The sequence below is a fragment of the Paramisgurnus dabryanus genome, chromosome 5 (assembly GCF_030506205.2).
Source record: "Paramisgurnus dabryanus chromosome 5, PD_genome_1.1, whole genome shotgun sequence".
NCBI classification, from domain to species: Eukaryota; Metazoa; Chordata; class Actinopteri; order Cypriniformes; family Cobitidae; genus Paramisgurnus; species Paramisgurnus dabryanus.
In genome coordinates, this window is record NC_133341.1 from 1,385,849 (window position 1) to 1,457,937 (window position 72,089).

General features: G+C 37.5%; 1 protein-coding gene and 2 long non-coding RNA genes across 5 annotated transcripts; all 3 read left to right on the forward strand.

Annotated features, from left to right (window-relative positions):
• The first annotated feature begins 32,825 nt into the window (after positions 1 to 32,825).
• LOC135774592 (BEN domain-containing protein 5-like) lies at positions 32,826 to 36,125 on the forward strand. Its single transcript, XM_065284700.2, has 7 exons — positions 32,826 to 33,132; positions 33,235 to 33,368; positions 33,750 to 34,030; positions 34,284 to 34,408; positions 34,494 to 34,555; positions 35,394 to 35,601; positions 35,933 to 36,125. The coding sequence occupies exons 1-7, from the start codon at positions 32,970 to 32,972 to the stop codon at positions 36,061 to 36,063; spliced, it is 1,104 nt and encodes a 367-aa protein (XP_065140772.1). The 5' UTR covers positions 32,826 to 32,969; the 3' UTR covers positions 36,064 to 36,125.
• A 2,795-nt stretch (positions 36,126 to 38,920) lies between these two features.
• On the forward strand, positions 38,921 to 40,917 carry LOC135774494 (uncharacterized). Its single transcript, XR_010543698.2, has 2 exons — positions 38,921 to 40,238; positions 40,362 to 40,917. It is a non-coding gene; the product is annotated as an uncharacterized lncRNA (long non-coding RNA).
• A 7,090-nt stretch (positions 40,918 to 48,007) lies between these two features.
• On the forward strand, positions 48,008 to 56,549 carry LOC135774593 (uncharacterized). Of its 3 annotated transcripts, none has more exons than XR_010543753.1 (4): positions 48,008 to 48,266; positions 49,135 to 49,260; positions 49,511 to 49,544; positions 56,477 to 56,549. It is a non-coding gene; the product is annotated as an uncharacterized lncRNA (long non-coding RNA). The 3 variants fall into 3 exon arrangements; XR_010543755.2 differs by having other exon boundaries at positions 49,135 to 49,252; positions 56,477 to 56,543; XR_010543754.1 differs by lacking the exons at positions 49,511 to 49,544; positions 56,477 to 56,549 and adding an exon at positions 49,351 to 49,404.
• The last annotated feature ends 15,540 nt before the right edge of the window (positions 56,550 to 72,089 follow it).

A 72,089-nucleotide genomic window follows, 5' to 3' on the forward strand; every position in this document is an offset into this window, starting at 1 on the left:
ATCGGGTACTATGTACTGCACCCAATGGAAAAGCTCTCAAAAGTAAGCTGACCCGACCCAAACTAAACCAAACCGTTGGGTACTATGCAATGGAAAAGCGCCATTAGAATAGGAATGTAATAGTTAAAAAGAATAATATTTTTGTAAACAAGTTTGTAAACTATAATTTGCCCAACACTCACAATATTGTTACATGCTTACCTATTACTAGCTTCACTTTCTCTGTCAGGACTCTGTCTTTGTTCACCAGTGGTCCCTTTTTTCCCTGTGATGGAGCATGTTGTAATTTTTTCTAAGATGGAAATGGAGTCCATCACAGTTCTGGTAAGTTTCTTGTAATTCTCACACTTTTTGGCATAATCCAAGGTGACTGGGTTCAATTTAGTGACAGATGTGTTCTGTAAAGAAAAAAAAAACATAATCCTATTCTAACAGGCCAGCCCACCTTGGAAAAATATTTTAAATACAATAGTGTAACAACTAAAGGGACAGATGACCCCAAAATAAACATTATTTACCAATTTACCAATGTTCCCTGTGATGGAGCATGTTGTAATTTTTTCTAAGGTGGAAATGGAGTCCATCACAGTTCTGGTAAGTTTCTTGTAATTCTCACACTTTTTGGCATAATCCAAGGTGACTGGGTTCAATTTAGTGACAGATGTGTTCTGTAAAGAAAAAAAAAAACATAATCCTATTTTAACAGGCCAGCCCACCTTGGAAAAATATTTTAAATACAATAGTGTAACAACTAAAGGGACAGATGACCCCAAAATAAACATTATTTACCAATTTACCATTATGTTAATCTTCAATATTGTGAGTAAAACCTTACATTCTGTTCATCTTTCAATCTGTTCATATTACTAGGTATTATAGAAATACCTTTCTTTGTGTTCCACAGAGTAACATAAGTGTATGGAATTGAAACGACATAAGGGTGAGTAAATGACAACAGAATTTTCTTGTTAGGGTGCACTTTGCCCTTAAAGGCCTGGAGAACTTTGTAGAATCTTTTGTTGCCCTGTAAGTAATAAGAACAAAACCTATGCTTCTTTATTTTTGCTCAGGACAATTAAGAGACAAACAAAGAATTGTGTTTTGTTTTCTCTTAACTTTTACTGCCTGTCTAAAATATACTTTTTTGCACATTAAAGCAGGGGTGCCCAAACTTTTTTCTACCAAGGGCCAAAAATCCAACCTGACTAAGTGCCGAGAGTTTAAAGTAAATGTTGCTGTGTTATATATTTGTATACAAAAGAGATATCCCGCACACTAAAACTTGCAAAATATTTATTGCGACGTTTTGATCCTAAGATCTTCTTCAGGCATATATCTAAATATATTAAAATTAAAGTTGCCCTGATTCTCCTAATTTATAAATTTCTAATATTTAAAAAATAAATAAGCAAACATTACTTTGTTGCCAACAATTTCCCGATACGATACATATATCCCGATACAAGGCCGCGATACGATGCACGTCACGATACAATAATATTTTGAATTACATTTTTGTTCAGAATTTAGTAACATTATTATTATTATTATTATCTGTTTATTATACATTGAATAAGCAGTGTTGTAACTGTTGTGTTTTTGACATTCATTTATTAGCTTTTGGGGTAATTCGTAGAAATACTTTAAGTAATACTTAAATAATGTTTTTTTTTAAAGCAGATTTACAAATATAGTGCCTTACTCTAAGCATTATATATATGAATATATGTATACACATGCAGTCAAACCTAATACTACTGTATTTAATAGAAGTTTGCAAGTTGTGCAGACGCGTGAGCCCTTTAACTTTAACTCTACATATTCCGCGAGTAATACGCGTATTTTCGATCAACAGGGATTCATCATGCTACTTTCAAAAGTGCATCCGAATCAATACGGAAGGTGCTGTATATGTGCGCGCATCGTCAGGCGTTCATGACGATGTATCTTCGTATCGATATTTTGAACACAGCACTACTGTTTATGCATAACTAATACAGTTTTATTTTCAAAGGTAACTGAGAAAATAATTTTGCCAATCATTTTTACATTTACATTTTCCGTCTGTGTGCCACTGCCTCGACCTCCCCATTATTAGCCTATAGTGCAGGGTACCTGAGTTTGTTGAGTTTCGTGATGCACACCTTCAAGTATCCATGTACATTAAAAATAAATGTATTCATTTTAATTCCTTGCATTTAATTTCAATTTACATTTTTGTAATGTTCAAATAAAACAAAAAAATTACATTTTAAAAACTGTTTATTAGAAATATAAACATCTGCGTCAATGATGTTTCCTTATCTCACGTGGCATGACTGAATTAAAGGTCATTGGCCCTAGTTTGGGCCCCTCTAAATTAAAGGGATAGTTCCCCCCAAAATGGTCATAATTTACTCACTCTAATGTTGTTACAAACCTGGATACATTTCTTTGTTCTGATGAACACAAAGGAAGATATTTTGAGTAATGTTTGTAACCAAATCAATTAAAGGCCCCATTGACTTCTAGTATTCTTTTTCCTATTATGGAAGTCAATGGGGCCTCTGATCAGTTTGGTTACAAATATTACTCAAAATATCTTCCTTTGTGTTCATCAGCACAAATAAATGATGCAAGTTTGTAACAACAGGAGAGTGGGTCAATTTCCCGAATTTTATTTTTGGGTGAACTATCCCTTTAAGCAAGTGAATGTAAACAAAACAGGTTCTGTTTTATTTGGCTTACCTTTCATTGCTTTGCAGTTGAGTGTGAATCATCCACTATCTGAAAAAGAAGTGTATGGAGTGTTAAGGTCAGCAGTATTTTAAATAATGATTATGAAAATTTCACATCTATCAGCTGTTTACAAACCCAGGTATTGCTAGTGCAGGAGTTTTTAAACGGTATGATAGCTAGTACCCCATATGATAAAGTTTTAGCGAGGAACCGCTTTCATAAAGTTTTTATCCATATTTTGTAAAGAAACATTGTAATTATGTTTTCAGCAATTTTTTTACAAACTCAAATAATTTGCTACTACTGTATACGTTAACCATTTTTGATTTGTCTTTTTCCCTTGAAATTTGCTGGGGAATCTCTTACTGTACGTTCACACCGCCGCCGACTTGAGCTTCCAAAGTTACCAGAAGTCATACATTTACAATGAAAGCTGACTTCTATCAGCTGCAAGAAGCGTCAAATCCATCGGCGTAGCGTTTTGAGCGACCAGAGCATCAATCAAAAAGTTGAAAGAAGCTCAACTTTATGGTAATGAGGAATGACGCAGTTCAGCGGCAAGCAGCAGCAAAACCCCAGCAACCAATCAGAATATAGCCTAGACATTCTTCGCTAGCTGATTCCGAAGAAACATTTCATGGTGACAAAGACTTCAGAGCGGCCAAAGCGTCAACAAGCTTCCGTGTACTTATTGACAAATGTCCTTGACCAGGCGGCCTGAGCTTTTTTGGAAGCTCAAGTCGGCAGCAGTGTTAACGTACAGTTAGACCACAACCTGAGGGACCCCAGTTTGAAAAAACCCTGCTCTAGTTGACCAAACTGTCTTATTACACAATGGCTATGTTTACATGCACAAAATTTTGTCAATCCGACTGAATTTAATACTATTAAAAGTTACGACGATACAGTTTACATGCACCCTAAACATTGCAATCTGATTTAAATGTTCATTTACATTATATAGAATCCGAACCGAAAGTCTGCACAAGCACACCGCCAGGGTTGCCAGACTCGCATATCAAAACCATCCGAATGGATGTTCAAAACTAGCCCAAAAGCATCCCAATGACTATTCACAGCCCAAATACCAATAACTAAGCAACGAAATAATTTAATCTTTAACCCGCAGAAAAAACAACTGCTGGAAACAGTTTAAACAGTAGCCCAAATCTAAACTCGAAAAAGCAGAGGACTTGGCAACGCTACGCTGCGGACAGCATCTCTCGTCGAGTTCACGCTTTATCTCTGGATAAAAGTTAAAACTGAGTTAGAAAGTTGTTCTTAAGAAGTTTTCAGATATAGGTAATGAAAACACACTTTTTCAAAGGCACAATGCTATATTAATTACTTTAAGTAGCCTAATGTTTTAAAAGTACAAATAAACGCTGCAGAATTTAGTACATTGCGTACACAGCGCGTGACCCCATTAATGTTACGTGATGCATTACCTTGTTTTTGCGTGTTTCTGTTACGAGAATCATGTGATATAAGTAGGGGTGTGCCAGTTTCAAAATTGGTGATGACGGTTATGACGTAAGTAAAATGTGACGGTTCGTAACATATCCGTCGGTGGTTGGGGGGGTCATTTTGCTTGTGGATTACAAGAATTTAACAGAAAGCAATGACATATTTAAAAACAATGTTGCCAGAAGACTGCGCTGTCATTCACTCTCTGCCCAGCATAAATGAATCCATGAATTATTACACGGACCAGAACAGCACGAAAACTATGTATATTAGACAAATCACAGATATATAAATTACACTGACCTTCAAAAAGCGTGTTGAAGACGTTTTACTCATAAATGCATGTAAATTAAAGTAATGTGAACTTGAGATTGTTTATACTTTGAAACATGAAACAGCACGCGCCTCCCGCCCAGCTGAACTTAACCAGAACGCGACCGCGCGTGCACAGCAGAACGGCGTGACAGGAGTCAGGACCGGTCGTTTTCTCTGAACTGAGACCCGTTTAAATTTCACAAGAACTTATTTTAGTTGCTTAAGAGTTATAAACAACATTTTAACATACTTATTAAGGCTCACAGAATCTCGTCCGACAGTATAAACCGCGTTTTATGCTGCACTGACAGGATGTTCATCTGACAGGAAATTTCGTTTTTTTCAGGTAAGACACTACTTCACAAATTCAACAAATTAAACGATATTTATGAAAACGTGTAGATGTTATTTAACCTTTATTTATTTTATTGTCTTTATTTTAAAGTTTTGTGGGACATGTTTGGTGTTTTGGACTGGTGAAGGTTAGAGCAGCGTTACCCTGGCAACCGGAACATGAAGAGGACACTCTCTTACTTTCTCCGTCTGACAAAACTACGCCTGCACAATTCAGAAATTACATTTTAAATTATATGGATAATCCATTTAAATGTTTATTTGAACATATGTTTATTTAAATGTTTGTAATGTAATGTTCATGTTCAATAAAATGAAGTATTCCATCTCGGAGTCTGTCATTCATATGTTATGGTAAGTCTTTTAGTTATGGGCAAATAAGGACAAGTTAAATTAGTTCTAGCCTACTGCAGATGTCCGCCCAAAGAATATTAAATAAAAGATTTAAATTACTAACTGGTACCAACATAAAACTTTCAATCCATTACGTTGTCACGAGGTGCCCACGACAGGCAGATTACGTTGCAAAGTTACGTGCAGGCGACGAATCCAAGAATTTCACTTTTCCGGTCGCCACAACGTAACTCGGTTCGTCGCCACGACGTAAGTTTGGTCATCATATTACGTCAACGTTACGTAACAGTTACGTATTTGTGTTAGCTGGGTATATAATAACCGGCACACCCTTAGATATAAGAGGTAAATATAATACGTGAACTTGGAGCACAAATGTTCAGCGCATGTGCACAATGTATTTTTGCATCCGATTTAGAAAAAAAATATGATTCACGCGTTTACATGCATACTTTTCTCCTGCTGATCGAATCACAGATCGGAGTACACCACTTCAATACGATCCAAATTTGCATCCAATCGTCCTCAATCATATTGATTAAGGTGTTTACATGACGACTTTTCAATACGATTGAGCCATCAATATGATTACAAACTGATTATTTGGTTGCATGTAAACGTACCTAATTTGGGGTGATACCAGGTTGCATATTCACCTTATGGTTTGAAGGAGTCTCATCCTCTTCGTTATCATCTTCCTCATGAGCAAATGTAGCCTTACAAAACACCAAAGCACATTTAAAACGACAGAGGACACATGAGAGTAATATATGAAAAGATATAAGAAAAGAGACAAAATTAGAGCATGACAACGGAAATTTATTAAATATTTAATTTGAAGGACAATATCTCTCAATTATAGCATAACATACCATTTGTTTTGATGTCCACATTTTGTGTGTCTTTAACCACTGGTACTCTGCCTTTTTTTACCCAAGGCTCTCTGTATTGAAGTAAAGCAAAAGTGATTATACAACAGTATCTTGCAGAGTATAAAATAATAACACAAATGAAAGCATACAAATATTTTATAGACTTTCCTTTTGTACATTTTAATAAAGGAAATTTATTTGTTAAAAATAAGTTACCTGATTAACTTAAACCTATTTCTGTCAGATTAACTTTCCTGTCAGTGAATCACCTCAAAAATACATTGTTGTAGATATTGTTGCTATCAAAAACATTTTTTTTACAACTTTACTCACAAGTTGTGGTTTTATAACGTGTATCAATTCGGAGATCGGTCCTGTCAGACTGCTGTGCAAGCGCTGGTCTGAGTTCAGTTTAAGGTGTGAGGCGCGTGTTGTTATAATTCCCATTTATGTTAGCCAACATTTAAAAATAGCAGCCTGCGTAGCATGTTAAACATGACTTATCAAACGAACTTGTTTACCATGAGGCGACTTAAAACCTATAAAAGTTAAATAAACAAATTAAATGAAATTCACTTACCGTTCACGTTGAGTATTTGTGCTGGAAACGCTTTCCAACCGCCTTTAGGCGGTTTGTTCCCCGTGTTCCACAAGACCAACCGTCTTTGGGTCACTTAACATTTATTGTCCTTCGCATATTTATCCAAACCAACTCTTGCATTGTTTTCTTTTATCCATTTAATGAGCAAGGTTCAACTTTCTCGTCTTATTTAGTCTCAGATTTATCTATATACCCCTTATTTGCACAGCAGAGCCATCAAACAATTCTTGGATATGCAAGATTGCAATTAATGCATATTTTTTTCATGATAATGCACTAACAGGGTGGCTTTTTTCCAGGTTGATGATGACAAGGCGCAGTAGCGTAACGAGCCAACACCGGGCCCCTAAGCAGGATTATCAAGGCGGGCCCTTTACTACAGCACGTGATGGCGCAATGTCCACAAGCAGGCTACTATGAATGGGACAGGACAGGATCATAGAGACATGAGATGACTGACAAAATCAGAAATAGCCTACGCGCACCACAACAAAAACATAACATAACGCACCATAACATATGAAACAACACTGCTGGTGACAGCACACTATAACATTTTGTTACTCACTGCTATGACTACACACACACATACACCTAGGTCTAAATACATAAAAAGATGCTCACTTACATTCAGGGGTTAAATTGGGATTTGTTATGTGGGGGGGCTCTGCGGGGAGGGGTACTTCGATGGTTAATGTTTAATACTGATGACAGCAAAGCCACTGGTGTGTTTCAGTGACATTCTGGACCTCTGATAGGATTTTGATAAGTTTCAGCTTTAAAGCTGTGCCAGAGGTTGACCCCAAATATTTTAAAAAGAGCATCTGAATTTTAAATGATGCAAATCTATGAGTTTGACCCCCTATATCCATTTGTTCCACATGTCATTATGCACAATTGATCAAACTTTAAAGGAATTTAAAAGAATGAACCTCCTTGAATAATTCTAGGCATAAGATACACAAAAAGACTCTTACATGTCTTATAAATTAGCCATAGAGATTCCCTATGCTGGTCAGCAGCTAAAACAATCATAGAGTTAGGTTTGATTTGTGTAATCAAAATACATTATTTTATTAAACTATGCCTATACAATGAGTTAAATCCATTGTTATCCAGTTAACATACTGTAATTAAATGACAAATACTTTAATTCTTTACACGTTTCTAGTCTTCTATTAAGTTTTCTCGACGTGGGCACCATTCTTACCTCTCTCTCTCTCTCTCTCTCTCTCTCTCGCTCTCTCTCCTCTACAATGTCAAATGATCCTGTTTGAGAGCGTGTTCTTGCAGTTGAGTTTTTTCGCTTAAGTTGCATAACTTCCGCGAAGACGCGTTTAAAGGGGAAAGCGCGTGTTTTCGCGGAAATTGCGCCGCCCAATTCGCGTTATTTGCATCGCCCTGTGAACGCACCTGGTTGCGTCTTTGCATTGACTTTGTATGTAATCTGATCGTGCAAATCGTTAAACTTGCGTTGGTGAGTATGCCCTATAATGAATGGAAACGCATTATTCCCTTCACTTCAGTGCACACGCACAAGCGCAGCGAGTGCACGCGCACAAGCGCAGCTGGTACACTGGCAAGAGCAGAGCGAGACCTTCAACCTATGTGCCGGGGCTTAGCCCCGGACGGCCCCGTTGAAAACCCGTGAGAAAGCCTGGGAACAGCGGATAGCAACGAATATGTGATAGGGCCCGCCGACTTTCAATCAAATTCTTCCAGATCGGGCGGGCCCCTGATTCGGGCGGGCCCGTAAGCAACGCTTACCCTGCTTACCGATAGTTATGCCCCTGACAAGGAGATGACAATGCACAAAGGAGCTTCCATTGCCTTTATTGCAACTGTAGGACTGACAATATTGTCTGCAAACCCTTCTCCAAATATTAAGTCTTATTCTATTACAACATTGCCACCTGCCAGCAACCAAATATCTGTTTAAAAATATCTTGTCAATTTTTGTAAATAGATCATTTTGTCAAAATAAAGATTAAAAAAATCTGCTACCACATTTGTGTGTATATTGCCTTTATGAAGATTTCAAATGTATTTATATAATTTATCATTGGAACCAAAGTACACATTATCACACTTGTTAATGCACAGTAAAGCTGAAAGTTGATGTTTACGCAAACATTAGCCTACTTGTGGTTTGGTAACATGTGATCCACATGTTGAAAGTATTGCATTTTATAAGACATTTCTCACATGTGCTTTATGTTATAACATGTTCCACATGTGCGCTATTATGTTGCAACATGTGGTGAGATGTTGTTCACACACGTGGTAATATTGTCCACATGTGAGCACATATTGTCCACATGTGAGCACATATTGTCCACATGTGAGCACATATTGTCCACATGTGAGCACATATTTTCCACATGTGAGCACATGTTGTCCACATGTGATAACATGTGATAACATGTGGTCACATGTGACCACATGTGAACAACATGTGAAAAACATGTGAAATGCATGTGCTTTTTCTGTAAGGGCACAGTTATTTTAACTTGGCTATAGTTTGACTGCAGGCCTAACTTACTGAAAATGTGAAAGTTGTTAGTGAGATAAAATGTTAACTTTAAACCCTGCATGACACAATAGTGAAAAAACATTTTTTATTTTCTGTGCAGGAATGGAGACACAGGCAGATTAGAGTAAAAAGCTTTGGTGACAGGAGAGGCTGCAACACAGGGGGTGGACAAAAGGGGAGACAGCTATATAAATAGACAGACACAAAAACATATGGATGGAAAGACAGGGTAACTGACAGACACAGAGACAGATAGACAGACATAATACATAAAACATACACAACTTTATACAATTGTCGAAAGATCAAACAACAGTCTGAGAGATCAGAAGATGAAACAGTTCTGGTTGGATGGAGTTTAAATTGTCAGTTGATATGTATTAGAGGTACAGCAACAAATTGTCTTCCATGAGGTATAAGGAAAACCTTCCCTTCCACCAGTCCAATACTGCAGTGCTGTGTCATATCCAAGAGGTCATCAACTAAATATATGCCAAATGTAGAGGAATATGTAGGGTACTCAAAAAAGCACTCTTGATGGGCAAATGTGGAGTAGACAAGGTATACCTCTTCTTTCTCCACAATTATATTACGGATCTTTGCTACCTTACCCTGAGTGCAGACATGGCTGTTGGCTTGGTCAAGTTTAAGGGTGAAGAGCTCTGTGTTATACTGGGTGTACTGTTGTGCACAGTGAAACAGTGGTGGTACAGGTCCAGATTCATGTTCTCTCCTGACACCTAAACGTTCTACTCTCTGCATTTGTACAGACTCTCCCTCCCCAAGCCTCTTAACATCCTGGCAGCAAGGAGATTCTGGTTTTCTGACAAGCCTCTTCAGTTGTTGCATGAAATTTTCACATTTGAAGGCACTGAAAGAATCCAGGTTACCATGTACTTTGACATCTTGGGCAAGGTGTACAAGATTGTGCACATTGTAGGAAAGGTACATGTCACCATACAGCTTTCCAAAGTGCTGAACGAACAACACAAGCACGTTATTTGCATACTCTGTGTATTCCTCAAGCAGTGCCTTGTTTGACAGTATAAACACCCCAACAAACAAAAGTAAGAAGTGCTGGTACACTGAAGTATGCAGGAAGTCTTTAAGGAGCACAGGACCAGTATAGAGCAGGAACTGGCGGAATTCAGAGGCTTTCCATCTGTCTACCTCTTTCAAAGATCTTGGCCTTCGTGCAAACTCTACTGGTACACATTTTCTGATCTTAAACAGCTTTTCAGATAAGATTTTCACCTGTACACCTGAGAGCCTGCTAGCCAGTGGACCCTTGAGCCACAGGTACAAGAGTCGCCTCATGACACGCAGGCAGACAAGATGCATGTAGTCTAAAGGAAACCCACCGACCATGTTCAAAGATGTGGCAACTAGAGGTGAAGATTCGAGATGATGCCCTTCATCTGCCATTTCTCTAAAGTCTTTGTCAGTGCGAAGGCAGGCATTAGTTTGAGGAAATATCACCCGATTGTTTACATATTCCCCCTCCTGCACACATTTTTTACACCCCGAGTAGCCGGTGTGTCCTTTAACATTCTTCAAAAAAGCTCTGGCTGGAGCATCACAGACCATTGAGCACAGTTTCACCATCATGGAAAGTCCTTGAAATGTAAATCCTTTCTCCAGTGCAACAACTTCAGCCACAAAATCTTCCAGGTACTCGTTGAGTGATGGCTTGCTGGTACCACACAAAAGCCCGATCACAAATGGCTGATGCTGAGGGAGGTTCTTGATAACTGTTTTGTCAAAACATAGAATATACTGAGAATGAGCAGAGCTGCTGGTCTTCCACTCCAGGCCTGAAGAGGGCAGACAACCCAAATGTAAAAGTGGAACTAATGATTTAGCCAGTGTTGCTGTAGGGACTGCTTTTACATGTGCACCTGCCAGATTAGCAGGGGTCTAAAATGTTTGTGGTTAGCTTAGCTACCATTTTTATTGCTTGAATTCCTCAATCTGAAAACCAGAGAAACAGCTCATTGTTCAACCTTAAAGACGCAACTGGTATGTAATGTTTGAATGATTTTACTATGTTACATTCATTGTTTGCACAAATTAAATGTTTAATTCTAGTGATGACTCCTTCTACTTTGAATGTGTTTTTAGTGCAGATAATGTGGCAATGGAAGTTATTGCATGGAGTGTTAGATTAAATTGAAATGTTTAAACAATCCCTTTACTTAAAGCAATGCTTTGTTTTGTCATGCATTCTTTATTGTGTGAAGTAATGCATGTTTATTTTCTGGTTATTTGAGATATTTAAACAATTCCTTTACTTAAAGCCATGCTTTGTTTTGTCATGCATTGTTTATTATGTGAAGTAATTTAATGCATGTTATTTTTTGATTATCTTTAAGGTTATCAACCTATTGCCTATTCCCTTTACTTCTCTCAATTCATTCATCTATATTCAACAATTCAACTGTTTCTGAAAACCATCTGGAAGAGAAATAAATAGACCAAAAAGGAATTGAGTTGTCCCTTTGCATCCATAATGTGTTGAACAAGCCATTTTCAAGTTTGGGCAGAGCTGAACTTATTGTGATAACTTGACATTTGATAACCAGAAGATAACTCCTCAGAGTGAGAGTCAAAATGCCTAGAGGTACGGAAAGAGCTCATGAGCTTGTCTGCTATGGTTTGAATGAAATTGCCAACATCCACAGAGTCATTAAACCTGAGCAACTCAAGAAGTTCTTCCCAGAAGTCAATCTAGGAGATCTGAAGAGACCAGAGAGCATTGAGCTTTTAATAAGCCACCGCGAAGGAAGACTTTCTCCACAACGATTAAAGGTGATTGGAGACCTTGTCTTGTGGGAAGGCCCGTTAGGGAAGACTGTTGGTGGAGCACATCCAGATCTGTTTGAAGAGGTGGATAAGACCGCACACGGGTCTGAAACTCACTTTGCTAGATCCATGAGAGCAACCGCTGTCAAGTATCAAGAGTTAACTAAGACACAAGAGCACATAGCTGAAACCAAAGGCACAGTTGCTCACAGAGAGTTCTTAGACTGGTGGAAATGGGACAGCATAGGAGCAGCTTGTGAACCAAAGTGTGGAGGATGCCGGTGTGGCAACTGTCAACCAGGAGGGAAGAAAATGACCCTAAGTGAGGAAAGAGAGCTGGAAATTATAAGAAAAGGCCTCACCTACATCAAAGCAGATGATCATAGTGATGAACCACACTGGGACACAAAATACCCCTGGATTCAAGATCCAAGTTCCCTTCCCAACAACAGGAGTGGGAAGCAAGGAGGGCTGAATTTCTCGTAGCACAAAGAATCGCAGAAGACGATAGAAGCAGAGGGAGAGTGCCACAGGTGCCCATGCCAGTTCCACAGCCAACACTGAGAATTTAACCAACCTGTCTACCCAGGTTCAGTGGGTATAAAAGGAATTTCCATCGATGGAGAAGAGACTGGGAGAGTCTGCAAAAGCAGGGGGAACCAACAGGCTCAGTCGAGGTAAAGAAGATCCAACTTCTTGACAGTGTAGATGAGAGGATATGTAGAGACCTCCGGTTGTCTACTTACAATACTGCTGAGGACATGTTCAGGGTGCTTGAAAACAGGTATGGAAACAAGTCTACAATTGCCTTGGAGATAATTGAGGATCTGGAGAAAATTCCTGCTTTAAGAGCAAATCAGCTTAGGAAAGTTATTGACATGATCCAAACTATAGAGAAGGCCTTGGATGACCTCACAGAGCTTGGAAACACAGGAGCCATCAACAACCCTCTAGTAATCAAATCCATAGAAAGCAAGTTACCTGACAACATCAAGAGAGATTGGCTTGTCTTCATGGTTAACCCGAGGAATAATGTCACATCAGATAATCACTTTGAGAACCTTCTTAAATTCCTAAAAACACAAGAGGAAATTCTTGAAAAATTGGAGCAGCTGGGAGTGAGTGAAAAGCCAGAGAAGAGATATGCTTGTAAGGAAAGGAAATATGCATTTCACAGAAGGAAATCCAATGTGAGAAGGCCTAAGCTTACCGAGGAGCAAGAGGAATTTGTATCTAAGCTCTCCCCAGAGATGGCAGAAAAATTCAAGAAAGCTTTCACCAATATTGCTGCAAAGACGAACTGTGTTGCGAAGAATCAGCTTGGAGTGAGTGAGTCAGTAGAAGAATTGCCAGTTATAGTGTCAACCAGGAGGGAAGAAAATGACCCTAAGTGAGGAAAGAGAGCTGGAAATTATAAGAAAAGGCCTCACCTACATCAAAGCAGATGATCATAGTGATGAACCACACTGGGACACAAAATACCCCTGGATTCAAGATCCAAGTTCCCTTCCCAACAACAGGAGTGGGGTGGAAGCCACCTTCTTGAGAACGGAAAAACAACTCAAAAAAGAGCCAGAGTGGAGAACGGCATACACAGCTCAAGTCCATGAGATGGTGAAGAGAAAAGCAGCAAAGAAACTCACTGAAGAGATCGTTGCCAGCTGGAAAGGACCAGTATGGTATGTCAGCCACTTGGTGGCGCCAAACCCGCACTCTCTCACAACACCTGTGCGACTGGTATGGAATAGCAGCCAGAAGTTTAAAGGAGTCAGCATGAATGACCTTCTGCTGAAAGGGCCGATGTACTCAATCCCATCCGAGCAGTACTACTCAGGTTCAGGAAAGGCGTCTATGCTGCCCTTGGTGACATCAAGAAGATGTACAATTCTGTGTGGCTAGAAGACCTGGAGATGCACCTACACAGATTTCTCTGGAGAGACGGCGAGGAAGGGGAGATTGAAGAGTATGCCATCACAAGAGTCAACATTGGCGATCGACCAGCAGGGTGCATTGCGCAACTGGCCATGAGAGACACTGCAAAACTGCCCATGTTCACTGACCTGGAAGAGGAACGCAGGATCCTTGAAGAGGATACCTATGTCGATGACGTCCTGACCTCCAATAATGACTTGCAAAAGCTGGACCAAAACCTCAAATTAGTCGAGGAGATGCTGAAGGTGGGTGGTTTCTTTCTCAAGCCCTGGGTCCGGTCAGGCCAAAGTGGGAGACAGGAGATAGTACCAGGAGAACAAGGAGCCGAGTCAAGCACAGTACTCATTCTCCCAAACCAAATGAGGGAAGGAGACAACAAAGCCCTTGGAGTTGGATACTTTGTTGAAGAGGATAAACTGTACCTCATGACTTCAATCAATTTCTCAAAGAGAAAAAAGAAAATTTGAGTCGGTCAAAATCTCCTTAATGATGAGGTGAGAGGGAAAACCCCAAACCCACTGACGAGAAGAGAACTGCTAAGCCAAGTAGCTAGCCTGTATGACCCAATAGGCCTTGTAACACCTGCCAAACAAAAGGGTGCCATTCTGGTCAGAAAGGCGTTTCAGGAAGCTGGAGGTAAAACTCTGACCCGAGACACTTGGGATAAGCCTTTGTCTGAAAAGTTGAGGGAAGAAGCCATACAACTATTTGAAGAATACACACGTCTTGGCCAAATTACTTTCCACAGAAGCCTTACACCGGTCAATTGGATTGGAAAACCTTGGGGAATAACGTTCTCTGATGGAAGTGACAAGAGCTATGGAGCCGTAGTATAGAGTCCAAAGCAAAGCTTACACCATTGGACCAAAAGGGAGAACCAGTAAAAGCTGAAATCTGTGGTGCTGTCTATGCAGCACGACTTCGAAAGTATGTTGAAAAACACAGTCAAATGGAGATTAAACAATGGCTTCATCTGCTGGACAGTCAAACTGTGTTAGGAGCAATACAGAGAGACAGTTATGGATATCAAACATTCTTTGCAAACAGAGTCGGAGAGATCCAGAAATCCACATCTGTCGAAGACTGGTGGTGGATCCCCGGAAGCCTGAACGTTGCAGATATCATAACAAGAGGGGCAGCCCCTGAAGACCTCCAGGAAGATTCCATGTGGCAAAATGGGCCAGCGTTCCTGCAGCGACCTATTGAAGAGTGGCCACATAAGTCAGCCAAAGAAGTTGCCACGTATGCCAAGGAAGGCCTAGACAAACTTCAAAGGAAATCCTTCTCGGCAGTACTGACCAGAGCGCAAGCCAAAAGAAACAAGGGTGATGTACTTCCTGAAGTGAGAGCTCAGAAGAAGGAAAGTCAGAGTGATGTACAGCAAAATGGGCAAGATAACTCCGATGAACCTAAGACTTGGATCCGAAGACCACCAGCCGGTTCTGTGGTAACAAAACTGATTGACATCAGGAAATTCAGTAGCTTGACCAGACTGATCCGAGTAATTGCTTGGGTTTGGAGAGCTGCAACGAGATGGAAAAAGATGTTGATCAAGAATACAGCCTCAGAGAAACCAAAGTGGGAGGAAATTCTTTCAACAAACAGTTCCAAACAAGCTGTACTTACTGTTGGGGAGTGTGAAGATGCACTAAGAGACCTGTTCTTAGCAGCCCAAGAAGGTAGAACTTTTCAAAACACCACTCTCATTAGACTATCTGTTTACAGAGATGAAGAGACTGGGCTCTTAGTTTGCGGAGGAAGGTTCCAGATCTTTGATGAGGACAAGACTACTGTACCAATTCTACCATATGATGCATGGATACCCAGGTGAAAAAAAATTCTATTAAAAATATACTTTAAAAAAGTGTACTAAGTATATTTTCTAGATTTTGTACTATTTTCGTCAAATCCAAGTATAGTTAAGTGTACTCAATTATGTATTAACTTCAACTTAACACCTATTTGATTACACTTCAAGTGTAAATAGTATGCTAAAATGGAACAACTTTTTTTAAACTTCAAGTGCACTAAAATACACTCCTGAAAATCAAGATTTATGAGTAATTAAGCACACTTACAGTACAATTGCATTGTATTGCAATTTTAATGGAAATACACTTAAAAAGCCATTGCAGCACAAATTATAGTTGTGTTTAAGTACATTTTGTGCATACTGCTATCATACTTATAATTAGTATAAACTATGTTAATTTAGTATGCCTCTGTAATATTTCAAGTGCTCTACAAATGCACTTCCTAACTATTTTTAGTGCTTTTAAAGTGTCCCACTATGACAATAATAATGTTTTTAAAGTGAATTTCAATTATAACCTAAACATCATAGACACGTACTTTCAGTGCAATATTATTATAGTGTATTTTTTATATTTTAAGTATATTTAATTTGTACTTTTATCCCCATTTTGTTATACTTAAGCATGAATATTGCTGTTACACTACAAGTGTATAATATAACAATTCAGTTCAAATGCACACAAACAGATTACAAACTGCATTTCAAAAAAGGATCTTTATTAATGACACAAAAGTAACACACAAAACAGATATTGGCAAAATGGGGAACCTTAAACAGTCGACTTTCTTTGAAATGCCGGGAAGAGAACAATTGCGAACAACTTGTACTATATGGACATCTAGCTCTGATTTGAACTACTGGAGGCCTTGTAACTGGCATTGTTGCACTTCCTCCGTAGAAGGTCCCGGATCTCTGCCACCTCGATGTTGGGGAATCACTCCCTCACTGCATCTGTAAAACAGGAAAGAGACATTTCAATTTCAATTTTATTTATATAGCGCTTTTCACAATTTGTAGTTGTTTCAAAGCAGCTTTACATTAAAAGAAGCAGGGGAAACAGAAAAATCGACAGACAATATAAGTAGCAAAATACAGCGGCTATGAATAAACTTTACAAGTGAGCAAATTAATAATGTCTCGTATACAAGAGGGTGCTAAGTTAAGCCAATGTTGCTTGACTCCCCGGGGTTAAAAAAACCCTAGGAGAAAAACCTCAGGGAGGAACAAAAAAGTCCTAGGAGGAAAAGATATACACATATATATATATGGGATGTAAACGGATAAGGAGATTTAACGGGTTCCGTCTAGGGCTGCACGATAAATCGCATGTGTTTGTCAGGCGCATCTCCTCAGTAATGCCGGTTCCTTGATTAGTATTAAATCGCCATCAGCTGTTTTCAGATGGAGCAGCTTTAACTACAGAGCCGTAGTTCCCTGACAAGCTGGGCCATATCGCATACATATTGCAGCCGATACGTCCGCGATAATTAATGCGAAATTGCCCCGATTGTCAGTGAACTACGGCTCTGTGTAGTTAAAGCTGCTACATCTGAAAACAGCTGATGGCGATTTAATACTAATCAAGGAACCGGCATTACTGAGGAGATGCGCCTGACAAACACATGCGACTTATCGTGCAGCCCTAGTTCCGTCGGTGGCAGGCATCGGCTGGGCATCACGTTGAAGGGCAGCCAGTAGATCAGTGGTGTGTTGACCTCCACGGCAGCCAGAACTGGTCTGTTTGTCTCAATGTCCTCGGGTTTGAGGACGAGACAGGGAGAGAGAAACAAAATCCTATTAGCGTAGGGGCCATTCACATGTAATGCAGTGTCACACAGTGTTGTGTTTTAATATCTGCTCGGTTCCAGACAGGCTAGCTATTGCGGCATTAGTAAATTACCCAGACGAGTTATGTGAATGCTTTGTTCCGTACAAGCTAACTTTTGCGAGATAAGTATAATTTACTAGACAAATTATGTGAATGCTTTGTTAAAGAAAAAAAGTCTTAAAGAATAATTCCGGTATTAAACACTTTGAGTCTCATTTCTGGTTTGTTTTGGATGAACTACAGTGATGGTCACTGAAATTTTGACAATGGGTCGTGTCTTGACTTTTTAACTTGTTTAGAAGCGTCTCTTGACTGCTTCAGAATGGAAGTCAAGGGCCATGCACAAACATGTCATTAAAACAACACTTAACGTTCATTTTCAAAACTGTGCTACTCACAGAGTGGTTTGTGGTGTTCGTTGATGATTAAAAACAAATATATCAGAGCAATGTATGATTTCAATCCGTGTTATTTGCTATAGTGGATCTATTTTTTCAGACACCTCACAACCACGTATATACTTCCGCTCTATATTTGAGTCTGAAGCGTTAGCACACTCTTGACCACTTGATGGCGACAACCACTTTGCCTAACAAGGATGCTGAACGGAACTTGGTGTCTAGCGTATAGACAGTCACAATCGAGCTCAAATTCAAACCTAAGGCTGGTCACTGAGCCATCAAATATGGGAAAAATTTGTGCCCTACTCCGAGGGCACAGTTGCTCTGCTCATGCTAGCCTTTTGAGAGAAACCGAGCGAAAAAACTACAACCAGATGTAAACAGACCCTTTTCCATTTCCGGCGGCAGAGTGATATATCAGCGAGCAATGAGTCTTCCAAGAGAAGTCAATGGAATTTTACAAAATGCCAAATAAAACACCACAGAAACTGTATTTCGCTACACTACTTGTTTTTAATCATCAACGAACACCAAGAACCACTCGGTGAGTAGCACCCCTTACGAAAATTAACCATGGTTTTACTACAGTTAAGACCAAAAAAACCATGGTTACTGTAGTAAAACCATAGCTACCACAAAATAACAATGGTTTTGACAACCATGGTTTTCAAAAACCATAGTTAAACCATGGTTAGTGTAGTAAAACCATGGTTTTGCTCATAGTAATCAATTGACCAAAAAAAACATGGTTACTACACTTTTACCACAATAAAACCATGGTTAATATTCGTAAGGGACAGTTTTGAAAATGAAGGTTAAGTGTTGTTTTAATGACATGTTTGTGCATGACCCTTGACTTCCACTCTGAAGCAGTGAAGAGACGCTTCTAAACGAGTCAAAAAAAGACACGACCCATTGTCAAAATTACAGTGTCCATCACTGTAATTCATCCAAAACAAACCAGAAATAAGACTCAAAGTGTTAAATACCAGAATTATCCTTTAATGGAGCATTTCACCTGTAGAAACATTAATCTTTATTGAAAGTGTCTCATATTTGTAGTGGAAATGTAACATACATTTCGAATTTGGTGCCTATTTGACTAAAAAAGGGGTGTTTGTAGTCTCACCACCTCAACAAAGATATTGGACTTCCTTCTTTCAATGATGCAAAATTATAATTTTTTACATCATTGAAAGAAGGAAGTGCAACACTGAAATCTGTATTTCTCCTGTCTCAGGAAATGATGCATGACCATTCAAAAACATGACTGGGGTTCTAAAGATACAAAGCTTAATACAAATGGGTGAAGTGTCCCTTTAGATTTAAAGTGATTGACTGTGTCTGATTCACAGATACCAGTTGGCAAATCATTTCAGAGCTTAGACACTTTTGATATTCTAGGGAAAATTAAGAGACCAGAATTTTGCGACCGCAGTGTACGTGTTGGATTGTATTCTGATATTAATTCTCTAAGATACGAAGGTGCTGGGCCTTTTAAGGTTTTATTGGTGATTAATAGTATTTTTAATTGTATGCGATATTTGACTGGTAGCCAGCATGACATGGGCATGAATTAAAACAATATTAAATTAAAAGATTAAACTTAACTTACATCATTTTTACACAGAAACCTCTTCAGCGTCAGCAAGGTCGACCACATGGTACATGACCTCTGTAAACACAAACATGGATAGACATCATATTAAAAAAGAAGACAATCATACAACTTTAAAATATATTTTGACTCCAAGCTTCTTTACAACAACATCTAACGTTAGTTTATCTTAAACTTAAAGTGAAGCTGGCTTGGTTACTAAACAGAATAAAGCTATTAAAACAGGCTTGCAAAATAAGCAGCATCTATCAGAACTTACCTACAGCAATGAGCTTTTAAACAACAGAAATCGTCTAAGGTTATCGTTTAAAATAGCAGAAAGAGCCATTTGCTACAGTTAGCTGAACATCTCCAACACAAGTAATCTTGCCGTTTTATTTTTAAAGTTTTAAACATCGAATTGATTCGTTTATCAGGCATTTTGCATGTTACTTTGCTCACTGAAAAACCGCATGTTCAAGTTCCTAACGTTACTGTGTACAGTGTATAACTTACTCTTAATGTTTCCTGTGTGTGCTTTAAATTAAAACACTTCTCGCATAAAGACAAAAATAATCACAGTGAAGAACAAAATAGGAACAAATATGTGTGCTTTAAATTAAAACACTTCTCGCATAAAGACAAAAATAATCACAGTGAAGAACAAAATAGGAACAAATATGGAACAGATCTGCGCGATGTAAAGGAATGAAAGTCAAACTTACCTCAGCCGTACTGTTTAGCATGAAAACGAGTCAGTAGCGGTTTGAAAAATGCCGTTGATCCTGATTGGTGGGAATGAATGGGTGGGTGCAGGTGCATTCTGGGAATTTGAGTCTTTTGCCCTGGCGTTGGTACTGCTTTAGCATGCTGCTGTAGATGTATTTTGACTACAATTTCCAAGTTGCATTGGATGTTTTTTTTTTTTTTTCATTATTTTGGATCCTCTGCTGGCACTTTATGTACTTTTTATAATCTGCGTTTTCACACTGATTTGTTCTTTATACTTTATCAATAATAAAAATATTAAATATTTTTATAAAATGTATAACGTTTACAAAACATGTTTAGTTGACAAACATGTTGACAGTTATTTTGAGTGATGCTCAGATTTTCTTAAATAAAAAAAACCTTTATCAATTAAATTACATTAGCATAATAATACATGTATTTAGTAAACACACTTGTAGATATATAATGTTTTTATGTTATGTGCTGCCTTGAACCCCCCACCCAGCTTTGAAAACAGACCGTGTGTCTCAATCAGCTCCCTTGTTCAGTAGTCAGGGCACTGATCAGGGAGTCGGCCATTTTAAGGGCTGTCTCAATCGCAAAATCAGTTCAGTGCACTGGAACGTTCGTTCCCTAAAAATTCCCACAATGCAACGCAAAAACCAGTGAGCATCGATGCTCCCTATGTTCCCTAACCGGAAATCACGTGACCTTTTCTGAAGCTCGCCAACCGAACATCACGTGATCCAACTCAATAAACTGTATGAAATGTACAGAACTTTTATAAAACAAATGTTTGTTTTAGTTGTAAATATAAACACGCATTGCTACACAGTAAGGGACCACAATCTACTCAATATTTAAAATAGTAATATTTATTTAAAATTGTAAATATATTTATTACATTTAAAATTTTATTAATATGCCTCCAATTTTATGCACAGATATGTAAGAGAATAATGACAGCATTTTTCACAATGTACTGTTTTTAAAATTAAGTCAGAGAGATGTTGGTTTTGCCGGTTGTTGATGAGTAACAGCTGTGAGTGATTACAACGCGCTTATAGCCACGTGACAGAAAAATAAGTGAACATTGTCCCAATGTGAAGTGAGCTAGGGTCCTTACCAGTGCCCGAACCTGTGTACACGATATACTGATTCACGACCTCGGGAGCTAGGGAACGAATCGAGACACACGGAGAGACAGCAACTCTGTCATTAACCCTTCACACCTCACAACCAGCACTCCTTACAACCAGCTGTGAGGATTCCTAGAAACTTCCACCAGTATACATCCATATACACAAGGTTTCTGGATGTTTCACGAGTTTACTTCTGAGTATTACGTTTCCAAGCACTCTGCCTCATTTATCTGGCAAACCTAAAGTTTAGCAGGGATTTCCCATCCGTATTTGTCTGGATACAGCTCTTTTCATGCAGTGTATAGCCTACATTTTATTATTCTAACGTATTTTATGAAAGTACTCTGATATGCAACTAAAAATACACTTATTTTATAGTGTACTGTATAAAGTGTACAGAAGTCACACTTCTAATGAAGTGAGATCCTAGTATGCTAAAAAAGTAAATTAACAATTAATTTCCAAAAAATATACTTCCCATAAGTATATTGAATTGTCACTCTAAGTATGTCAAATTTAATACACTTAAAAAAAATAAACTTCTATACAATTTAAAATACATTGACAACAAAGTACACTTTCAAAAAGTACATTTAAAAAATATTTTAATTACTGGTAAATTAGTATACTTATTTTTTGGACTCTTAAGTTGAACTTAATTACATCTTTTTTTAAGTATACTTTCAAAAAGTACATTTAAAAGATAATTGAATTACTGGTAAATTCATTATACTTATTTTTTGGACTCTTAAGTTGAACTTAATTACATATTTTTTGAAGTATACTTTCAAAAAGTACATTTAAAAGATAATTGAATTACTGGTAAATTAGTATACTTATTTTTTGGACTCTTAAGTTGAACTTAATTACATATTTTTTGAAGTATACTTTCAAAAAGTACATTTAAAAGATAATTGAATTACTGGTAAATTAGTATACTTATTTTTTGGACTGTTAAGTTGAACTTAATTATATCTTTTTGGAAGTATACTTTTAAAAAGTACATATTAAATACTCTTTAAATTAAGTACAACAAGTAGAAGCATACTTGTTTTATACTTCATGTACTTCAATCATATTTCTAATACACTAAAGTATACTACTTTTTTACCTGGGTATCCACTCTCCTAGCTCAAGACGCCCACAATGCAAACCATGAAGAAATAGCAGGTACACTTCTCCGGATGAGGAAGAGAGCGTGGGTGATTAAAGGTCGAATGCTGGCTAAGAAGAGCGTTGACAACTGTGTGGAGTGCAGAAAGGCAAGGGCCAAAAAGTGTCAGCAGATCATGAGTGACCTTCCACCTGAACGAATAACACCAGCCAGACCATTTGAGTACACAACAGTGGACTTATTTGAACCGTATGAAGTTAAGGACGAGGTGAGAAAGAAAGTCAAGCTCAATGTGTGGGGAATTGTCTTTTGCTGCATGGCATCAAGAGCTATATACACAGATATTGCCAGTGACCAGTCAACTGAAGGCTTCCTACTCTCCTACCAAAGATTCACAGCATTAAGAGGGCATCCAAAGAAACTGTGGTCAGATCCTGGAAAAAACTTTGTGGGTGCTAAACCTGCCCTTGAAGAGCTTTACCTTTTCCTTGATCAACAGCATAAATCTGAGCTTGAAAATGAAGCTTCCAAGCATGGAACAGAATGGAGCTGGAAAATTCACCCAGCAGACTCCCCTCACAGAAATGGAGCTGCAGAAGCAGCTGTTCGCACTGTGAAGCGGTCCTTGCATAACATCTCTTCACATGGAGTGAGTTTCAAACATTCCTCTACATGGCTGCTAACCTTGCCAATGAGAGGCCCATAGATGCCAGGACTCAAAGCCGGGAGGACTGCATAGAATACATCAGCCCAAATTCTCTTCTGCTTGGACGGACCGGACCCAGAGGTGATCTTGGATGCTTTGAATTTGAAAACTACCCATACAAAAGATTAAGAGCTATTCAAACAGAAGTTAACCGTTTCTGGAGGAAGTGGAGTCAGTTGGCTGGTCCCAATCTATTTGTGAGGAGTAAATGGCACACAACACAGAGGAATGTGGCTGTTGGAGATGTTGTCTGGCTGGCAGACCAAAATGCCTGGAGGGGTCAGTATAGACTTGGCAGGGTCATCAGTGTCAACATTGACAAGAAGGGCATCGTCAGAGATGTGTATGTCAGATCTTTTCCCAGCTATCCAGTCCCAACTGTAAAGCCTGCTCAAGAGAAATCAAAAAAACTCTCAACCAAAATACCTGCTACCATTCTTCATAGGGATGTCAGACGTATCATTGTTTTACTTCCTGTAGAAGAAAGGAAAGAACCTGACAACTAAAGTAAAACCTGCTAACCCAGATGTTTGTGTGACCTCCTTGGGTTCAAGAACCAGGAGTTCAAGTGGGAGGTGTTTTGTCAAAACATATATATACTGAGAATGAGCAGAGCTGCTGGTCTTCCACTCCAGACCTGAAGAGGGCAGATAACCCAAATGTAAAAGTGGAACTAATGATTTAGCCAGTGTTGCTGGAGGGACTGCTTTTACATGTGCACCTGCCAGATAAGCATGGGTATAAAATGTTTGTGGTTAGCTTAGTTACCATTTTTATTGCTTGAATTCTAGTGATGGCCAAATGAAGCGTTTCGAAGCATTATTGCTTTCCGATACAATTGTGTCGAAAATGGTTCATTACTCGAAGCTTCATTCAAACAGAAAATGCACACCACCATCTGCTGGTGAAGTAAATGTAATGCAACAAAGCTGACAATGCGAGTAGGCTAATGTACCCGCCCCATTTAGCTGTCAGAGCTTTGACACTGTGTTCATATTTCAAACCCTAAATAAAACATTTAGCCTGAGATGTGTTTGTGTGTGAATATTTAGCTGTAGAATACAGCACTCTACAACTTACTAACTGGACATTTATGTATTTAAAAATGTATTTAATTATAATGTGGCAGAGGGCAACTGGACAGGGCTTGGACAATGTGGAGGAGGGTATTCATTAAATGTTGTGGTTTTATTCAGAAATGTAGTTTTATATTAATTATAATATATTTTTATATTTTTTAAATAATTTTATAAAATAGCATAATAGGCTATACATTTGGTGATGTGGGCGATTTCTTTCTTTTTTCAACAAATGCACAAGCTTTGGAGAATATTCTCTCGCATGAAACATGATGCTGGAGTACACAAATTTTTTTAGAAAGCTTTTCTATGGTTTGGGTTCACTTGCGTGAAAAATAAAGCCGCCAAGTTTCAAACCTGTCAACGCCGGATTGGGCTATCAAAGCAGTCCGTGGTTCACTAGAGAAATGAACCAGTGTGTTTGCTTCAGACGTCGTATTTCACGTGACTAGTGACGTAACGATACAAGCTCCGAAACAGTGGTTCATTGCAAGGACTTTTCGAGTCTGAAGCAAGCATCGAAGCTTCGGTGTCAAACGTAACATCACTATTGAATTCCTCAATCTGAAAACCAGAGAAACAGCTCATTGTTCAACCTTAAAGACGCAACTGGTATGTAATGTTTGCATGATTTTACTATGTTACATTCATTGTTTGCACAAATTAAATGTTTAATTCTAGTAGGAGTGATGACTCCTTCTACTTTGAATGTGTTTTTAGTGCAGATAATGTGGCAATGGAAGTTATTGCATGGAGTGTTAGATTAAATTGAAATGTTTAAACAATCCCTTTACTTAAAGCAATGCTTTGTTTTGTCATGCATTCTTTATTGTGTGAAGTAATGCATGTTTATTTTCTGGTTATTTGAGATGTTTAAACAATTCCTTTACTTAAAGCCATGCTTTGTTTTGTCATGCATTGTTTATTATGTGAAGTAATTTAATGCATGTTATTTTTTGATTATCTTTAAGGTTATCAACCTATTGCCTATTCCCTTTACTTCTCTCAATTCATTCATCTATATTCAACAATTCAACTGTTTCTGAAAACCATCTGGAAGAGAAATAAATAGACCAAAAAGGAATTGAGTTGTCCCTTTGCATCCATAATGTGTTGAACAAGCCATTTTCAAGTTTGGGCAGAGCTGAACTTATTGTGATAACTTGGCAATAACTCGAAGAATGGGCCAGAACTGGGTCTGCGAACTTATAAAAACTGGCAACCCATCTACATTTGCTTGAAGTTCTATGCAAATGCCATTTGCCAAGCAGCACTTATTTGCCTCCAAGGTGGTCTTCATTGACTTCAGGATTCCAAAGTAATCGTATTTCCCACCAGCCTTTTCCTGGACAACAACTGACTCTGACCGTGAAGTCCCAAGCAGTGTTCTTGCATCAGCTGGCAATGATGAATGATGATACCTTAGAATGTTCAATAAACTGTTCAATGCACTGTGTGTTATGTTTTCCTCCAATGCCCAGGTTGCCAATCTACTTTTCAGATGAGCCTCCTCTTCTTCAGCAGAACTACTATTATCAGACTCTGGAGAATCTAACTAATCAGAGAACGATAACTCGCATTCCACATGGTCATTATGATATTCTTAATTTTCAACTGGTAAATTGTCCTCCCTATATCCAACACCAGACTGAATTGAATCCAATTGTTGGTCAACTCTTTTTCTGGATTTTCGTTTCAAGGTCCAGTAGGAGGGTGCATTCGCCATGCTTACAGAGACACACACAAAAAAAAACTAAAAACAAAACAAAGAAAACAAAAAACTTGTTCTTAAGAAACTTCAAGACTTGACTTCACGACTACGTTTATGCAACCGGCCACAGATGATTTCATCATTCCAGTCTGTCCGTTTGAGGGCTTGCAACCATAAACGGCTATGATTATCTTCAAATAGTGTCTTCGACGAAGGTATTTTATAAAAATGAAGGCCATCTTTTTTAAGGCATTCCTACTCTGACACTCAACAGCACAAGAAGACATTTTCTAGTAAGTAATCCTGCTTGTTTCATTAGTTTCCACTGTTTTTCTGCCACCACATTGCGTGCACAGCTTGCAGTGACATAACTGTGATGGCTAGTCGCAAAAGGTCTATAGGAGAGTAATATATAGAACGGATCATGATCTGTATTTATTGATCGGTCTGGCTAAACGGATCTCTGAAACAAATACCTTGGTAATATTAAAATGTTTTGGTTTGCTGAAAACAATAGGAGGCAGTTTATCATACCTACCAGTTTATCGCCCAACCCATATGTATATAAATTATATTAATATAATAGTACTGGTCCTGATTTACAAAAAGCCATCACAATGCTTTCATCACATCCTCACTGAGGGCTACGGCTTCCTAAGTATGAAATCCTAGAACCACACCTGCTTTTTGTTTTGTTGCAGTCACCTAAAATCTTAGCAGTGGCAGCTCGTGACTGCTCTTACGAGGATGCGCTTATTCAAAATAAGTGTTCGGATTGTCATGTGTGTGGTTCCCTTTTTCAAAATATGTGTCCTGCGTGTGGAGAGATTCTGGGTGCATCACGTGTTTTGTCAAAATAAATGCCTGCTGCACACGTGTCAAAACTGTTTATGATTAAAGAGACTCTCACATTCCCTAAATACACGCAAGACACTCCCTTAAAGGAATAGTCAATTTTCTTAAAAGAAAAATCCAGATAATTTACTCACCACCCTTATGCAACAAACATATACTGCAGTATATTGGAAAATATCATGTAATATATTAGGCAATATATTACCATATATCGGATTTAATATTTATATTTCCCAATATATTGTAATATATGCATAGAAAATATCATGTAATATATTAGGCAGTATATTCCCATATATAGGATTTAATATGTATATTTTCCATTATATTGCAGTATATGAATAGACCATACATGTATATATTGATACAAAATATATTGTAACCAAGACCAAAAAGGGCACTATGTTTTTCCATGTAATAGCTTGTCTTTATATGATTTAATATACTGCAATATATGCAGGGGCGTCGCTAGATCCCTTTTACTGGGGCACATGCCCCAGTGTAAATCTTTTGTGTCCCGGTGTAAATCTCAAGTTTAAATTTTAGCAGTTAACTAGTGTATTCCTATACAAAGATAATCGCGGCAAAAACGGATCTATATGCAATGTAGTTACCCAATTTACGCTTGTAAAAGCGACGAAGCAGTCGCATTGACTCGTGCACACACGTATCCATGTCCATGCAAGTCTTTGCGTTCATCTGCACACAACCGCATTCAAAAGGTGACGCCAAGCGAGTTAGCTTATGAAAACATGACTAGACTAAAGTAAGTTTCTAAATAATAATAATAATCTTATTTTGACTCGATCATTATTGGCTTCTTTAGATGAACATGTTTTGTGCAAAGCAGGGAAAGCGAAGCAGACAAGAGAGATGATGAGTTTTAAGGAGGTAAGACAAACTACATCCTCACCCGATCAGGTCTGAAACATTAGAGGAAAAATCTCAGGAAAACCTTGTCAAGTCTGTAGAATTGAATTGTTGCTGAGACAGATGTAAGATGTTCTTAAGATTATCTAAGTGTACTTCACTGTGCTATTTTGAGGCACCATGAATATGAACTAACATGCACTTTTAACATCCCTGCTGAAAAATCCAGCATAAACCAGCATGAATTTCATGCTGGTCCAGGCTGGTTTTTACTGGTTTGTGCTGGTCAGCGCTGGTATAGTGCTGGTCAGCATTGGTATAGTGCTGGTATAGCTGGGTGGCCAGCATAGTCATGGTGTTCTCAAGCAAAACGGAGCTGGTGTAGCTGGTTCACCAGTATGATTTTGCTGGATTGAGCTTAAGGGGAACAAGCTTTATTTTTGCTTGTGTATGTCTGTATGTAACACATTAATATAAGATTAAAACATAATATATTGGATTATATTTAATTATAAGTGTGTTATTTTTTTCCGCTCCGTCTTTTTGAAATAACAAAGCTCAAAAACCTTTGAATAACAAACAATACAAAAATAACACTGGTAAAACATGAAGCTGACTTTTTTCTAAATAATATACATCAGTAATATATTATTACAATTTTTATCTTGAATTTCTCATTAACATACCATTCACAGTTGTCAATTATGTACTTACTGTGCAATACAACCAGTTTCCGTTTTACTGCACATACATACATCATACAATATTTTACACATAAATATGTCATAATGTTTCAAAAAACCTGTACACAAATCATTAGCTTGTGCAAAACAAAAACAATTAAAGATTCAAAATCAAAGAAAAATGCTAAATAAAAGACTAGTCCCTTTCATACACATTTGGGAACTCACATATGAAAGTATGATCAGTGGTGTGCAAAATCAAGCATTTCTGCTCTAAGCTGTCCACTGAAATCAGACATACTGGTGCAAAATCATTTCCTGCTTGTTTGATATGTGGAACAAAAGCTATGCCCTGTGAAAGTGGGAAAGATGGCTGTGAATGAATCTTTCTGAAAATCAAAGCGATTTCTCTGTTGCCATTAGAGGTAAATGAAATAATGTGGAGGATTTCTCCATTACATCCATCATTTAATTTACCATAGCAATCTTTCCTTCTTTTACTTAGGCTGTAGCTACTGCTAGTATACAGTAGACCCTTATGCACCATTCTTCTGTGTACAACAACTTCATCGGGTACATGCCTCTCGGCAGAAAGAAATGCAACTCTTATTGGATCAGTTACATCCTGCACCCTGCCACCATCCAGAACAGTTGTGTCTTGCCATGTTGAGAATTTTTTCACTTTGGGGTGTTCTGTCAGTTCTAAACAGAACTTCTGAACATGCTCACTGATGGTATAGTTTGCTGTAAAGTGTGGTATAGCACTGTGTGATAGAAATCTGTTAACAATCTGTAGAGCTACACATTTGGTTCCGTGGACTAGTTTTAACAGCTCACCATTTGCATTTTCAAATACAAATGCCGAGTGTGCCCACAATGGACCCCACAATTTTACAGACTTAGCAAGATGTGTAAGGAGATGCACATTAAATGTCATTGATGCTTCCCCATAGAGCAACTGAAATCGTACCACAAATTCTAAAAGCATCTCATCTGCTAGGTTGACATCTTGAAAGGAGACCTGCTCTTTAAGAAGAAGAAATACAGCAGACACCAAAAGGCTAAGGTGCTTTATGTAGCATGTTTGGAGCAGTCCGTTTAAGACAGGGAGGCTGTAGAACAGAAGCCATGCTCGCCATTCTGAGGCTTTCCAAAACTTCAGATCTGTTAGGGGCCTGGGTAGTCGTGTAATGAGATGTGGTGGTTTTATGTTCCTTAATCTGTTTTCTATGACTCTCATAATGTTGGGGCTTCCAATGTAGTATGGTTGGTCACTATTATTCAAAAGAAGCTCTGTGAGCTGTCTAATGACACCAAGTAAGACTGCATGCATGTAGTCTGGAACAAAGCCCCAAACTATATCAAAGTATGGCATGTTTATAAGAGGAGAGGGACCCTTTACTCCTCTTACACTACTGTTGTTAGCTAATGCAAGCTCCATATCAGACAACATTCCTTCAGCATCTCTGTCTGCATATTCAGTTGTTGTTATTGTATACTTCACCTGGCGGTCTACTAGGGTACCAGGATGCAGACAAAATCCACAACCAAAGTATCCATTAAATTGTGTGGTGTTCTGTATGGCTGGTCTGGCTTTTGAATCTACACAACAACATAGCCCCACAATTTTACTAGTTATGCATTCTCTGTTTTTTCTCCATGTCACACCTTTGTACACAAGATCTTTGGCCTGATTAACAAATGGTTTAAGAAAAATGTGCATAACTGGTTCCCGTGCACCAAACCAAAGCCCTGCCAACATCACATTCTGGAATCGAATTTTGGGAGGCAGCTCGTTCAAGTGGAGTTGTATAGGCCATATTGAAAATTTGGAGGATTTGTACAGGGGTGAGCCATCAGAATTGAAATTAAATGAGAAATTGTTTGGATCTGACAGAAGTTCACCAGCTTTTGAAAGTTGTGCATACATGTCACCATCATATATGTCAGAGATAATGTGTTCATTTTTTGACCTTTCATATCTGTAGGCAATGTTGTTTGAAATTTCAGGATTTTGTAGTAGTGCCTGGATTTGAGGTGCAATTGGTACATTGATGAAAAAACTACCGCTGTTCAGGGTACTGATTTCCAAGGGATCACTACACTGGAGGCACTGTGTAATATTTTTTTCTTCAATATTTTGTTGAGTACCAATGTATGATCTACATGACTTACAATAAAAGTGAAATTCAAGCATTTCTGAATTATTTTTAAATGCTTTGTTGAACAGATATTTAGATACAGGTACCACCTCTTTGCCAAAAAGTGTATTTATAAGTTTTAACAAATGGTGTAGTTGAGTCCCAGATATGTTATGTCTAGCCGCATATGTCATTATCATCAAAACTGCCTCTGCTTTTGTGGTAGTACCTACAGATGTAAGTATGGAGTCCATTTCTGGGTCAGGGTCATCAGGGACAGTCTGTCGAAATGCCTCAGTGTCAACTTCACTTTCTGTGTCACTTGCAAAAGTGGAAACGCTATCGTAGTTGTCATCAGAGTCATCTGTTTCATGATCTAATGTTAAAGTAGTCTAAAAAAAACATTATTAAAACAACATTCAAAACATGTTGTTGTGATAGTCTGATGTTGCATTACATAATTGTCTGGTGATAGACTGTAAACTCACCACATCTGCAATACTGGAACCTTGAATGTTGTAGTGATGCACAGTGTAATCATCATAAATGGGTACGGTCTGTAATAGCATGTTAACATGTATTACAGAACCATTTGAAAATGTACAGATAACTTCATAATGATCCTCTTAAAGGAAACAGCATAAATGTTAATAAGCTTACTTCTGTTTTTGAGTATAGCCAAAAAATATAAACAATATAGTTAAACAACCAACTGAGCAAATCATAATATACGTACAATGTAAAATCTTAAATGTAATTACATACAGTAGAGCATCCACCGCTTGTTCTGCGTTTTGGAAGGGGTACTTCATCTGTGCTTTCTGGCTCGAGATACAATTTATATTTTTTGGGGGCCATGATTCTAAAAAAAATTGTATTATAGTTAGGCTATATGAGGCGATAGTTAAAATGAATTATCCGATGATGGTTTAGTAAAGCTTATGGGTTCTATCCACTGATCTATATAAATGACTGGATTGCGCATGACGTCACACTTGTGAAGCCACCGCGCCGCCATGTTGGTATACCCAAACGTTCTATTAAATCAATGGACGTTATCAGATTTTAATGATAAAACATCACTTTACTCGTCTTCGTTTTTATATGTGAACTTACCCTGTACATTATTACAACACAAACGTCCAAAGCATGTAAATAGTTATTTACTGAAAGTTGTACATTTTGCGTTTTAATCAGTTATTATAAATTCATCTTTATTACAGTATCAGATCAGCAGACAGACCGCAGCATATTTAGTATTAATGACAATAAACGTGCTCATTCTGAAATCTATATAAATAATCATGCTTTGTACCGTATGTTCATGCAATAATTTGCTAGTTTTGTAATTATGTTATCTAAACTTATTTAAAGAAATAACGCTGACCGTCACAGTGTAGCTGAATGTCAAAAAAAACTTTATTTATACCCGTGTCATTAACAAATGCAACACACACACACTCACCTTAACGTTTTTTTATAAATCCATTATCCTGCCCGATTAAAACATAAACATTGCAAATAACACCAGAATTAACCAATAATTAACGTACACATATCCTAAAAAATAACCTTGTGTAACTGATACGCTGTAAAGGGGGTAAATTTTAATCATGATTTTGAATGGAAGTCAATGGCGCTCTCTGCCGGTTGGGTATACCAAGATGGCGGCTCGAACTCTGCGCTGGCTTCACGTCAAGCAGTTACGTCAAGCGTTCTATGCGCAATCCAGTCATTTATATAGATCAGTGGTTCTATCCCAGCATAGATAAAAAAAAGTTTTTTTTTTTAGTAGTAAAATTATGTCAAACTGAATTGATAATCTCTTTGTAAAAAATATGTAAAGATTACTCAATTAAAATACTTTAGTATGATTCAATTAAATTAATGGAATTTTACACACATATATACATATATACATATATATACATATATACATATATATATATATATATATATATATTCTCCAGTGTAATCCAACAGGAGTTTGGAGTCAAACAATGTTAAAATGCCTTTGTCTTAATTAAGATGTAGTTCAGTTTTATTTTTCAGTAAAACGGTAATGTGAAGACATATTACCATAGACAGTAGGATATACCCAGCATCGGCGTTGCTATGCAACCTTTAGAGCAACTATGTTCACGAAGAGTAAATGTAGTTCCAGCACTTTCCCAAAATAAATCTCGCAATGTTTTCGACTACATTATATCCCTTACAGTGTTTATCGAAATTAGTACAAGTGCACGTGTTCCAAATTATCTTGTTTTCGCCACCGTAATTACGATTTTGATTTGGGGTAAATAAAAAGTTTCAGCTTCTACACGACGAATCTGCCGATCGCTGCGAATGAGAATGTTTGCATACGTGAGGTACCTGGATGACGGCTGCACGGCAGTTGTTTCAACATGCGAAATTAAGGACTTTAACTTTAACAAGTTTGACCAAACACAGATTTATTGGGTACGATGGAAGCAAGACTTCTTCAGGGCACAAATACTGATGCTAAAAGGTATGTCAGCAGTAGCTGTTTTATAGTAACTCGTTCACTGCACAATGTAAACAAATGAGTGCTATATAGTTTTGCTTCCTATTTTGTTTCTATAATTTTTAGAGAATAAAGAAGACATAGAGGAGGAGTTGTCTAAGGGCAAACGACTCCGGGTAGCACCTCTTAAAACATGGTCGTCTCCACCACATACTACGTCTTCCTCGCTAAAAGAGAAAGCGGAAGCCAAGACCAAAAATGTATGTTGTAAAGGTTATATTGTGTAACGTTAGTTGTGCGCGTGTGTATATATTGTCCAGTAAATATTTTAAACAAACCTATGTGTATATATGTAGTAATTTCTGTATATTATAATACAATATTAGTGTGATACATTTATTTATTGGACAGTGACAATAAACGATAAACACAGTCTAATATTTAAATGATAATATATTAATATTAAATATATATTAAAACTAAATATATCAGTAGTATGTATGTATGGAGAAATGTTTTCTATTAAAACTTCTCCCGTCTATTTAGAAACGCATGAACTGCTCTGTCTGGTTTTATTAATGATACAATGCTCAAAAAGTATGCTGAATTGATTGTGCTGTTCTCTGTTTCTTATAAAACAGACAAACCAGAAAACTGCCTCAGATGAAGGGAAAAAACAATCGCTTCTCAATATATTACATGAGCGCAAAGCCCAAAAACGACAGGCTCCACTCTGTCCAACAGCACAAACTAAAAAGATTAATGAGCAGACCCCATCATCACATCTGGCAACAGATGAAGAAGATGCCGTTGGTGCAGATGTTGTTCCCCGCAAATTATTCGAAGAGTCACAAAAGCAACTCCAGTTTTACCAGGAAAAGCTGAAGGATGTTACTCTCCAACTTGAGAAAACCCAAACAAAGTAAGCGATTAGGCCAACAAATGTTATGTTGATAAGGTAATTAGTTGTACGTTGCAATTTACATGCATCCAGTGATCAGAACTTCATAAGTGCTTAATCATGAAATACTCCAACGGTTCCTTTATCAACAAGATAATGGTTAGGGAGATTATTGGTGTGAGTGTAGGTGTTTTGCAAAACCTGTAAACTGCATGCTTGTATTAGACTCAATTTAACTACGGACACTGTCAAAATTATTTATTTTTCTCTGTAGGCTGAAGGAGATTGAAAAGGCAGAAATAACAGCCTTGAGAAAATTAAACATTGAACTCCAGAATAAACTACTGACCTTGTCCTCTTCACCCCCTGTATGCAGCGAAATCAAAGAGACCTCTTTAGGTAAAACATGCATTTTTACACTGAACTAATGAACTTTGGTTTAAAAAAAAATTTTTTATTTCTAATAAATACATGTCATCTACAGTGGAGCAGTCTGGTTCTAGCAGTCAACAGTCTGAAGCAATAATAAATGTGGTTGGAGATGAGGTAATGTTCCTTTTATAACTATTTTATTCAATATGAAAAGGTGAATTTCCAACAGTAGGCCTGGTAAATAGGGATGCATAACGATTTTCACGATAAAAAATGGCTATGACCGCTTCACCCAATGGTTCTATTTATCACTGCACCCTTAGCAACCACACACATCAGTTTGAGAAGTTTTTTGTTTTATTTGAGCTTTTAACATATTGCATTACACATTGGAACCTTGTTGTTCAGGGTCAGGGACAATTTTTTTTCCAGTGAAAGAAATGCTTTTATTAATTTAACTTCATGAAAGTTGCACTAATGCATTATTTTACTTTAATATTGTTTGGTTATATATATATATATATATATATGTATATGTATATGTATGTTTTTTCTTAAAATTATAAATGCATGTGTGCATATTTATACATTAAACATTCTTAAATGTATACATGCATGTGTGTGCATTTATCTATACAAAGTTGTTACACACAGTTCACACACACACACACACACATATATATGGTGTAAACAAAAACGTTTTTTCTGCTATAGATTATTCGTTATGCATCTCTACTGGTAAAACAGTTTAGTGACATGTAGTCTCATGATTGGTCAGTTTCTAAGGTGTTACTAGGCCGCTAGCTAATAGTTGATTGATGGTAATGGAAAATTAAGTAATTGTTTTCAAACTAACAGATAATCTAAATAGAAAAAAATGCTTGAAATGATTAAAATGCACCTGAATATATCAAGATGTGCTGCCAACTTTTATTGCCTTCTATGAACACATGTATAGGTTAATGCTGTGTCCAGATTAACTTTTTCTTTACTTATTTTTTGGTGTTCTCAGATTGTCTTGGGTGGGACTATACATTTAAGAAAGGAAGTCTGGGAGAAAATAAGCAGCAGCACCAGGGACTCTTTATTCATTAAAGAACTGGCAGTGGCAGTCTGGGGAACCAAAACCCTTGGGGAGCGCAGCCTTACAGGCAAGGAGTGTCCCACCACAAAATCCAGTCGACAGCCGCTGACTCCAAAAAAAGTGAAAATAGTAAAAGGTATGTCACTGTAGCTAGGAAATACTATACACAATATTGTCAGTCAGCATGAAATATTGTGGACAGTAGTGATGGCATGTACATCTTTCAAAGGTTTTAATTTCACTTAAGTCATATGTGGTTTGCAAAAATTGCGTGTGAACAGAGGCACTTTTCTAGTCAGCATAATATCTAATTTCTCTTTGTCTATTCAAACCACATCACCCAGAACTGTCACAATACAGAAGTATAAATGGTTAGGTTTGGTCTTTTGTTAATTTAAAAATAAATAAGCTGCTATTTTGGACACTGTGATAAGTATGTGATGGTTATATTTGTTTTTGTTTTTCAGCCACCTTTCGTGAATGGCTAGAGAATAAAAAAATTCCAAAGGAAGAATTGGAAGCCAGGGCGTCAAAGTCTGGCCGTTACATAACCGAAAAAATTATGGACATTAACAAACAAAAAAAGAAAGCCATGTGAAGAGGGGAATATTAAGAATGTATTTCTTTATTAAAATGTGAATTACAATTATGTAAAAAAAATTGTCTTTGTCTTATTTTACTATGAATATGCATTAAGGAATGTGATATATAACCACGCAAGGCTGGTCGGCCAGCACACCAACCACGCAAGGCTGGTCGGCCAGCACACCAGCAACCCAGGCTGGTCGGCCAGCACACCAACCACGCAAGGCTGGTCGGCCAGCACACCAACCACGCAAGGCTGGTCGGCCAGCACACCAGCAGCCCAGACTGGTCGGCCAGCACACCAGCAGCCCAGGCTGGTCGGCCAGCACACCAGCAGCCCAGGCTGGTCGGCCAGCACACCAGCAGCCCAGGCTGGTCGGCCAGCACACCAGCAGCCCAGGCTGGTCGGCCAGCACACCAGCAGCCCAGGCTGGTCGGCCAGCACACCAGCAGCCCAGGCTGGTCGGCCAGCACACCAGCAGCCCAGGCTGGTCGGCCAGCACACCAGCAGCCCAGGCTGGTCGGCCAGCACACCAGCAGCCCAGGCTGGTCGGCCAGCACACCAGCAGCCAGCAGCCCAGGCTGGTCGGCCAGCACACCAGCAGCCAGCAGCCCAGGCTGGTCGGCCAGCACACCAGCAGCCAGCAGCCCAGGCTGGTCGGCCAGCACACCAGCAGCCAGCAGCCCAGGCTGGTCGGCCAGCACACCAGCAGCCAGCAGCCCAGGCTGGTCGGCCAGCACACCAGCAGCCAGCACCTAATGCTGGTCGACCAGCACACCAGCAGCCAGCACCTAATGCTGGTCCAGCACATAATGCTGGACCAGCATCCCAAGCTGGTCCCAGCATGCAAAACATACCTTATGCTGGTGACCAGCAATGCTGGTTTTTTTAGCAGGGATACTATCTCTGTATAAAAAAACTTATTTAGTTAACACTTGTATTAATCTTGAACACAACTTTTATACAAAGATGGGTTCAAGTTTACTACAAGTGGTACATAAATACATTTTTTAAATACATTTTTAGCACATTTTAGTTCATATTTATGGTGTCTCAAAATAGCACAGTGAAGTACACTAAGATGATCTTAAGAACATCTTAATATACTAAAAATTTGTCTTTAGTACTTCTTAAGTACAAAATTAGTGTGCGAAAATAAAGCACTTAAAATACACTATGGAAGTGTACTACTTTTTCACCTTGGTTAACACATGAGTCAGTTTTGGTGAACTGTTACTTCAAAACTCTACACACAAATCCTTACATTTCTCAGTGCTTACACCATCTGGTCATATGGAAAGCACTAGCGTTCAATACTGTTCACTCAAGTCAGCACAGCTTAGCAAACAATTACCAAGCTGGAAACACTAAAAGTCAAAATTGAACACACAGCAATCAGATCCTTCAATAGATACATAAAAGGGCCTGAATCTGTTCATTGAGCTTTGAAACAATGGATCCACAGAGAAATGAAGGAATAGGTCGAGGAAGAGGAGGAGGAAGAGGAGGAGGGCAAGAAGAAGGACATGGTGAAGGAGGAGAAAGAGGACATGGTAAAGGAGGAGGGAGAGGACATGATGAAGAAATAGGTCGAGGAGGAGTAGGAAGAGGAGGAGGGAGAGGAAGAGGCAGAAGAGTAGGGAAAGAAGGAGGACATGGTGAAGGAGGAGGAAGAGGACATGGTAAAGGAGGAGGGAGGGGACATGATGAAGAAATAGGTCGAGGAGGGAGAGGAATAGGAGGAGGGAGAGGAGGAGGACGTGGTGAAGGAGGAGGAAGAGGACATAGTGGAGGAGGAGGAAGAGGAGGAGGACGTGGTGAAAGAGGAGGAAGGAGATGAAGGGCAAGGTGACAAGCAATTTCAAGGTGAAATACAAGCCACTCTAGTTGACCATGTCCTGGTCCATGGTATGACTATGAGGGAGGCTGAGCAACGAGTAAAGCCTAATTTGAGTCGCTTTACTTATGCCTCCATCTTCAGAGCCTTCAGGGAGGAAAACATATAGGTGTACTTACAGTAAGACTGCTCTATACAGTAACTTTAGTGTGCATACACTGTTGGACTATGCTACTGGAATAAAGAAATGCATCAAATTGCCTTCCATACAGATAGACATATCAGCAGATGAATGCAAGGGGTGGATCAGGCAAGAGGATTTTACCCTTGCTGTTTGGCTAGGACCAATATAGCCTGTGATGTGGATGAGATTCTCTGGCCTGACCCAGAACTAAGACGGGATGTTGAGGCGAAATATTACAATTTACAGTTGTGCTGTGTATAGCACATGAATGAATAAAAATGCATACATTGATTGTGTCTTTTTGGTCATGTGAAAAGGTTTTTGAGGGGGAGAACCACAAGCAACTTACCAGTTTTGGATATATTGTTTTGAATTGATTGCACAAGTGTGTAATACTATATTGTAGTGTGTGTGTTTTTGAAAGCTTGTGTGTGTTGTCTGAGTGAAAAGTTTGGTATTTCAGTAAGAGTGAATGGTTTTGAGTGTAGAGCTTCATTTTGACCTGAAAATATGATGTTTGGAGTATTGTGTGAGACTTTATGGAATTGTCTTTACTGTTTTGAGAATATGAGGCATAGTTTCAAGAAATGTGTAATAATGTTAGGTATAACGAAGATTATACTTGTATATATGTATCTTTTGCAGTAACTGTTGAACTGTAGAATAGTGGGTTGAGCAAAGGACATTGTATAGAAGTGTTGCACACTTCTTGCACACAGCAGGCTTTCAAAAAAGTCAGCAAAAAATGGGGGGCCTGTGCCCCAGTAGAGCTTTATATCTAGCAATGCCCATGAATATATGGATGTGCTATGTATGTATGTATGTATGTATGTATGTATGTATGTATATATGATTTAACAATTTTTACTTTCCAAATAAACAACTACAGCATATTCATGAATATGCATGGCATATAGCCTAAAGAAAATATTAAAGACAAAAATCTGCATTACACAAATAACAGTTTTATTGAAACAGCAGAGACCTTTCTTTCATTTTCTACGTTTGTCAGTACTCTACTCAGCACCGACTGCTTCAACCAGAATGCGTGCCAAAGGCGATGGAGCATAATGCTTGAGTAGGAAGCTGAGATTCAGGCGCGAGGAGAGGACAAGGACACATACCTGTGACTAGCAACAATGAGGCTGATAGGTCCTGACAAGAGATGTATAGTAACGAAGTAGAACTACTTCACTACTGTACTTAAGTACTAAAAGACAGTATCTGTACTCTACTGAAGTATATATTTTTTCTCCTACTTCCACTTTTACTTCAGTACATATTTTTGATGAGTTTAATACTTTTACTCCGATACATTTTTTATGTGCTGCATAGTTACTCGTTACACTCAAATGTTACGAATCATTCCAAACCCACATTATCACTGCCAGAGCGGTGATACACATTAGAAACACACACAGATCGTGTTCTAAACCAATCGGAGATAGTGAAGGGCGGACCCCTCCCTCCCTCTCACTCCCAAATATGAGCCGGGGTTGTGGACAAAGTGAAGCAAATAGAGAACCAAAGTGCGCGAGAAAGACAGAGAGAGAGAGAATGCGTGAGAAAGGGCGAGTGTGCGTGAAAGAAGGAAACTTAAGTTCATTGAAACACCTTGTACCTTTACTGTACCTATTACCATTATATCGACTAATATTTAATTATTTGGTTAAATTAATCTAAATTATCTGAACAGTCCTGTCTTTGTACTCCTGCTACAGCCAAAGGAATTGTGAGTGTCCTTTAGCTAAAACATTTGAAATAATATAAACAATATTATATTCAAACTTTTGACTGTTTTCTTTAATAACTACATTACACAATACTTGTACTTTTACTTTCAGTACTTGAGTAGTATATTTTAAAATAAACTACTTGCAATACTTAAGTACAAAACATGTTTAATACTTTAGTACTTCCACTTAAGTGCTGTGCTTAAAGAGCACTTCAACTTCTACTCAAGTCACTTTTTTGATAGAGCACTTGTACTTTTACTCAAGTCTGGGTCCCTAGTACTTTATACATCTCTGGTCCTGACCTATAGTCCTAACTCATACTCCTAATCAGTAGGTGGCGGTAATGCACCTAAAAGTTGTTTGCTAACCACCAGTAAAACTTGAGAAGGAGACATGCTCTCAACCCAGGAAAAACTTCAAGCTTTACAAGGTACATAGTTTTCAGAGGTGGTGCTTTCCAGTTTTGATTGCATCTCTTCCAGGAGAGATTTTTGTGAACCAGAGGGGAAGGAGTGAGAAGGGAGAGAGTAATCGTTGTTGTTTTGTTCCACAGATGCTGTTTTAAACCAGTTTCCACGGCCAAAGCTGATGTTAGAAAATCCATCAACAGTAGAATATGCGAGCTAAGACACCAGGTGAAGTGCAAAAGCATGGGTATATAAGTAATTTAAACCAGTGAAGAGCCAAGATGGACTCCTAGCCAGGATAAAGGCCTGTTCTTTTGGTAATTTATTTCTTTGCTTTTTCACATTGCCAAAGCTCCTTGAAAGTTTGTTTATTATTTATTTATCTTTTATTGTCTGTGCATTTTGTTTATATTGTATTTTTAACTGTATAACGGCACTGCTGAAAGTTTGAAATAAATAGACCTTTGTAATTTAAATTGCTTTCATTTATATTTTGTATATTTTCTGTTTTATGTCACTCTTTTAAAATGTAATTTATGTTAATGTAATGCAAGACATTTATGTAATGTAAAGCAAACCACATTGTCTGACCATGTGCAAAATCTCTTGTGGTTGTAATAGGTCTGTTTAGCTCTCTACCTCAAATTAGTTTTAGTATGTGTGCCTGATTAAAAGAAAATAAAGGTGGCTTTTGATAGATTATCCATTAGTCTGTGTTAATATGTGGTATAAATGTGTGTACATATTTTTATGTATATATTTCTATATAATTTTACATATTATTTAAAATATATTCTACAATATAGTAAACATACATGTGACACTATATCTGTACATATATTGTTAATACATTTTTGCATATCAATCGGAATACAATATGGTGGATATTTGTAAATATAATATTGCATATTTTGAGATATATAAACACATATATTATATTCACGTGCAATATATTAAAAGCGACAATTATTTATATTTATCAATATACTGCAATAAATTACATATATATAGAATATATGTATCAACATATTACTCATGTATTTTACAATATACTGCAATATATTGCATACATAAAGAATATATGCATCAACATATTACTCCATACATTGCCAATATATACTGCAATATATTACATAGATAAAGAATATATTTATCAACATATTACTCCATATATTGTCAATATATACTGCAATATATTACATACATTAAGAGTATATTTATCAACATATTACTCCATATATTGTCAATATATACTGCAATATATTACATACATATAGAATATATTTATCAACATATTACTACATATATTGCCAATATATACTGCAATATATTACATACATAAAGAATATATGTATCAACATATTACTCCATATATTGTCAATATATACTGCAATATATTACATACATAAAAAATATATGTATCAACATATTACTCCATATATTGTCAATATATACTGCAATATATTACATACATAAAGAATATATGTATCAACATATTACTCCATATATTGCCAATATATACTGCAATATATTACATACATTAAGATTATATTTATCAACATATTACTCCATATATTGCCAATATATACTGCAATATATTACATACATAAAGAATATATGTATCAACATATTACTCCATATATTGTCAATATATACTGCAATATATTACATACATAAAGAATATATGTATCAACATATTACTCCATATATTGTCAATATATACTGCAATATATTACATACATTAAGAGTATATTTATCAACATATTACTCCATATATTGCCAATATATACTGCAATATATTACATACATTAAGAGTATATTTATCAACATATTACTCCATATATTGCCAATATATACTGCAATATATTACATACATTAAGATTATATTTATCAACATATTACTACATATATTGCCAATATATACTGCAATATATTACATACATTTAGAATATATTAATCAACATATTACTACATATATTGCCAATATATACTTCAATATATTACATGCATTTAGAATATATGCATCAATATATTACTACATATATTGTCAATATATACTGCAATATATTACATACATTAAGAGTATATTTATCAACATATTACTCCATATATTGCCAATATATACTGCAATATATTACATACATTAAGAGTATATTTATCAACATATTACTCCATATATTGCCAATATATACTGCAATATATTACATACATATAGAATATATTTATCAACATATTACTACATATATTGCCAATATATACTGCAATATATTACATACATTTAGAATATATTTATCAACATATTACTACACATATTGCCAATATATACTTCAATATATTACATGCATTTAGAATATATGCATCAATATATTACTTCATATATTTCCAATATATTATGGGATATATTAAATAGTATAATGAGATGTATTTAATCAATATATGAAAACGGCAATAATTGCAGTATTGTATAATATATTGCAATATATCACTTACATATATATAATATATTTTTATATAATATATCATGATATATATTACTTTGTAAATTTCACAATATATGGAGACACATTAAATATATTGTCATGTAATATATTGAGAAATATATGTTTGTTGCATAAGGGCACCATGTCATCCAAAATGTTGATGTCATTCTTTGTTCAGTCGAGAGGAAATTATGTTTTTTTGAGGAAAACATTGCAGGATTTTTCTCATTTTAATGGACTTTAATAGAGCCCAACACTTAATACTTAACTCAACACTTAACAGTTTTTTTCAACGCAGTTTCAAAGGACTCTAAACCAGTGGTTCTCAAACTGGGGGCCGGGGAACCCAGGGGGGGCCGCGAGATGGTGCCAGGGGGGCCCCAGTTTTATGACATTTTATAAAATAAATTAATTTATCATGAATTCTCTGCAATTAAATGGAAAAAAATTTTATAATAAGACTAGTAACCAACAGCACTACGTATCATTTAATATTTGTTTAATTAAAAGTTGAGTTTTAGAACAGTTTCTTGTCATAAATTTTCTTTGGGGGGCCGTGAAGGAATGTGCCGTAAACAAAGGGGGCCGCGCACTGAAAAAGTTTGAGAACCACTGCTCTAAACGATCCCATATGAGGCATAAGGGTCTTATCTAGCAAAACGATTGTCATTTTTGACAAGAAAATATGCACTTTTAAACCACAACTTCTCGTCTATATCTGGTCCTGTGATACGCCAGCGCGACCTAACGTAAATGCGTAGTGACGTAGAGAGGTCACGTGTTACATATATGAAACGCACCTTTGCGGATCATTGTAAACAATAAACTGACACAATGACATTAATTAGTATCTTCCACATACAACGTCGGAACGGTCCACTTTTTCCACACTTGTAAACACTGAGGCGTAGTTTTGCGTTCGTCCTCTGTGACCTCTTGATGTCATGACGTATTGCGTGAGGTCACGCTGGGGTATCACAGGACTGGATATAGATGAGAAGTTGTGGTTTAAAAGTGCATATTTTTTATTTTTCTTGTCAAAAATGATAATCGATTTGCTAGTTAAGACCCTTATGCCTCATTTGGGATTGTATATAGTCCTTTGAAACTCTGTTGAAAAAAACTGTTAAGTGTTGAGTTAAGTATTAAGTGTTGGGCTCTATTAAAGTCCATTAAAATGAGAAAAATCCTGCAATGTTTTCCTCAAAAAACATAATTTCTTCTCGATTGAACAAAGAAAGACATCAACATTTTGGATGACATGGTGGTGAGTAATTTATCAGGATTTTTCTTTTAAGAAAATTGACTATTCCTTTAACAGTAAACTCTGATTACGCATGAGATTATGCGAGTATCTGGCAAACGCGGGCGTCTCTTTTCAAGTTCAAGTTCAAGGCAGCAGGCACTTATTTTGGCATGACACTTGATGCACACACGATCCCTCAAAGCACAGAACACATATTTTGAAACGACGAACCACACACATGACAAGCTACATACATGTTGTGATGAACTTCGCATCGTGCGCTTCAAAAAAAGAAGTCACCAGCAGCCACTGAATCTGAGTCACACCCAAAACTGATTATTTTTGGCTATACCACGGTTTATGAACAACTGTTAATCATGTGTAACATACCTTAATGTGAGTTCAAGATTGTTGCTGAAATGAAGTGTCGAGAGCCTGTTCAAAAACAGAGATACAAACACACATACAGCACATTAAAACAGAAGTAACCTGAATGAACAAATAGTCTACTTTAAAGCTGTGTTTGTGGTATTAAAAGGTTCAAAGGGGCTTATAACAAATCCAAGAGGACCACAAAGATATTCTGAAAATCCAAACCAAACAGGCTTATTTATCTGCATGTCATTCATGTTACAGCTTCTATTTTACAATTCGAGGGAATTATTGGTATTATAGATCGACATACACCTAGTTCAGTGGTGAGCAAACCTTTTAACTCAAGGACCACATAACGTTTTAAAACACAGGTGAGGGACGCATATTATGGTAATGACAAATTTCCTAGAACTTGAAAACCTTTATTTTCATTATACTTTTTCTGTATAAATTTAGCTTTGTTTACACCAAATGGACACATTTACTAGTTCTGTATTGTAGGAAATTAATCATTACCCTGCTTTTATGAAAGCTATGCTTATAAATTGTTTAATCATGCTTCATTTTCTTAATGGCAAATAATTTCACATGAATTGCTAGAAAATTATTACACAACATTAAATCACCAACAAAAAGGAAGTTAAAAACAAAGGAGAGCATGTTGTGGTCTTTAAAAACATCAACACTTTTTGGTAAATCACACATACTGCTTTTTGTCTGATGCTGGTTAAGTATTTTGCTGTCTAATTATACACATAACATTCTGTTGCTGCACTGGTGCGTTCATTTTTCAGTCATTCATGTTGTAAAGTCTGAAGACTAGCGACATCTATTGGACTGTAATTGTATTGCATAAAATGTAATTAGTCGGGACCAAATTAACATTAAACGAAATATTTAATGAACTTATAAACTCTTTCGCGGCCCGGATAAAAGTGACCAGTGGGCTGGATGTTAATGGCCACACCTGACCTACTTCGTCTTGGAAAAGATTTCCGTTTAATCCAAACCACAGTTACGGGGAGCACTACACATTGCACATATTTCCCGCTGGACAATAACAGTTATATGTAGAAAAAATTAACTACTATATACGTTAAAATAAACGACAACGCCACAGCCAGCCGCCTAATAGCAAATGGTATGAACTATGACAGGATAATACTATTATTAATAGAACACTGTTGCTTTTCTGTCAATTACTCCACATATTTACAGTAACACTGAAAACAGCTAACGTTGGTTAAAATCAGTTCAAATACCGTCAAAACAAATTGCAACTCCATTCGAGTTCATAGAAGCACATTCATGCGTTAACAGTCATCTTATAAAAAGTAAACACGACCGGTCGCTTATAAAGTTAGTTGCTAATGAGCCACAGACTCACCCGTGCTGTAGTACACCGAGTGCCTTCCGTTACTAGTAAATTTAAAGTGTCACAGAATTAACAAAAATAACTTTATCAAAATTCACCTCATGCAAACGTTACCTGAAAACAGCAAATCTCCTCTGGGATCCGCGTGCAGAAAGATAAGCGTGGCATCGGCCTCTGGCAGTGCGCCGCCGACGTAAGGGTTTCATGACGTATTTCCCTGGAATGGAGTTCTTTCGACTATGCCTGGCCGACAGTTTTTAGATGTATATGTAAGCCGTCCGACGTTCCGTTTTTTGGCCGACATCGGCCAGACGTACGTGCAGCTGTCTGGGACAGGTGTTTCATATCATAGTCATTGGCCATACTGTGGATTTTAAATACATCAAGGGCTGGAAATGACTGAATAAATTTCTTGCCTTTTCCCTTAGCTAATATTTCCCTCATATATGTTTCCTCTCTTCTTGTGTGTTAACAGGTCATTGGCACTGCTGTGCATGGGCGTCGGAAGCAAATGAAAAGTGGGTGGGTCCCCACATAACCCCCCCGAAAAATACATTTACTGCAATAGATGACATTTTCATGTTTTCTTTTAATTAGCCTGAACATTTGCGTTTATTAAATTAAAGACAGTAGCCTATTACGTTCGAAATTCTGGTAATAGCCCTTTAAATATTTTGCAAATAATGACAGATGTCATGTTTCATTTATCGTTCTCTGTGTCATTTTTTTTCTCTACTCTGCTGACAGTAGGCTACAATGTTTATTTTTTATTTTGAGGAAATAAAAGGTAAGAAAAACGAATGAAGGTAAACTGATACAACTGATACAACTTTTGTATACATTTTTTATTTGTTATACCCAATCTCTCTTTCTCATATCACAAATATAAATGTGAGATTCTGGAAATGAGATCACTTTATTTTATGGTATCCGTCGGGAAACAATGCTGTCATAAGAGTTTGAGCATGTGTACTTCTAAAACACAATCGATTAAACAGAGGTATGACTTTATGAATTATCTGCAAATGTACCTCGCAAATAATAACAATAGCTTACGTGAGGACGTTCATGTCGCAAATGAAAAGTAAATGCAGGCTTCTGTAAAAAAAAAACTTGAAAATTATCCAGCGATCGTGGGACAATAATAAAAATAAACTATTTTACAGCAGTAATAATATTTTAACGATTAGCCTACACTTTTAACGTTTGAAAGGAACCACATTTAGTGCCGTATTAATTATCATTAAAAGCAAAACGGGAGTCTCTGTGCCTCCGCGACAGACGCAATTCTTCTGGCATCTCTCCTCATCATCTCCTCTTTTTTTCTTCTGTGTCTTGAACTTGGGGCTCGAGTCCGACCTAAGGTTCGAGCTGCCTTTAAGAACACCAAGCTAAGTTCGTTTACCGTTAATTATTAAGACTAAATGGGCACATTGGGCAGGCAAACTCGTGAAACAATGAAAGTAAAATACTCCGCTATAATATGGTTTTACACGTCTATAGAAAATATACTATAAATAAAGCAGTTATTAATTTTCCTAATGCATGGTTGTTTGACATTTACTTCTGTTTAAAACATTTGGCAAAGGAGGTTTTTCAGCACTATGTTCGAACAGCAACTCAGCGTCCACTCACCCCCGCGAATTATGTTTAAAAGCTGAAACGGGTCCGCGGTGTAAAAAAAGCAAAGGTTAGGGATCCCTGCTCTAGTGGAATGGATTTGGACTAACAGCGCTTTGATAAGTGAACAGACAAATGCGCTAAATTAGAGAAAAAGTGGGTGGGTCCATTATCATTGGTCTTAAAAAGTGGGTGGGTCCTGTCCCACCCACGTATAATGGTTCCGACGCCCATGCTGCTGTGTAAGTATTTCACTGACAGACACCTCAAGACATTTTAGTGGGTGTAACTGGACATCATTTATGTAAATCTGTAATATTCAATTATTATGTTTTATGTCTTTGCAAAACAGATCACAACATCATTTGTTGTAAGTTGTTTTTAACCAGCTGTTACAGACATTTTTATTATTTGACTTTAACCCTAAGTGTTTTTGATCTTAACCATACTGTCATATTAGTTTTATCGGAGATAGGACATAGAGGTACTAAGCCATCTGTTTCTCTGTGCAGGGCATGTACATCTAGGATGCGATCTATCCAGATGAGATTCTCTCCAATGCCAGCAAACCGACAGTGGAAGACACGAGCCAGCACTTCTCCCACCACATTGCCTCAGGCTTTTGAGAAACCCACTTATAACTGCTTCTCCCCCTATGTTGGGATCACCGGGGCCTCCTTCGTCGGGCATGTACACGCTACATTAGGTGTAGGTAAGACGCACACTCACTGCTTCCCTGGTGCTTGTGTTCTCAATGTTTCTGTGCAGGTGCCTGGGATAATGAAGACAATTTGGGTTGTCATGTTTCACGCCAGGTGAACAACATCAGAGTGCGGCAGTCAGAGATCCTAAAGAAGGACTCCATATGTTTAGTCGAGACAGTACGCCGTACATCTCTTACGACGAGGATATTTGTTTCAGGACCGCTTTCCCGATACTGACAAGGACATTTAAGGTTCAATGGACAACTTGCTTTCAATGAATGGTTAATGTCTGTAGCCCTTTTCACACACATATTATGGAAAAAATACAGAGTACACATCCGGGAGTTGTTTGGGATTATTTGATTTTGGTTAATTCACGCTGCCAATAGTTATCTGGATTTGTTTGTGCTTTCACACACATGCCATAAAGACATGACATATTTAAAGTCTTGCACTTGGTAGGTTTTTTGTAGTATCTGTAGTTTGCTTTCTCTCTCGAGAAACCACAGGTGTATTTTTGGTTTATGATAAGATCATAAAGGAGTGCGTTACACCAGTGCTTCCCAATCCTGGTCCTCGAGCACGCCCTCCCAAAAAGTTTTAGATGTCTCCTTATTTAACTCATCAGCTTGTTAGGGAGACATGTTTACCATTTTGGAAGGAGGCTGATAAGTTGAATCAGGTGTTTTAAATAAGTTTTTGGGAGGGGGTGCTCGAGGACCAGGATTGGGAAGCACTGCGTTACACGCTGTTTTGTTATGCTGGTGAATGTTCATAGCTGATAGTGGCGAGCCCCCTGATTTTTTCTTCAGTCCAGTTTGCAGATATTTCTCATTGTGAATGTTAATCTGCATTTAAATCTGCCATGTCAAAGGGGAAAAGGCTATATTTTTGTCGTGATGACACAATATTTATGTTGACTAATTATCGACGTTGAAATTGACACCGCCGATTCTATCGACCAAACGCAACAGCTCTAAGTCTAGCATACACATAATTGCATTCATTAACCTTTGCCTCAGGTTATGAATAACTTAATAATCACAACCATCCACTACCTAAAAAGCTATGAACAGCAGTCATGCAAATTTTCTCAATTTGCTTTTCTATTTCTACTAGCAATTATGTGAGCTGCAGTCTGGATCCTGCTTCTGTCAGATGACCTAACACAAATAGAAAGATGACATCGACCCTTGCAAGGACTTCAGACGATGCCAGCACTGGACTACATACAGTGGTAATCATGTGCGTTTCATGTTTAACTTTGGATACTTTTAGAGATCATTTCATCTTCCCCTCGCTTAAATGTTTACATTAACAGAATTTTTTTACCAGGGGTGCCCAAACTTGTGCATGTCCCTGTACTGATATATACTATACAAATAATATAAGTTGAATTTACTTATTTGAAACGCATTATACTAAGCACTACACTGCAATGTTGTTTTTAACTTTTGTGCATAATATATTATTTTTTGTCTTTTTCCTTCATTAGATTTTCAGTAGTCCGTGTCAAATTTTATTTCAAGGTAAGATAGCTTTACATGTTTTTTATTGTGCTTTAGTGATCACACAGACCCTGTTTATGTTCTTAACCGGCATGAGTTTATTTATTGTGATATACACAAAACAAGATATTTTGATAAATGATGTTAAGTACACAGCTGCTCATTTGCTTCAATAAAATTTATTTTTCCTATTATGGAAGTCAATGGGTACCATCAACTGTATGATTGACATCATTTATCAGATGAAAGAATTTTTGGCAAGTTTATAACAACATGAAGGTGAGTAAATTATACAATTATAATTTTTACGTAAACTTTTAGCTTTGAAGGATTATTTACTCAACCCCATGTCATCCAAGATGTTTGTCTTTCTTTCTTTAGCCAAACACAATTAGAGTTATATTAAATACTGTCCTGGCCAGTGGCGGCTCGTGACTGCTCTTCTGAGGGGTGCGAATTCAAAATAAGTGTTCAGAGTGTCATGTGCACTCTGAACACTTATTTTCACCGCAGCCCTTAAAAAGGCATCTAGAAAAATGGAAAGAAATTATAGAAGCACAAAGTTAGAAGTATGGCGTGCAGCATGGAAACAGAGTGTTAAACACTACAGACAGGCTATTAAAACCGCCAGATCTACATATCTTAGCAAGCTTATAAATGAGAATCATAATAACCCTCGTTTCCTCTTTAGCACAGTTGCGAAACTGACTAGAAACAAAGAACAAACAGAAACCAATAGTAAACTTCAACACAATAGTAACGACTTCATGAACTTCTTTTCTAACAAAATTTCGGCTATTCGGGAAAACATCGTAGCTACCCAGGCAGCCACCACTCTACCCATTAGTTCAATTAACACTAGACTACCATACGAACATCTTGATTCATTTAAACCTACTACAATAGATGAGCTCTCTAAACTAGTCACATCATCCAAATCATCGTCATGTATATTAGACCCCGTTCCCACAAAACTACTTAAAGAGGTATTCCCTGTAGTGTCAACCCCGGTTCTAAATATCTTTAACTCATCGCTAGAAATAGGATACGTTCCAACAGCTTTCAAACTAGCAGTTATTAAACCACTGATTAAAAAACCACAGCTTGACCAAGGAGAACTTAATAACTTTAGACCAATCTCAAATCTCCCTTTTCTTTCGAAAATATTAGAAAAGGTAGTGGCAATCCAGTTACGCACATTCTTGACAAATAATAGTACATATGAAAAGTCCAATCAGGATTCAGGCCCCACCATAGCACAGAGACAGCATTGCTTAGAGTTACAAATGACCTCCTATTAACATCCGATCGTGGTGAAATCTCAATTCTTATATTACTAGACCTTAGTGCAGCCTTTGACACAATAGATCACACAATCTTACTCAATAGACTAGAAAACTATGTTGGTATCAGTGGTCAGGCACTAGCCTGGTTTAGGTCATATCTAACCAATCGCTATCACTTTGTTTATGTAAATGAGGAAGAGTCATATCACTCCCTGGTTAAATACGGTGTACCGCAGGGATCAGTTTTAGGTCCTATCCTGTTCTCGTTATACATGTTACCCCTAGGAGACATTATCAGGAAACATAACATAAGTTTTCACTGCTATGCGGATGATACCCAGCTTTACGTCTCCTCGCATCCCAGCGAAACACACACGTTTTCTAAGCTAAAAGACTGCATTAGCGATGTTAGTGACTGGATGGCACATAACTTTCTTAAGCTCAACTCCAATAAGACAGAGATACTTATTATTGAACCAAATCGCTACAAACATAATATGTCAGATTACAAATTGCACATAGATGGCTGTACTGTGGTGCCATCTTCCACGGTTAGGAACTTAGGTGTGATGTTCGACGGCAACTTATCCTTTGATAGTCACATCGCCAACGTCTGCCGCACAGCATTCTTCCATCTTAGAAATATCTCAAAAATACGCCATATGCTGTCTACATCTGACACAGAGAAGCTTATTCATGCTTTTATGACCTCTAGAATAGACTATTGTAACTCGCTACTTGGGGGATGCCATTCAAATCAGGTCAACAAGCTTCAGCTAGTTCAAAACGCTTCTGCAAGGGTACTTACTCGATCTAAGAAGTATGACCACATAAGCCCAATTCTGGCATCTTTACACTGGCTACCAGTTAAATATCGCATTCAATTTAAAATATCACTAATCACCTACAAAGCTTTAAATGGCTTAGCACCCTCATATCTTAAAGAATTACTATCAGAATACATTCCATCACGCACACTACGGTCGCAAAATGCTGGTCTATTGATTATCCCTAGACTATCAAAAGTGTCTAAAAGTGGAAGATCCTTTCCCTAAGCTCTGGAATGATTTACCAACTGATGTCCGAGAATCAGACACAGTCGATCATTTTAAATCTAGACTTAAAACTTTTCTCTTCAACAAAGCATTCGCATAATTTGTCTAGTAAAGGTTCTTCAATCGCAATAGTTATTTTCACGGAACAATGCACTCACGGTCATAACACAGACCAACCAAATAAATAAATAAAAACCTTTTCTGCATGAACACTTAAAATGAATTGCATTAAATAGTTTGCCACGTATGGTTGGGTTGCGATTTTGGTTCTTTCGTGTGTCTTGTGAATAGTATGCCATACCGACCCGTTTGCCACTGAACCTGCATTAACGATGACAGTGGGGCCTCCAGCCTTAGTCAAACGGGTTGGCACGTACGGTCAGGTTGCGATTTTGGCGCTATCGTAAGTCTTGTGAATAGTATGCCATACAGACCCGTTTGCCACTGAACCTGCATTAACGACGACAGTGGGGCCTCCAGCCTTAGTCAAACGGGTTGGTATGTATGGTCGGGTTGCGTTTTTCGCGCTTTCGTGTGTCTTCTGAATAGTATGCCATACAGACCCGTTTGCCACTGAATCTGCATTAACGACGACAGTGGGGCCTCCAGCCTTAGTCAAACGGGTTGGCACGTATGGTCGGGTTGCGATTTTGGCGCTATCGTAAGTCTTATGAATAGTATGCCATACAGACCCGTTTGCCACTGAACCTGCATTAACGACGACAGTGGGGCCTCCAGCCTTAGTCAAACGGGTTGGTATGTATGGTCGGGTTGCGTTTTTCGCGCTTTCATGTGTCTTGTGAATAGTATGCCATACATACCCGTTTGCCACTGAACCTGCATTAACGACGACAGTGGGGCTTCCGGCCTTAGTCAAACGGGTTAGCACGTATGGTCGGGTTGCGATGTTTTGGCGTTTTCGCCTGGTCCTGTAAATTGCATACAATATAGACCCGTTTGCCACTGAACCTGCATTAACGACGACAGTGGGGCTTCCGGCCTTAGTCAAACGGGTTAGCACGTATGGTCGGGTTGCGATGTTTTTGGCGTTTTCTCCTGGTCCTGTAAATGGTATACAATATAGACCCGTTTGCCACTGAACCTGCATTAACGACGACAGTGGGGCTTTAGGCCTTAGTCAAACGGGTCGTCTGGTTTCATTTTCTCTTAAAGATCGGAAGGTGACCCTTATTTACCTAAATATACCCTCGCATTGGGCCCCCAATTTGCTAAATCCTAAACTGTAGATAATATAATTATGCCGCAATAGTTAGTCTGTCTGGAACGAAGCTGAGTTAAACCACATCACTGTGTGACACTTCAATACATATGAACGGCCGCTACGCTAATACGATTTTGTTTTTCTCTCCCTGTCTCGTCCTCAACCCGAGGACAACGAGACAAACAGACCCAGTCCCGGTAGATGTGAAAGTCGGCACACCTCTGATCTACTGGCCGTCCTTCAACGTGATGCCCAGCTGATGCCTGACCAACGATCACCGGCAGAACCCGCTTAATCTCTGCTAAATCTCCTTATCCGTTCTCCCAAGGGTTTTTCCCTCCTAGGACTTATTTTTCCTCGGATAAAAACACGGGGTTTTTTGCTCCTAGGGGGTTTTTCACCCCGGGGAGGCACAGGGCCGGCGCCACGAGGGGGCGTGAGGGGGCTTTGCCCCCTCACTGGCACTATCCCGCCCCCTCAGATCACCATTAATGTTGAATGGGATTTTAATGATAAAATGCGCTATTTAAAAATCACGTTTGCCTTGTGTATTGTCTTCCTAAAGTGAATTTTAAAGTCTAATTATTTAACAAAACAAAAAAACAAGTGTGCATGTATTCTACCGTGACACACGCCCACTCATGTGTAGCCTATAGGCTTGTTCGAATTCATCAGGCGAAGACGTCAAAATGCCGCGAGAGCGAGACGAAACGACACTTAGTATGATTTCTCGAATCGTTCTCGCGGTACTTTGACGTCATGTGGTTGTTGGTTCTTGCAGCCGCGCCTGAAGTTGAACAAGTTTGTGTTGACGGCTTGAGGCACGCCGACAATGAGCCCGCGTTCTGAGTCTCAGAGGGAAATCAAGATGTCGAAGTGGGAAATTATTTAAAAATTTACAGACAGGAGTGTGAGAGTGACCTGGGCCTGCCCTGTAGCAATGGATATATGGAAAATAGCATTGGAAGTTCTACAAACCGGACTCCGGATTGTCACACATCAATTAATGTCGTGGCGTGGATGAATTATCGGAGCATTTCAGGTGCAAAGATCCAAATGTTCGGCTGTCATTAAGTCAATTCAGGCACCATGAACTTCAGCCAGACTTTACATAGTTTTGAAAAGTTCAGATGTTCATGTTCTTCAGCATCCTTGCAAGTCAACGTACAACCAACAGCCTATTATTGTTCTGCATTTAACGTTAAAGGTAAGCCTGTACGATCTCTCTCTCACACACACACCTGTTTATCAGGAGTAAATAGATAAAAAACAGACATTGTTAAATTTATAGTTAACGAATTTGAATTAGCCTATCCTACAGCATAGCTGTATATGTAAACGAGTTATTGTCATTTTGCTATTGTGGTTCTCTAGCTGCTTAATCGCTAGCTTATGGTGCATTACTTGTGGCAGTTAAAATAACTACATTATATGATCAAATTTAACCAAAATGTTGATAAAATGTTGCGTTTGCACCGTTTTGGGGCTGAAAACCGTCTCTATTTGCCAACACTGCCCCCCACCATTACGTAAAATGTATTTCTACCTCTGGGTCTGAACTTCAAATGAGTAGTGTTGTGCTAATATGTAACGTTAGGTATGCGTTTTTTTGTTGTTGTTGTTGTATTGTTCAGAGCTCTGTACGTTGCTCACTATAGCTGTAGTTTTTGTGGTTGTATTACAGAGATGTTTGTTTATAACACTTTAAAACTTAATGTACCAAACCTATGTATTTTCTAGCTGGGGGAATTATATGCATTCATGTGATCGCCCCCTCTGGTATTTTAGACGCCCCCTCATCAGCGCTCGGCTGGCGCCGGCACTGGGGAGGCAGCCTTTTTGGGCTTTACTTAGCTTCCTCTTCTAGACGTTGCTTTAGTAATATGTGCACTTATAATATTTAGTCATAGCCGCAGCAAATTTATTTTGTATTTTGTTGTGCTATCTGTCGTTTTTTTTGTGCTTTTCACTGCTTCTATTTATGTAAAGCTGCTTTGAAACAATTGACTTTTGTGAAAAGCGCTATATAAATAAAATTGAATTGAAAAAAAAATTGAATTGAATGTGTGTTGCTCGTGTTTTCAAAAATATGTATTTGTTGCGTCATGTAAACCATGTGCATCCCTTGTCTTGTCAGAAGATGTGCCTGCTGCACACGCGTCAAAACCGTTTATGATAAAAGAGATGCTCACGTTCACAAAATACACGCAACACATTCACATGAGATAATGCAGGTATCTTTTATCATAAACCTTTCAGACATGGGTGCAGCAGGCACTTATTTTGACATGACACGTGATTCACATGGGTTTATGCGATACGCCTAACACATATTTTAAAATGACGAACCACACACATGACGGGCTATATACATGTTGGGATGAGCTTCGCATTGTATTGTGCGCCCTCGGAAAATAAGTCATTGTCCGCCACTGGTCCTGGTTCTTCAATGCTTAATAATGGCATTGACTGGGCATCAATGTTTTGAAGTTCCAAAAGTGCATCCATCCATCATTAAAGTGATTCATATATAACCCAGTGGGTCTTCTGATGCAAAATGATAGGCTTGTGAGAAAAACTTTATAGTTTAAGCTTTAAGCGAGTTACGATGCATATGTATTGTAAACAGACTACAACAACTCAATCACAATGTTTCTCATGTGTCTCTACTGTGTTTCATCACAATTCATATTACGACTAGTAATTTTATTAATCCACTGGGTTATATATGGATTACTTTAATGATGGATGGATATACTTTTGAGCTTTAAAAAACATTGATCCCAGTCAATGCCATTATAAAGCAAAAAAATATAAATAAAATATATTAATGTAAAGAACCAGGAACATATTTAATATAACTCTGATTGTGTTCTGTAAAAAAGTAATAGATAACTTCTTGGATGACATGATAGTAAATAATCAGTCAATTTTCATTTTGGTGGGAGGAGTAATCCTTTAACTCATTCGAGTCATCAGACAGTCATCTTGTTGCTTTGAATGTATTCATTTACAGATCAAAATCCCTGGTGGTAAATCAACACTGCTCAGTCTTATCTATTTAAGTACACTGAAGATCCTGAAGGTGTGTTTAACATTAATAAAATAATAAAGTAATGCATAAAGTGATAATTGAACATTACTGATGATGTGTGCTGTTAACAAGCAGAAGGGTAAAGATAAACTAAAACAAAGACGTCAAAGCAACAAGATGACTTGGTTCAGACAACTCAACCCTTTTAAAATGTCTTTTATTTACGGTGCATTTTATCCTTTATCTTAGACAAAGCGCAGGCCATGTTAATTTCATTTAATACATTCTGGAACAAATCTGGGTCCACTTATCATTTCTACTTACAAATTAACATTTCTGTTCTGCTCCGTTTACAGTGTTTGGGTGAGATCTAGACCAAGGACTAAGGCATATACTAGGACAGAACTAAGTGTTGTGGCCCACAGGTGAGACAAACTTTGCAACTTGGTATCTGTTAGACACGATACATTGAAGAAGGGCCCATTTTATTAGGGCCCGAGCACACCGGGGTGTGAGGACCCTATTGTTCTTCAAGGAGTTATTATTATTATTTTTTTTCTTTTTCTCCGACTTCAGCGGGACTTTAGAGGGCCTAAACATACTCGAAAACTCATGAAATTTTGCACAGATGTCAAGAGTGATGAAAATGTACATGTGGTGTATGCTTTAGAATTAGGCGTGGGAAAATGGCTCTATAGCGCCACCTACAAATTTTCAACGAAGCAGCCCTCGGACTGTGTTTGACGTACAATTACGAAATTCGGTACGCGTCTGTAGCATGACAAGACCTACAAAAAAGTCTCTTGGAGCTAAGCCGTAAACCAAACAGGAAGTCAGCTATTCTGAGTTATTTTTGTGATTTGGGCGCAGTTTTTGTCATTTCCAGGCGTCATACTTTAACTAACTCCTCCTACAGTTTTCGTCGGATCATCTTCATATTTGGTGAGTGTCATCTTAAGGCCTTTGTGATGCTAAATTGCAAAGGATTTGACTCTACGTAAAAATTTGTGTCGGTTCTGGCCCGACAAAGTTTGATGTTTTCCAATGAAACAGGAAGTTGCTGGAACTCATGCATACAGTGTCCGATCTGTCCCAAATTTCACATGATGGCTAAGAGTCCTGACCTGAACACATCTACATAACAATTTTCATTTATAGCCATAGCGCCACCAGCTGGCAACCTGAAGGAACATGTTTTAGCGCCACTTTCAAATATTGAATGAAGCAGCCCTTGGACTGTGTTTAACTTACATGTACGAATTTCGGAAGTCAGCTATTTTGAATTATTTCTCAGATTTTGGCTCAGTTTTTCTCATTTCCAGCAGTCATACTTTAACTAACTCCTCCTACAGTTTTCGTCGGATCATCATCATATTTGGCGAGTGTCATCTTAAGGCCTTTGTGATGCTAAATTGCGAAGGATTTGATTCTATATTAAAATTTGTGTCTGTTTCGGCCAGCAAAAGTTTGATGTTTCACTATGAAACAGGTTGCTGGAACTCAGGCATACAGTGTCCGATCTGTCCCAAACTTCACATGATTGCTAAGAGTCATGACCTGAACACATCTACATGTCAATAGTCACTTATGGTTATAGCGCCACCAGCTGGCAACAGGAAGTGACATGTTTACAATGATTATCCAATGTCTGATCTGTCCCAAACTTCACATAAATAATAAGAGTCCTGGACTGAACACATCTACATGTCAATAGTCACTTATGGTTATAGCGCCACCAGCTGGCAACAGGAAGTGACATGTTTACAATGATTATCCAATGTCTGATCTGTCCCAAACTTCACATGATTAATAAGAGTCCTGGAGTGAACACATCTACATGTCATTAGTCACTTATGGTTATAGCGCCACCAGCTGGCAACAGGAAGTGACATGTTTACAATGATTATCCAATGTCTGATCTGTCCCAAACTTCACATGATTAATAAGACTCCTGGAGTGAACACATCTACATGTCAATAGTCACTTATGGTTATAGCGCCACCAGCTGGCAACAGGAAGTGACATGTTTACACTGATTATGCAATGTCCAATCTTTCCCTAACTTCACATGATTAATAAGAGTTCTGGACTGAACACATCTACATGTCAATAGTCACTTATGGTTATAGCGCCACCAGCTGACAACAGGAAGTGACATGTTTACACTGATTATGCAATGTCTGATCTGTCCCAAACTTCACATGATTAATAAGAGTCCTGGACTGAACACATCTACATGTCAATAGTCACTTATGGTTATAGCGCCACCAGCTGACAACAGGAAGTGACATGTTTACACTGATTATGCAATGTCCGATCTTTCCCTAACTTCACATGATTAATAAGAGTCCTGGACTGAACACTGTTGGACTTTAAGGCGTCCATTTGCATGTTCATAATTTAGAGGAAAGGCACAAGATACAAATCTCTAAGTTCAAATATTTATTGATCAGATATGAAAAAGTTTAACAGCGCTGGGTCCTCTCAAGTAGCGAACAACCAGCTCAGGAAGTAACATGCATATTTATAAAATATGTGACGTCGATCTTTCTTCAGAAAATCTCCACCCACAAAGGCCATTCCCCTCGTCCATCTGACTCCATCACCACACCCAATTTTAGCCTGTAGGCAAAGATGGACACACATAGACAAAGAAGAACAAACTGTTCTCCTCTCATCCCTGGGAGCCCTGCCGTTCCTCCCTAGTACTCCTCCAATTCACATAGCATGTTATAATGCTTTCTTAAAAACAAATCATTAATAAAACATTCATTTATAAAAAACATAAGCTGTAAGATGAAAGTGATTATTATGTAAAACATATTTCAATATCATGACATCATTTCATTATTTGTAAAATTGGTTATATAAATAGGGCACACATTAACTTCTTTAGATAGATAAACACATATTAAATCTTTTACTGCAATACTACTTCTAAGGAAACACTTTAATCATTATTAAAAACCATCTGTTAGGAAAGAAAACACACACACACACACACACACACACACACACACACACACACACACACACACACACACACACACACACACACACACACACACACACACACACACACACACACACACACACACACACACACACACACACACACACAGGAGATTCTGTTTCTTCAAGGTTGAGCTGCCCTGCCCCCATTAAGTTATTCTGTATGCAACCTTCATTTCATTGGTTAATACAAATTTATCAAAGACAACATCTTATATTTATTACATCAATTATTCAATGATTAATACTGATTAAGTAAGAAATACATTGCACATTTTATCCTGTGAACATTAAAGCATTAGTTAATGAAATAGTTGCCTGTTTGCTTTCCCCCTCAGGCCTCTCTCTTATCTTGATCTATACCATGCGTAAATTCCTCGCTAATCCTCCTTACAGCACACACACAAAAACTGGTAACTCTCCACTCTCAAACATAAACACCTCATTTCTACATAATAGCTCAGTGCATATATGAAACACACAATGTTTATAGAATAAAATGATCAATTAAAGAAATATAAAAATGGAACAAAATCAATTTCCACAGTCCTTATTTGGTAATCTTTGTAACTTTAACACTTTTAGCAATCAGCATGAAATGTAGGCAGTAAATATGTAAAACATAATTATTCAACAACACAACAGTACTCCATTGTTCATGAATTGGTTAAATGCATTCATTAGTTAAACATACTAATTTTCACTTTCTCTAAATATAACATAGTTATAAAGCAAACAACTTGTTTATTGAAACCATCTGTTCTGCGTGTTTTCTCTTCAGGGCTTTGTTCCTACCCCCAACTGGAAAAGCCTTTCAATTTTACACACAGACATTTACTCACATATCTCAGCACAGAAAGCATAATGGCACATATGGATTATAACATAACATACTGATTAATAAAACAACATAAAAATCCCACAATTCCCTCTCTTGACCTCTGAAAGAGGTCACACATTTTCTTCTTCCTCCTCGTCCAGGTTCTGTAGGCCTAATAGGGGCATGCTATATGGGGGTGGACTATTCTCTTTTTTCTCTATTGCAGACACTATCAGTCTGTTACACAGGGATCTCCATTGTTTATGCCAAATATTATGGTGACTATAATTGCAGTTATAACTCCTAGGGCCCACAGAACCTTCCAATTTCCATATAGCTTCATCTCTGTGGAAAAAATACACTTATGCCTATTGGCTAATACTCAAATAACAATCGTAAATTCAAAAAGGAGAAGAAAAATGAAATATGAAATTAATACTGTAGAATTGTATAAGAAACTTAAGAAATTCAAAGGTCAAAATTCAAAGGTCAATATGGTATGTAGTTACCCAGGTTATAATGAATATATGGCAATTGTGATATTCAGGTCTCTAAACACTTCTGTCAGGATTTCCAGCACTTTGTGGAAATCCAATTTATCTAAGCCACACCCCAGCCGGGGAGTGGATACACTTGTTATGTTTTCTTTCTCACACCACTCTCTCATACGTCTGAGGCTGTAGGAAAAATTCTCATATGTTGGTAAATCAGTACAATTTTGTTTTGTTATTAAATGAAAAATCAATCTGCCGTCGTCCTCATGGGTAACTGCACATTCACCTGTGTGTTTGTTCTGTCTTACAACCTTTTGTGTACCGTACTTCGCTTTGAACTGTACGGCTATACCTGCTCCATAGGCACAATCTGCACTCACACAGTGTGCTAGGGGTTCTGTTGCTGGGCTAGAAAAAATGTCACCTTTTTTATGCACAATTTTACAGAGTGTTTGTTGACTTTGTTGTTGGTGTTGTGTGAGTGTTACCACTGATGTGTTACCACTTCCTGTTTGTCCTCTCTGTATTCCAGCTGATTCACTTTCACTTTCAACACTTTCCCTCTCTTGGACCTGAGTCCTCAGGTCCACACCTGTGTCTGTTAGAAACCCAATCATCATTTGTAACAGCTGGGTCGTTCTCACAATTTCGTTGTGTGGTAGCCTGTCAGGAAAAATGTTCAATCATAGCAGTTAGTTTGTCAGATGAAACGTCATGTGTTAGAGGCAGGATGGGATCCTGCACCAGGGCATGCCTTGGACCTGGAAACTGTCGACCTGTAAGCAATTCAAAGGGTGTCAAACCAGTGATCCTGTTAACAGAAAAGTGAATAGGCATTAATGCAATTGGCAATACGTCAAGCCATGTTATTTTTGTCTGTGCACAGATTTTGTCAAGTCAAATTTTAATGTCAAAGTCAGGTTCAGTATTTCATCTTTGCTCTAACATTGGGGTGATAAGCAGCCCCGAAACTATATGTCAATTCCATTGCGTGTTTGTCAGTTTGTCCGATCTAACTTTGTCTTGGGAAACCATGGTTGGGGATATAAGTGGTTTATTAGGGAGTTGACAACAGCCACTTCATTATGTACCTTCACAGCCTGTATTATGTGTCAGGCTTTGCTAGCATTTACTATAGGCCGGCCTTTCCTGGTTTCAAACCCACCTATCTGCCATATGGCAGTTCCATATATACTGCACCAATCACATATGCAGATTCACTATAAACAATCACCCTCTCTTCACCAGTGTAGTGCAAGGCTTTGATAACAGCTGTCATTTCAGCTCTCTGTGCTGACCGTTTACCTTTCAATCTACCACTCAGTCGTGTTACAAAATCACCCTCAACTTGCTCAACCACAGCAAAGCCTGCCTTGAATGTGTCATCTGCTGCTCTGAAACAACAACCATCTGTAAACAGTGTGATTAACGGTGGGGGAGTTGTCAGTGGTACCGCGAACAAACCATCTCTCAATTTATTTGCTTTTTCAGTCAATGGTATAACAATTACAATTAATTACAATAATAATAATTTGTATATCAGTCAATGGTATCCAATCATTTGGCTCACCCTCAGTGATTAGATCTGCCATGTGAACACCTTCATGCTCATATATGATGTCTGGGCTGGCAATTTCCTTAAATACAAAGTTTGTTACAATAATCAGTTATTTTTCTATTGTCACAGCTTTTCTTGTTTACCTTTTATAGTGTTCTATGGTGTTCTTTTTTCTTTTTCAATTTATTTCTTTTATCTATTTTAATTTCCTTTCTGCCATAGCTGTTCTATGCCATATATATTTGCTTTTTAGCTCAGTACCATCAGTGGAATTCTGACTTCCTCTGTAGATACCAAATTCAATTATGCATTTCTTCCTGTCAGATTAATAGGAGTCTGATTTGATTTCAGAACAGGTAGTCACACCTAACAACAAAGTTCTTGATCAGCCTTTAAATGTGTCTAGCTGATTTTCTCATAAAGATTGTCTGTGTCCCTATAGTAACAAGGTCTTTACCAAACATTGAACGGCTGTTTACTCTTTCCCCTTTTTCACTCAAAGGCCCGTATGAAGATGAAAAAGTTCAGTGTCCAGTGAAATATTGTCCAGTTTCTCTTGCCTCCAAGAACATTATTATCTTTGTGAGTCTTTCTGGATTCCACTCAGTCTTTTTGGTGTTTCATCCTTGTAAATGTCTCTGACCATATGCAGTGCCCCCTTCACCGCTTGAGTTCAAGTATAGTCCCATTCAAATAGAATGTGCTTTCAGTCCAGTTTATGAGTTACTCCTCTCTTTGCAACTCCAACACTTTGATGTCACACACAGTTTTTCATTGTCTGTTTCTTGCCAGCTTTTTAGTCACTTTCTTGAATGTCAAAGGATGAGAGCTTTCAGCCTTTCAAGGTTTAACTTAACCCACTGCAAAATATTGCCTTTCAATTTAAAATGAAATTTATCTTGTGACCACCTTCCACCATCAGATGAAGACTCCTCTTCATTTTGTTAAATCTTTTTGTCCTTTATACAATTTATCTGTGTCATTCACCTTTTAACAATTTTCTGTCCTTTTTCAATTGTTCATCTTCATTTCCACATTTAATAACTTGGTCTCTACTCTTTTCTGTAATTTGTTGTTTTTCTTTCAAAGCTTCGCCTCTGTCTTTCTGCTAGATTTTGCTTAATCCCATTTATGGTTTTAACAGACTCAATATATCACAGACACACTACATTTTCACACAAATAAAATCTACATCTACATTCAATTCACCGCTATTGATTTGAAAAACAGGCTGTTTCATTGGGGCTTTGGCTTTCTCATAAGGAGGAGGTGTGTGCAAGGAGGGGTAGATCGATTTCACTGGGGGTGGAGCTGGAGGAGGAGCCGTAGGTGTCACACTTGAGTCTGGCTGACTGTTTCCTTGTTTAACTTCCTTTGGCTTTGCAGCTGCACCACTGTCAACTTCCCCTAACTAATGCAACCTCTTTCTGTCTTTTCTTAACATCTTTAGGATCAGTTTGGGCCATCATTAATTGAAGTATTTTTAGCCATGGCACATACACCGGTGAACACACATAGTCATCACACTCTTTCTGAAATTTAGCCATTTTCACACAATTTACAAGCATGCAGAATTTCAAAAAACCACAAAACGTCACTCTAATCTAGCAAAAGAATATATACACCAGTAGTTTTCAGGGGTTTCACCCGCGCGACTACTGACCCGTCTTTTTAGCGAAAGTTGAAAGCGATTAAATAATATCCGGATTAAAATTAGAATTTACGGAATTTGCATCCGAGGGACTTTAACCCACTTGGTACTTTATAATGTCTAATACATTAATGGACTCCAACCACAATTTACCTTTACGGGACTTTAACCCGAGGGCCTCAAACCCAAACTTATTACTTTATAATGTCTAGTACATTAAGGGCCTCTAACCCAAACTTATTACTTTATAATGTCTAGTACATTAAGGGCCTCAAACCCAATTTTAATAAATCTCTTAATATCTATAAAAATAAAAGTTTTTCACTCTGATCAATTTACAAAAATGTAAATTTGTAATTCAGTTCGGATCTCCTTATCAACACAAGTAATTTGGTATATGTCCAATAGCAGAATTTGATATAACAGGTTTCTGCTTACCTTTATTTTAGAAGACCGGTCTTTTGTGTTGAAATGGAGCCCTCCCTTACTCTGGTTTCTTCAATGTGAAACCCTCCTTCCTCTCACTCTCTCCTTTCCCTCCACAAAACGTCGGCGGTCACGAATTGTTGGACTTTAAGGCGTCCATTTGCATGTTCATAATTTAGAGGAAAGGCACAAGATACAAATCTCTAAGTTAAAATATTTATTGATCAGATATGAAAAAGTTTAACAGCGCTGGGTCCTCTCAAGTAGCGAACAACCAGCTCAGGAAGTAACATGCATATTTATAAAATATGTGACGTCGATCTTTCTTCAGAAAATCTCCACCCACAAAGGCCATTCCCCTCGTCCATCTGACTCCATCACCACACCCAATTTTAGCCTGTAGGCAAAGATGGACACACATAGACAAAGAGGAACAAACTGTTCTCCTCTCATCCCTGGGAGCCCTGCCGTTCCTCCCTAGTATTCCTCCAATTCACATAGAATGTTATAATGCTTTCTTAGAAACAAATCATTAATAAAACATTCATTTATAAAAAACATAAGCTGTAAGATGAAAGTGATTATTATGTAAAACATATTTCAATATCATGACATCATTTCATTATTTGTAAAATTGGTAATATGAATAGGGCACACATTAACTTCTTTAGATAGATAAACACATATTAAATATTTTACTGCAATACTACTTCTAAGGAAACACTTTAATCATTATTAAAAACCATCTGTTAGGAAAGAAAACACACACACACACACACACACACACACACACACACACACATACATGCACACAGGAGATTCTGTTTCTTCAAGGTTGAGCTGCCCTGCCCCCATTAAGTTATTCTGTATGCAACCTTCATTTCATTGGTTAATACAAATTTATCAAAGACAACATCTTATATTTATTACATCAATTATTCAATGATTAATACTGATTAAGTAAGAAATACATTGCACATTTTATCCTGTGAACATTAAAGCATTAGTTAATGAAATAGTTGCCTGTTTGCTTTCCCTCTCAGGCCTCTCTCTTATCTTGATCTATACCATGCGTAAATTCCTCGCTAATCCTCCTTACAGCACACACACAAAAACTGGTAACTCTCCACTCTCAAACATAAACACCTCATTTCTACATAATAGCTCAGTGCATATATGAAACACACAATGTTTATAGAATAAAATGATCAATTAAAGAAATATAAAAATGGAACAAAATCAATTTCCACAGTCCTTATTTGGACATCTTTGTAACTTTAACACTTTTAGCAATCAGCATGAAATGTAGGCAGTAAATATGTAAAACATAATTATTCAACAACACAACAGTACTCCATTGTTCATGAATTGGTTAAATGCATTCATTAGTTAAACATACTAATTTTCACTTTCTCTAAATATAACATAGTTATAAAGCAAACTACTTGTTTATTGAAACCATCTGTTCTGCGTGTTTTCTCTTCAGGGCTTTGTTCCTACCCCCAACTGGAACAGCCTTTCAACTTTACACAAAGACATTTACTCACATATCTCAGCACAGAAAGCATAATGGCACATATGGATTATAACATAACATACTGATTAATAAAACAACATAAAAATCCCACAACACATCTACATGTCAATAGTCACCAGTGTTGGGCAAGTTACTAAAAAATTAGTTATTAGTTACAGTTACTAATTACTTCTTTTAAAAGTAACTGAATTACTCTACCGGTTACTGTATATCAAAAGTAATTAGTTACTTAGAAAAGTAACTTTTAAGTTACTTTTATGTCTGCTTTTTAAATGTAAATATGAACAGTACTGAACAGTCAAACAGTAAAATGATATGGATGGGCTATTTTACACATAAGACTCTAATATATCACATACTGTAGGAGCCTATTTTGCTTTAGATTCAACCTTTGAATATTTTTGTTAGAAATTATCTTAATATTTAAACTTAGTTTATTTATGTATATCATTTAGACCATTTAGACAAATATTCTGCATGTTTACAAAAATATAAAATGTGTTTAAATTGTGTAGTGTCTCTTTAAAAATTTGGAGACAATTGTGTCAACATGTCAAATTTTCTAAAATAAATTATAATTTTTCTGATTTCATATTTATTTTAATAAGTTAGAAACGTCTCCGCTGTGTCCTGCTGACAGGCACGATGCGTGTGCAGCAGATGAGGCAAATTATGGGTCCTCCGAAGGTTAGACCGTCTCATTTCAGTTCTCTTCGCGAACTTCTGAGCGCCTTGAATGGGCAAGTGCTCACCTTTTATTGCATGCTTAGTAGGGTGCAGCACTTGAATTGGAACACAGCTTGTGAAGCTTGCCACAGGGACTGCGCTCTTTGGTCATATATTGTTTGTTTTCTGTTGGATTTAAATGACACACAGGATTAAAGGAAGATATTTATTCAGAAAACGGAGTAGGCTACGTGGATTGTTTTGTCGGACGGACACAGAGCGAGTGGATTGTTTTGTCAGATGGACACAGAGCGAGTGGATTTTTTGTTCGGATACGGAGAGACTGAAACTAAAACTAAAAGCGAGCTCACACATACTATGGAGTTTTAACACGGGTGTACACCGCAGTGTGAATATTTTAGTGGAAACAACAATCGCGGATCGTTCTCTTCCATGAAGCCGATGTAAACATCTAAGAATATATGATCATTTCTTAGATTTATTACCTTTGTGGACTACAAATGCAAGTTGATGTCATACTGCGATTGCTTGGTGAAGATAATTTACAAACATGAGACCGGATGGATTATGACTTGCGCACAATTTTTAAACAAAGGTATGTTGTCCCGTTTAGATTTTTCATGTTCATTCTATATGCACTGTCAGCTATGAAGAAGTGTAATGAATCATTGCGCCGCCAACTACAGTCCTGCGACGTCAGATATGTCTTGTCTATTTTTTACAAAATAGAGTAACGCGCGTAACGAACTCATTTAAATTTCAGTAATTGTAATTGCGTTACTTGATTTAAAAAAATAGTGGAGTTACAGTAATGCGTTACTCCCATCACTGATAGTCACTTATGATGCCAATAGTCAGTTACGGTCATAGCGCCACCAGCTGGTAACAGGAAGTAACATGTTTACAATGATAATGCAATGTCAGATTTGTCCCAAACTTCACATGATTGATAAGAGTCCTGGACAGAACACATCTACGTGCCAATATTTACATGTAGTCACTCATACACACACACACACTCGCTCACTCACTCTCTCTCTCTCTCTCTCATACTATCTTACACGATGCTACCTCGCTGTCATTTGTAATTAGCAACAGGAAATGTGGCACATTATACTATACTTTTAAATGGTTCACCTATGTTTACATGCTTAAATGCCTATTTACTACTGTTCCCTTTAATTCTTCTAATGCCACGGCGTGGCGGTGTCAGGTGTGCGAGGGCCCTTCCATCACTGCTTGCAGTTTTAATATTATACTTAAACTTGGTCCAGGACCATTTGATTTTTGGTTCATTCATACTGCCAATGATTTTCCGGAATCTGTGTTTATGCCGTAAAGACACATCATGTGTTTAAAGTCCTGCACTTGATAGGTTTTATCCACAGTGTCTGAAGGTTTGTTATTATTGTTTTTTTCTCTCTGCAGAAGACTGCATTTTTGTTTATGATAAGACTATAATGGAATGTGTCATGCGCTGTTCTAGTATGCACATGAATTAACCCAATTTCAAAGTGGATATTTGAAACTCCCTGAACTCTGTCCTAGTCCAGTTTGCAGACATTTCTCATCGTGAATGTAAATGTTCATTTAAACCCCTGTTTTAAAGAGCTGAACGGTATATCTTGTTGCGATGATGCACATGCTCCCTGATCTCTGCTTCGGTCCAGTTTGCCGACCTTTGTAAAAACCTTGTTTTAAAGAGCTGAACCATAACTTCAAAACTACGCCATTGTTTCTGCGTCTCATTCACAAAGAGGGCTTTCCAGGTATCTTACGGTAATGTTACTAGGTCCTCTTTCCTGGAACAATCCCAGAACATCTACGGCACATGTTTGCGTTCATACAAATGCCTCTCTGCCAATTTTAGGGACATTTTCTGGAACCAAAGTATTGTGTGAATAAGGTTATACTTTACTTGATTACACGAACACTGATGCAAGCACTTGTTCAACACAGTTTGGTGGTAAGCAAGTGGGTGACTGTTATCTTTAGATATCTCTAACAATAAAATGTATAATTTTCAAGACATTTGCATTAATTCCTCATATAGCACTCATTTTAAGTATAGCTGAGGATGCAAAGAAGAATTAACACTGTTTATAATGCACAGCCAGACACTCAGGAATGCAACAACACAGTAGACCAGATGTTTTATATGCTTACATAAAGTACTGTATGCTTTGTGGGTCCACTTTTTGATTATCTATCCAATATACACGATTGTTCATGTTTGCCATAGGCACCTAAATTTAAATATAAAAATGTGATCGTATGATTAATAATTTTTTTGGATGTTTCCATTTAGGTGATCCTAAAGCAACAAAGAGGAACCATGGAGAGGAAGAAGTTGTGTCCAGATGTTTAAAAGGCGGTGTTCGGGACAGGAAACAAAGACAACAAAGAGGAACCTCTAAAGGCACTGCTTGCAGAGACGAGTGTAGGAAACAAAGACAGAAGACCTGACGAGAATGTTTTATGATTAAATGTTTTTGTTATGTACATGCACATTATTTTTTACAATATATTTCTAAGATACATAAATATGTGACCTTGTATATTAAATCCAGGCTACTGTCTTAACATCTAATGACATCTAAAGTTTGAATTTACTGATTTAACATTGAGTTCAGTCTTTGGCATGACCTTACTCAGTCAGTATTGAAGATGTCAAGATTATAATTTCAGAGAATGTTTTCTGAATTGTATAGGATGATTTTATGTAGAAAACAGTAAGTCACAAAGAAATACTTTGCTGGGTTTTCACAGGCCGTGTCCCATTTGTACAACATATGTGAATTATCTTGAGACTAAAACTTCTGAAATCCAAACTGTTATATTTTAGCATTTCAAATGCAGCCACCCTTTGCCTAGAATTTGAAATATATACCCTTGGGTTTTTTCAGTAATTTGAGATCTCACCCTGAGATATTTTCAAAGAATTTTCCATGTATTATGGGCTTGAATTACTTGTTTATTTTATCATTTTGTCCAAGTAATTTAAAAAAAGTTTTAAATTAAATTTTAGTTCTCAATTGAAATAAATGTATATGTTGAGACTATATTTTTGTCCACAAACGTAATTGAATCATATACCTTAAGAGTATATTATTTTGAAGGGTAAAATAAGTATTTTAGTTAAGTGTTTCAAAACGTTAACACAGTAGTATATAGCAGTGTATAATAGTTACAGAATATGTAATTTATGTGTGACACATCTAAATATTCTGTTACTGAGTTATCCAAGTTGTTTATGAGTTATATTTGTCAAATAAATAAATTTGCAATGGTTATTGACAGTGGTGTACTTGTTTTTAGTTATTATTGCACAGAAGCACATTATTCTGAATAAGTGTGAATGAATAAAGGTTTAAATTAATAACTAAATGCCCGGTAAAGCCCGTGCAGAGCGGCTGAAATGGCATGGTTTGAACATCGGCCCAAGGGCATTTGCGAAGAGATGCCGACATCTAGACGACATCTTCCCAATGAGCAAACGCTACCTGAGCGACATCTTGCCGATGGAACTTTGAAAGTCGGCACAACGTCGGCCAGATGTATGTGTGCTGTCTGGGTAGTAACGTAATGTTATTAAAATTGGTAACTGTAATCAATTTACATGCATTTAAAATGTAAAGTGTTACATTATTATCGGTAAAAGTAATTAGAGTACAGTAATGCGTTACACAGCATTATACCCAACTCTGTCTGCAACTGCGCTGTAAAAACTGCAGTACCTGCTGCCTGAATAAAGCAACATGTAACATGATCAAAACTAAATGAAATAAATGTTTAAAATGGCATAATCTCTGAAAAGTGACAAGGATGCAGCAGCCCTCAGTTTGAATTGCCATGACGCCTGTGGTGTAGAATGAGACTTTAGCCTGGATATCATAGGTAGGGTCACATATAAACATCAAACGCTCAGTATTCATATTTCTTTAGAAAAACTTAAAATGTCAAATCCATTTTAACATAAAGAGAGATTTTGTAAGTATGACACTCCACCATGAAGTGGCATCAGTGCAGTTTGATATTTTTTGCTGTAGTGTAGCTAAATACTTTAGCTAGACTTGTTAAAGTATATTGTTTTAATTTATTTACGTTAAATGACAAACACGTTGTTATAGACGTATTTCATTATCCAGTGCCGTGATGAAGACATAAACATTATGACTGTGCCTAAAGGGCTGTTCACATTATAATGATAACAAAAAATATAGTTTTTAAAATCTTTTAATATTAAATTTATATTTGTGCTTAAGGTACGTGACTAAACAGGGACGTGCACAGACATTTTGAGGGGCAGGGGCTCAAGTGAAATAAAGGGCACTTCTCATAATTATGTATATTTTTTTCTTTTTTTTTTAACAAAAAGTATATATATATATTAACGCAATTCTGACTTCCTTTTTAAAAAAAAATATTAAAAAAGTTAATTAATTTTATCTTCCTCAAACTCATGCAATTGTTTAATTTTCAAAAGATGTCTACAAAATAATCAGTTGTTCACTAAGACACCATGGTCTCCTTAGTAGTCTAGGTTTATAGAGCAGCAAAGGAAGCCATTACACAATGTGCATGTTTTGAAAACATTAAATTACACATTAATTACAAATTTGTTAAAATGCTAAAAACAAAGTTGTGACTGCTGAGTTAGCGCTACATGCCAATAAATGCTATATCATATGCTTGCGTTTAGCTGATTAGTTGTAAGTTGTTACTCAAAATGTATTTTTGTCTGATAAGGGCTCAAAATATAAGGTCTGTTTACTAATGTGAGCTGGCATGAGCCTCAGAGCAGAGCTCAACATTATTATTCATGACCCTTTCAAATAGGGAAAAAATAGACCATTTAATTAAAATGACAAATTCTAGGGTTGTAAATAGACATGTAAAAACGTTTCTGGATAATTTTTGCACTTAATAAAGCAACATTCTATGTAATTGTCAAAGAACAATTTAACATATTATGGCAACACATCCTATGACACCTTTAATCTTAGGTTTCATATTTATTAGGGTTACACATGTCAGAAACAACAAATATAGATTAGGCCTATTTTATTTGTATTTTATATTTTACTTTTTTGTGATGTCAGTGAAAATTCAGACTGGGCAAGTAAAATACTGAACCATCAGATTTCTTCCCAATCTACTACAGCACTCCAGTATATAACACATTATACTTATTTAACAGCCATTACAAAAAAACGCAAACAAAAAAGCTTACTACTGCAGTTAGCAATTATTTTATTGTTTGTGCTTTATTATTTTCTGAGCAGTCCGTTCAAACTACATACACTACACTGTTACAAGTTTGCAACTCTTCAGGTTAATATGGGATTGCCATGCATGGATTAAAGTTTTCCGTCGCTAGACGGATTTCCGTCAATTGCAAAATTATTAAATTCACTTTTAATAAAGACGACGTGTATTCACCTTTTTTAAAGTTGGATGTGATCAAAGCCTGATGTGGAGCCAAATCACGTTCCTCTCTCCACTGTAAGCGTTCTGTAATCACTACGCACCGGATCCACTCCGGGTTTTCTGGCTGTATCACGTTAAGCTGAGGTAAAACTTTATTTCAGCTAGCATGGACAAACTTGTAATGCAGAAAGGCTCCGATGTTTTGGCGATTGATAAAGGTGTAAAAGACCAATGGAGATCGACTTGGCTTAGCGAAATGATGAAGATTGGCAAGCCTTTCAGTTCGTGGGATAAGAAAACCAAACCGCCAGGTAATTTACGTGTCTTTGCGATTAGGGGTCCTGTATTTTGGGG

Excerpts from the sequence above, each read along its gene's own strand:
- LOC135774592 (XM_065284700.2), top strand. The coding sequence starts at position 32,970 with ATGAGAATGTTTGCATACGTGAGGTACCTGGATGACGGCTGCACGGCA. Across the intron at positions 33,369-33,749 it reads CGGAAGCCAAGACCAAAAAT|ACAAACCAGAAAACTGCCTC; the intron begins GTATGTTGTAAA and ends CTTATAAAACAG. Across the intron at positions 34,031-34,283 it reads CTTGAGAAAACCCAAACAAA|GCTGAAGGAGATTGAAAAGG; the intron begins GTAAGCGATTAG and ends TTTTCTCTGTAG.